The sequence below is a fragment of the Theropithecus gelada genome, chromosome 2 (assembly GCF_003255815.1).
Source record: "Theropithecus gelada isolate Dixy chromosome 2, Tgel_1.0, whole genome shotgun sequence".
In the NCBI taxonomy this organism is placed as follows: Eukaryota; Metazoa; Chordata; class Mammalia; order Primates; family Cercopithecidae; genus Theropithecus; species Theropithecus gelada.
Genome location: NC_037669.1, coordinates 93392170 through 93461212, shown reverse-complemented (window position 1 = coordinate 93461212; position 69043 = coordinate 93392170). Strand labels below are relative to the sequence as shown.

The 69043-nt window shown below is 55.9% G+C and overlaps 3 protein-coding genes across 4 annotated transcripts in view; 1 reads left to right on the top strand and 2 right to left on the bottom strand.

Annotated features, from left to right (window-relative positions):
* Positions 1-262, bottom strand: part of PRSS42 (serine protease 42) — a 5155-nt gene extending 4893 nt beyond the window's left edge. The window contains exon 1 of the mRNA XM_025377759.1: positions 49-262. Within this exon, the coding sequence (XP_025233544.1) occupies positions 49-262 (214 nt within the window). The remainder of the gene's footprint in view (positions 1-48) is intronic.
* A 20906-nt stretch (positions 263-21168) lies between these two features.
* MYL3 (myosin light chain 3) lies at positions 21169-45731 on the bottom strand. The gene is made up of 9 exons (XM_025376180.1): positions 45636-45731; positions 29752-29968; positions 26577-26722; positions 24279-24306; positions 23995-24144; positions 22780-22953; positions 21683-21760; positions 21530-21571; positions 21169-21400 (listed from the first exon to the last, which is right to left on the bottom strand). Exons 2-8 carry the CDS (start codon positions 29891-29893, stop codon positions 21543-21545), a joined length of 747 nt encoding a protein of 248 aa, XP_025231965.1. The 5' UTR covers positions 29894-29968; positions 45636-45731; the 3' UTR covers positions 21169-21400; positions 21530-21542.
* PTH1R (parathyroid hormone 1 receptor) lies at positions 41124-67282 on the top strand. Of its 2 annotated transcripts, XM_025376177.1 has the most exons (16): positions 41124-41221; positions 44635-44689; positions 47057-47179; positions 57494-57596; positions 59302-59436; positions 61389-61499; positions 61608-61726; positions 61907-62001; positions 62193-62388; positions 62836-62989; positions 64450-64510; positions 64837-64903; positions 65189-65283; positions 65950-66091; positions 66174-66215; positions 66757-67282. In XM_025376177.1, exons 3-16 carry the CDS (start codon positions 47105-47107, stop codon positions 67141-67143), a joined length of 1782 nt encoding a protein of 593 aa, XP_025231962.1. In that variant the 5' UTR covers positions 41124-41221; positions 44635-44689; positions 47057-47104; the 3' UTR covers positions 67144-67282. The 2 variants fall into 2 exon arrangements, with proteins under 2 accessions (XP_025231962.1, XP_025231964.1); XM_025376179.1 differs by lacking the exons at positions 41124-41221; positions 44635-44689 and adding an exon at positions 45810-45827.
* Positions 67283-69043: the final 1761 nt, after the last annotated feature.

Genomic DNA, 69043 nt, shown 5'->3' with positions numbered 1-69043 from the left:
AGCACCTGCCCCAGCCTGGCGCCCAACCTCCGCCTGCGGGCCCCCCACGCAGTGAGTCACCTGGGAAGGACGTAAACAGATTGGGTGGGGGGCCCGCCGCAGGTCCTGAGGCCGGGCTCGCTTTGGGGTTCTCGCGGCCCTCCTCTGAGAGGAGAGCGGAGGGAAGGAGTGGCGCCGCCCTGCCCGCCCAGTTCTGCCAGGGCCAGGGCTGAAGGAGCAGGAGCCAGGCCAGGAGGCCCAGGGAGCCGCCGCCAGAGGACATGTCATGGATACCGGCTGCCCCTCTCCCCACAGCTCGCGCCCCTGCCGGGGGTTGGCTGGAACCAGGGCGCCTGCGAGGCACGAGGGGGCGAGGCCGGGGCCTCCAGGGGTGGAAATGGCGGAGCCGACTTGCCAGACCCTGGTCTTGCCAGATTCCTTGTCTGAGTGGGAAATGTCGCCCTCGCGGTGCGGTTTCACTCAGATCCTCACTCCAGACTATGTCCAGCCAGACCCCTGCCCAGGACCAAGGGGTTAGGGTAATTCTGAGAAAACTGCCCTTGATGGAGACCTCCTGCTTTAGGGTCTGCACTTAGGAGGCAGGTGCGATGCTGCTCCTGCCCTTGCAGGCGTGGTACCTGGCCTGGAGCTGGTCGGGATAGGTCTTCTGGGAATTCATCGAGGAGCTCTCATTCTCCATAGCGTCCTCAAATCAGGGCTTCATTCACCAGACCTAGATATTAGGGTAGGAGGACTTTACAGATGAAGCAGGCTAGACAGAGGAGTGGGCTGCTCTTCTGTTTCAGTCGCAGGGACATCTTTTAAACAGCCCGCAGGTCAATCCACTCTTATTAGCTCTGTGTCCCTAATGTCTATTCTGTCTGTTCTGGTAGCTCATCCTTTTGTCTGCTGCCCAAGACCTACTACCAAGCCTCTGCCTCTCCTGGCTTCATCTTTGTTGAAGTTGGAGGAAAAACAACAACAATAACAGCTTTTGAATTGCTGTATGTTCCACTTTTTCCTGTCCAAAAGTGGACAACCATGACAGTGTTTTCCAAGGATGCCAGTGCTCTCCTCACCAATTTATTGTTCTAAGTCTTGGTGAAGGGGGTATTCTCTAAGGCCCTCTTGGAGCTCAGGGGAGTGGGCAAGCAGGTCATACATCATGAATCCATCCCAATATTCCCCTCTCTCTAACTCTCTCTCTACATTGAACAAGTGTAGGGACCAGCCCTACAGGGCCTGTGGGTTTTTCTCCTCATGTGTGGAGACGAGAGATCGTAGATATAACGACATAAGACAGAGACAGAAAGAAAAACAGCTAGGCCCCAGGGGACCACTACCACCAAGACCTGTAGTGGCCTGGACTCGCTGCTATTTATTGTATTCTAGGCAAGGGGGCAGGGTAAGGAGTATGAGTTGTCTCAAAAGATTGATAAGGTCACGCAAGTCACGTGTCCACCGGACAGGGGGCCTTTCCCTTTGTGGTAGCCAAGGCAGAGAGGAAAGGCAGCATACATCAGCATTTCTTCTATGCACTTATCAGAAAGATCAAAGACTTTAATACTTTCACTAATTTTGCTACTGCTATCTTCTAAGAACTTAAAAGGAGGAGCCAGGTGTACAGGTGGAACATGAAAGTGGACACGGAGCATGACCATAGAGGCACAGCACCACAGGGAGATGTTTACGCCTCCAGATGACTGTGGGCAGGCCTGGCCAATGCCAGGCCTCCCACAAGAGCTGGTAGAGCAGAGTGTTCTCTAACTCCTCCAGAAAAAGGGAGACTCCCTTTCCTGGTCTGCTAAGTAACGGGTGCCTTCCCAGGCACTGGCGCTACCGCTAGACCAAGGAGCTCTCAAGCGGCCCTTATCCGGGCATGACAGAGAGCTCACACTCTTGTCTTCTAGTCATCTCTCACAGTGTCCCTTCAGCTCCTAATTCTGTATGGCCTGGTTTTTTCTAGGTTATAATTATAAAACAGAGATTATTATAATAATAGAACAAAAAGTAATACTACAAACTAATGATTAATAATAATTATATCTATATCCTATTTCCAGTATAACTTTTCTTAATTTAATTATTTTCTTTATTATACTGGAATAGCTTGTGCCTTCAGTCTCTTGCCTCGGCACCTGGGTGGCTTGCCGCCCACAAACAAGGAATTTCTGACATATCACACTTGGTAGCCAAGTGTGGGCCACCACTGAGTTCAGGTTTAAAACAACCAAGTAGCAGCCAGGCGCGGTGGCTCACACCTGTAATCCCAGCACTTTGAGAGGCCAACACAGGAGGACTGCCTGAGCCCATGAGTCACGAACCCATATCCAGCCTGGGCAACATGGAGAAACCCTGTCCCTACAAAATATAAAAAGATTAGTTGGACATGGTAGCCTGTGCCTGTTGTCCTAGCTACTCAGGAGGCTAAGGTGGGAGGATCCCTTCAGTCCAGGGGTTCCAGGCTGCAGTGAGCCATGATCGCACCACTACACTGCAGCCTGGATGACAGAGCAGGACTCTGTCTCAAAAATAAAAATAAACAAGTAAACATGTAAAGCAAGGGTGTCCAATCTTCTGACTTTCCTGGGCCACACTGGAAGAAGAATTGTCTTGGACCACACACAAAATATGTTAACACTTATGATAGCTGATGAGCTTTAAAAAAATCACAAAAAAAATAATGTTTTAAGAAAGTTTATAAGTTTTTCTTGGGCCACATTTAAAGCTGTCCTGGGCTGTATGTGGCCCATGGGCTGCAGGTTGGACTAGCTTGATGTAGAGTCACTTTCACCTGCCTGTTTGGTATCTACAAACAGACACCAGCAAACTGAATTCAGAATTTCTGGTAAATGTACTCCTGGTAAATTTGGGCCCAAGCCTCTCTAATCAAGAGTCTGCAGAAACCAATCCTATACATATCTCCCAAGTTCTTTCCCATGAAAGTTAGCAAACTCTTGCAGTTCTTTTTGTAAGGAAGACTTCTCCCCCTGGGTTATACTTTGTATCTGTCCTTCCAGAGCATGCTGGGATCTGACTGTACTTATTAGGTCTAGAGGCAGTAAAGATTTGCTGAAGTGGTATGGGTCTAGAGGCAGTAGATCTTTAGACCTACTAGAGGTAGCTATGGAACTGGCATGCCCTTATCCTATAACTTCCTCAGTTGAAGTCAATACAGTAGCTCTAGGGTAGAGAGGATCACCCTTGTCAAAACAGAGGATGCACTGCTTCTGTTAGCAAGGGAGGTTCAATGTGGCTGGGAGTCAGATGTCCTAAATCTATCCAAATGTGCCTCATTTAAATTTTCATGGTCTCACTCTCCCAATCAATGCCCTGACTTTTATGTAAGAATTATAATGAAGCTGTTGATTCCATTTATGTTGAAATTCAGCAACCCAAAAGATGAGATATTACATTTTATTTTCAACTACATCAATCCTGTAGTGACAAGGAATATGAAGTTATTTCAGGAAATCATAGAAGCTTTTAATCCAAGAAACTAAAATTCAAGATTGCCATTTGCCTTCTTTAAAATTTTCGTGTAGTAATAAGTAACCAGTCTTCCCCACAATCCTTATATCTTTCATTTCCACAGTAACATCTATTGTGGCAGCCTGTTATCTTTTAATGAACTATGAAAAGCAGAGTGTGGCCTAGAGTGAGACTTTAGAACCTGTGAGAGCTGCAAACACAAAGCAAATTTGCATCTACTTATAGGCACTTCTCCACAAACTTCCACCAGGCCTTCAAGAGAAAGATTAGAGGCAGGGCAAGAGACCAAAGAAAGCCTTGCCCACAGTGCAGTCTTTGGGGAGGTGAGCAGAAGCCACTGTGGGAAAGGCATGACATCTGGCCTGGATCCTCTACTCTGTTTCCCAGCAACTCTACCACTACCACTAACACTACCACTACCACAAACACACACACACGCACACACAAATACACCAACCCTTTGCCACCAGGGGTTCAGAGGGGACATAAAAATGTCACTTCCAGGGCACAGATAAAAGCCTATTATAGCTGCGTGAACATAACATTAAATATCCTCTATTTCTCCGGGAGAAGTAGGAAACTGTGCTGCTCCAAACCTTTAAAGATTATCTATTCTGGGAGAGGGGCAAGGTCACTTAGAAGGCCCCATGACTAAGAGCCAAGAACATAGCACTTGCCTAAGAGTGAGGCTGAGCCAGAACAATAAAGAAAGCCCCCATTACCAGGATAGCAAGTGTCCAGGAACAAGTAATAGCTGTCTGCTGCTGGAAGAGTGAGGATAAAAGCACAGAAAGATATCCTCTCTTAGACATAGGCACAAAGAGAAGACCAATGACTGTGATTTGAACAGACACTGAGAAAAACTCTCCAACAAACCAGCCACCACTCTAAGCAAAAAAATAATACTGGAAGAATTTGAATTATGTACTTTTTGAGAGTAACCATACTAACAACAAAACCTGACACATTGTCTCAATGCCTCCTCCTTAAAGAAAAGGCATGTCCATTTCTGGACATAAATAGTGTTTACCCAAGTTTCCACTAGCCTTCACAGGAAGGCTTTAGCTTTCAACCAAAAGTTACAAGACACATAATGAAACAAAAAATAACACATTATCAAGAGACAAACCAATCAACAAAACCAGACTCAGCTGTGACATAGATTTTGGAACTATTACACCAGGGGTTAAAAACACTATGATGGATGTATCTGTAGACTCTAGTGCACAGGTCAACAAAAGTTTTCTGCAAAGGACCAGATAGCAAACATTTTAGGATTTGCAGACCATAAGGCAAAACTGAGGATATTATGTAGGTTTTTATATAGCAACAAGATAATTTTCCCACAAAATTATAGTCATAATACTAATTGCATATAATATTTGCTAATTCAGATCTACTAATGAGAGGTATAACATTGTTTTAAGGGGAGTATAACATTTTACTTATTGGGGTTCAAGTTAATGTTCTCTATTGTCAAAATCAATTGCACATTTTCTGTTAATGGTGAGCCATAAGGATATTTTACACACTTCATCTTTTCTTTTTTTTATTTTTTATTTTTATTGTTTTGAGACAGGGTCTCTGTCTCTTGCCCAGGCTGGAGTGCAGTGGTGCAATCTTAGCTCACTGCAACCTCTGCCTCTCTGGCTGAACATGTGGAGAAATAGTAAATTCTCTAAACTGTGAAGCAGTCTCCCAGTCACACACACACATCCAGTGGTAAATACTGGAAGTAAAACTGACTAAAGGAGCTTACCTACAACCACCAACAAATGAGTGATGCATGAAAATTGGAATGCAAGACTTAATATTATTACGGTGACAATATTATCCAAAGTAGCTCAATGCAATCCCTATCAAAACCCCAGTGATTTTTTTTGGCAGATATAGAAAAACCATTCTAAAATTCATCCGGCATCCCAAGCACCCCGAATAGCTAAAACAATCTTGAAAAAGAGAACAAAATTGGAAGACTCACACTTTCTGATTTGAAAATTTACTACAAAGCTATACTAATTAAAACAGCATAGTATTGGCATAATGACAGACATACAGACCAATGGAATAGAGAACCCAGAAATAAACCCTCTCATATATGGTCAAGTGATTTTCAACAAGGATGCCAAGAGCATTCAATGGAGAGAGGACAGTCTTTCCAAAAAATAGTGCTGGGAAAAATGGATATCCATAAGCAAAAGAATAAAGGTAGACCTTTACCTTACATCATATATAAAAATTAACCCAAAATGTATCAAAAACCCCATGTATGAGTTAAACTATAAAACTCTTAGAAGAAAACATAGGAGAATGTCTTCATGATGTTGGATTTGGCAATGATTTCTTGGATATGACACCAAAAGCACCGGCACGAAAGAAAAAAATAGACAAACTTTTTAAATAAAAATTGGTAGCCTTGTGCTATGAAGGACACTATCAAGAGAGTAAAAAGATACCCCACAGAATGGGAGAAATATTTTCAAATCATATACCTGATAAGGGATTAATATCCAGAATATATAAAGAACTCCTTTTACTCGAAAACAAAACGACAATTCTATTTTAAATGGGCAAATAAATTTGTAAATAAACTTCTTCTCCAAAGAATATAAATAATGGCCAGTGAGCACATGAAAAGATGCTCAACACTGAGATACTCAATCATTAGGGTAATGCAAATCAAAACCAAAGTGAGCTAACACTTCATACCCACCAAGATGGTTAATTAAAAAGAAATGAACAGAACAGAAAATAACATGTATTGGAGAGGACATGAAGAAATTGGAATGCCATGCCTTGCTGGTAGGAATGTCAAATGGTGCAGTGACTGTGGAAAACAGTATGACAATTCCTCAAAAAGTTAAACATAAAATTACCATATCACCCAGTAATTTTCAATTCTAGGTGTATACCCAAAAGAAGTAAAAGTAGGGATTTTGAATCTGTTTGACAGATACATGTTCGTGTACCCAAAATCTGTGAATATGTTACTTTACATTGTAAAAGGAAATTTATAGATGTGATTCAGGTTCAGGACCTTGAAATGGGGATATTATCCTGGATTATCTGGAAGAGCCCAGTCTAATCACATGAGTCCCCAAAAGTGGAGAATTTTCACAGGGAGATAGGACACCAAACGGTTAGAGAGATGTAACACTGCTGGCTTTGAAGATGGAAGAAGGGGACCAGAAGCTAAGGAATGCTGGTGACCTCTAAAATCTACAAAAATCAAGGAAACAAATCCTCCTCTTGGCATCCAGGAGGAACTGGCCCTACCTGGCTAATTTTACTTATTGATTTATTTATTTTTGTAGAGGTGGGGTTTTGCTATGTTGCCCAGGCTGATCTCAAACTCCTAGGCTCAAGCAATCTTCCTGCCTCAGCCTCCCAAAGTGTTGAGATTACAGGCATAAGCCACCAGACCCAGCCACAAATGTTCTGTAACAACCATTGTCAGCTCATAGGCTAAGAAGAGGGGACCAGATGTGGTCTATACTCAAATGTTACCTCCTCAATGAGGCCTTCCTAGGACACCCTCAAAAACTGTGTCCCCATCCTCCCAAATCCTCCTTATCCTCCTTTAATTTTTCCCGTAGTACTTCCCACAATCTAACATACTATGTATTTTGCTCACATATATTAGGTTTTCCGGGGCAAAGATTTTTACCACTACTTTCAATGGTGAAACCACAATTACTTTTGCACCAACCTAATACATTGGGTATCTTCCTCTTTCATAAATTCTTCCTCTTGTAAACTTTATGTGGGCAGATTTTTTTGTCTGTCTTGCTTATTGCTGTATTCCCAGCACCTGAAACATGTCTGGCATTCAATAAATATCTGTTAAATGAATGAACGAATCAGTGAGTGAATTAATAAATAGATCCCATATAGCCTAGCAGTTAGGAAAAATATAGAAATAAATAAATAGAAATGAAATGGAGATAGAACACATTGATACCTGTAAGTGCTTAGAGCACTGCCTAGCACACACTAAGTGCTCAATAAGTATTAGTCACCCTTATTCCTTATTGTAGTTATAGTTGCTACCTTCACGAGGAGCCTCAAGCATCTGAAAGGTGCAGGCACCACAGCAAGCAAAATCTCCCAGTCACTATCTGTGTCCAGCCGCCTGCCTCCCTGTCTACTGCATCTCCTCTCCTGGTTTCCCTGCTCCTTCTGGGGCTCCTGGTCTCCATCTCTGCCACTGGAGCCTGTGTCCCCCTCTGGTTCCCTCAATCTTGGTCCCTCAATTACAGATGGACTCTCCACAGTGCCTCAGGCAGAGCCCCCCTAAGATATCTTGAACGCGACTGCCTGCTTCCACTCTCCTCCATTCTGTTCCCCCATTCCACCCCTTCACTTGTTCCAGCGTTCAGGCTGTTGCCTTAGGATTCTGTTCCCATCCTGAGCCCCGGCTCCCAACACTGCCACATTCCACCTAAGTGCTCATCCTCTAGAAAGCCTTTGCTGATGCCCTCCCCAACCTCTTGGTGCCCACAGCACCCCCTCTCCTCGCGCCACCCCTGCTGATCCCTTACGAAGCACTCTCATTCTGCTGGAACCTCTGTGCTGTCCCTATCTCCCCCAAGGCTGACAATTTCCCAAGCCCCCCCCTCCTCCCACAATGCCCCACCCAGGAAGCCCAGGGCCTGATCTCTGGTGCCTCAGCTCCTGAGACCCCCCTCCTCCTGCCGTCTAGAAATGTTCCTGGAACCCATCGACCCTCCCCACAGTGTTCCCTCTCTAATCCCCACAACAGTCTCAACCCTACAGTGGAGGAAATGAGTGGTGAGAGGTTAAGCAATTTGCCAAGATCACACGAGGCAGGAGTAAAGCCGGGCTTGAACCCAGGGCCCTGGGCAGGGCTGGGGTGCACGGGCTGGCAGGGTATCGACCCAGGGTACACAACACAACAGTCAAATAGATGGACAGAGTTTTGGATGAGCCAACGGCTGAGCTGGGATGAGAAACCAGCGCCTCCTCCCTGCGCGTCTGTGTGCAGGCCAGGGGCTCACACGGGAGCCGGCTCCTGCCCCCTGGCCCAGGGCCAGCCGTCATCCCCATGAGGTCAGCCACGGCCGGCGATTTCGGGGAAATACCAGCTCCTTATTAAAAACAGGCGGTGGTCAGGCCCCCGCTGCTTTCCCAGTAGAAACTGGAGTGTTTGTTCCAAAAGGAACAAGAGTGGGCAGGGCCTGGCCAGGGCCCTGAGGCGGGAGGCTTGAGCTGCAGTACCTGGTCAGGGTGTCCCGGGAGCTGCAGGGAGGGGAAGTGGGGGGACAGCCCCACTCCGGCAGTCGCGGGTGGGGGCTAGCAAAGGCTGCCTGTGTGAGGGGCGGGCACCGGCCCGGGAGGGGAGGGTCCCACAGCACCTCGAGGCTGCGCCTACCAGGGAAGGGTCGTGGACTGTGACCTCCACAGTCCCCTCGCCCACATCCCCCCGCCCGGGGACAGATCTCAGGCAGTGGGTAAGGCCTGAGAAAAGGCGGGCGGATGGCAATAAGGCCCTCCTCTTCCGGGGTGGGCAGCCCCCACCCGCGCCCCTGAGCCCAGAGCCTGCAGCCCCCGCCTCCAGGGGACCTGCGGAGGCCGCCCCTGCAGGGGGCGCGAGCGGGCCGTGCCTCCCCCGGCCCGGGCCCCGGCCCACCCCGCCACTCTCCGCGCCAGCACAGGCCGCCCTGCATCTGGAGCGAGTTAGGGTTGGCGGCCTGGCGGGCGGCGGCGTGAGCTCATCCCGGCCCGCCCCGCTGCGGTTTCCACGCGGCTGTGAAGGGAACAGAACACAGAAACGCCGCGCTGAGAGCCGGGCCGGAGGAGTGCAGTGGAGCGGCCGCTCCTCCCGGGATGTGGGTGGGAGTGGGAGAGGCTGGAGAGTGTCTATCACTGGCGTGTCGCCGAAGGAGGCTGAGCCCGGGGAGCCGGCCGCCAGCATGCGTCGCTGGTGTCACCGTGTGTGGTGGCTTGCGAGGGTGTGTGTGTCCCGAAGGGAAAACACTGTACGTGTAATAAGTCGCACACCTCCAACACACACTCCTCGTTTTACAAAAATCAGCAGCCGAGGGCAGAAGACAAGGAGGGCTGGCCAGTGCACAAGCTGGGGCTTGGCTCCCGCCCGGGACCTGTGTCCCTGAGTGGATGCAGCAGCTCTGGACAAACCACCCCAGGTGTCTGGTAGGGCCCAGGGCCCACCTCCCCAGACACACATACTCTTCCTGGTCACTCTCCTCCCAGGCATCTCCGCCCAGGCATCTTCTCCTTCAGGAGGGAGGAAGGAACGAACTCCTCACACCAGGGTATTGGCTACCAGACACACAGCCCACATGGAAACAGGAACACACACCTGGACACAGGCTCACACCTGGAGGCACACCCAAAGGAAGCACTCCTGCTCAGAATCCTAGTTGGGAGAGCCCACCAGCAGGCTGTGAGGCAGTGGCAAGACTTGGAAAGGCTTCTCGGTGAGATGCCCCTTCCTTCTGCCAGGGGCTGGGAACAGGAAGGCTGGAAGTCACTGAACCTTGCACCTTAGGGGCCCCAGCGCCTTGTGATGGGCCCTGAGGGTACCGCCGGGTGTAAAGGGCCTCAGAGCCCCAGCGCTCCCAAGGCCCGGAGCCAAGGTGGGGATATGGGCACTGTAGTGATATTGGTCACCAGACACTGGGTGGGGAGCTGGGCTGGAGTGGGTGCCTCTGAGCATCCAAGGTTCCCTCCACCCATCAGGCCAGTCCTCACCTTGGGCACTCGCCTCAGGGACCTACTATCCCAGCTTCGGGTAGATGTCACCCAGCTGCACTGGAGACTATGGGAGGCAGCCCAGGCCATGCAGCACCTGCCAGCCTTCCCGCCTGGACTCACAAGGGTGTCATGCTCATCCTCCTCCCTTCACCCTACAGCTGGGCCATGGCTCTGAGACAATGACCTTGCCTGCAGTATGGGGCACATGAGTCTTTCCCCCCTCCTTACCAGCTATTTCCCCTGGACCCAAAGCAGAGGATTGCAGAGAGCTGGTGGGACTGAACTTGCTAAGAGCTCGGGTCCTCCATGTCCCAACCTGTGAGATAGAGAGGACACCCAATCCTGACCAGTCCACCACAGGGTGCCTAAGCTGTAAAGGGAAGTGCATCTGCAGTAGCCACGGGGGTCTTCAGCTCCCAAAACACTGGGGTAAGCTGAGTGAGGGATGTTATTTAACTGGAATGGCTATGGTTTGCAGAACCAGAGCTTCCAAATTACTTAACAAAACATGTTTGCTTTTTAATTAACATGTGCTTGAAAAACAATGGTTTTCATTAAAGTGGGTGGGGGAGAGAAGGGACTGTAGGGGAGAATATTTCAAGGAGCTCCAAGTTCCAGGCCAGACTTCTTAAAAATAAAGTGGGAGTCTTGCCCCAAGCTGGCAGAGGCCAGGAGGCAAGAATCCCTGCTGGAGAGCCCAAGGAACAGCCCTACTACCTGCCTCCACCACTCTCTGGCTTCCTGGCTGAGAATATGCCCTTTTGCTGATGGCTCAATTACTTACCTATTCCCTGGGCCACTCTGGGAAGGGGAGGTTTTTTTGTTTTGGTTTTTTGGGTTTTTTTTTTTTTTTTTTTTTTGAGACAGAGTCTCACTCACCCTGTCACCCAGGCTGGAGTGCAGTGTCTCGATCTCAGCTCACTGCAACATCTGCCTCTGGGGTTCAAGCAATTCTCCCACCTCAGCCTCCCAAGTAGTTGGGATTACAGACACGCACGACCACGCCCAACTAATTTTTGTATTTTTAGCAGAGAGAGCATTTCGCATTGTTGGCGAGGTTGGTCTTGAACTCCTGACCTTAAGTGATCTCCCTGCCTCGGCCTCCCAAAGTGCTGAGATTACAGGCATAAGCCACTGCGCCTGGCCAGTGTAGTCTTTTATAAAGCAGTCTTGGCGGTCAATGAATGAGGTCCACCAGGCAGATAAGCAGAAGGAAACAGCATGAGTAACAACCTGAAAGCGTGGGCCTGGAAGCCACTGATGTCCAAGCCCCAGGGAGATTGGGGCAGGGAGGCTGAGTGGGTGCCAAGGACATAAGGGTGGAAGGGAGGATGACCTCACATGGAGCAGAGGGGATATGTGAAGAACTGGCCAGAGGAAGCAGAGGGCTGGGAGACTGGGAGCAGGATGCATTCCAAAGCCTCAGGGCTTGCTCCCCAGAGGATGATGGGCAGGACTGCAGGTTCAGTCAGTTCAACAGCGGGCAGCGTTGACTCCGTCATCCAGCATAGAGAAGGCACCCCATCGGTGTTTAATAAATGCATGTAGAAGGGCGAGAATGAAGAGATGATCCCTCCGAGTCAACCACACCTTCTCCAATTTCTGGCCTTTTGGGGTCAGGGTTAGGGCCAGCGTGCAGCCTAGGGTCAGATGTCAACATAGGGTTGGGACGCATTTCACCCATTCACCCATGCAGACCAAGGGAAGATGGAGGGGAAGCTTCTGGGGAGTGAGGGCATCCCCAGGGTTCAGGTCAGATGATCCAGAACCCCCAGCTCCCGGCAGCCCGCCCAGGACCCTGTTTCTCATTTGGGGCCTTCTTGCTTCCCCCAGCCCACACCCCCACATGAAACGTGCCTGCCTATACTTAATTCATTATGCTCAGCTGGGTGGGAGGCCTGGCGAGCCGGGTTTTTTTTCCCCTGAGCTCAGACATTCCTTGCTTTATTATTCTCCACATTTCAAAGCAGCTGTCACCTCCCCCAACCGCCCCCAGCCCGAAGCTCAGAGTCCAGAAGGGGCCTCTCCAGGGCTCAGAACGCCAGAGTCTCCAACACCTCCAGCCCGGCACAGAAGGGAAATTAAGGCCAGAGATGGATGGGGTAGCATCCCAGGGAGACCTGCAGGGCTCTCCCCCAACAGTCTGCACCTGAACTTGTCCTCCCCTAGGTGTCCCAGTCACCCTCCCATAACACTCTCTTTTTGCCTCCCTGCACCCACTCTGTTCCACCCTCCACACAGGTGGCCACAGTGGTCCCTTCATAACACAAAGAGAACCCCTGTCTCCCCCGCTGGAGCAGGTGCTAGAATTATTATCAAAGTCCCTGCCCTGCTCAGGTCCTGGCAAACTGAGCCCTCACTGAGTCAGTGGCCTTACAGAGGGCAAGCTCCATCCCTAGAAAATAGCAGGGCCACGGCCAGCCTAGTGAACCACCAAGGGGCCAGCCAGGGGTGAAACAGTTCTGGAGACTCAATTTCAGAGAAACGGGGAGGCCCTAGACAGATTTCTCCTCTACATCTGAGAGCTGCCCATGCAGAGCTTCCTCGGCAGGGTCTAAGATCCTGTTGCATTTAAGCAGGCAGCAGCTTGGTCAGACTTGCCCTGGAAAAGAGGTTGGAGGAGGGACTTTGGCCCCAGGAGAAAATGGGGCAGGGGCCCAAGTGGGGCAGGCAACCCGGGGGCCTGGAAACTGAGTCCAGCTGTCCCTGTCAGCGCTCAGGCTGCCTTGCGCACACTCACCCCATCACTGGGCATGCCCACTCAGGCCTGGGGCTTGACGGCAGCATTCTCGAGTGCTCAGGAGGGTAGAGGTGACTCTGTAATGTGGTCCTGGAGGGTTCTTGGAGTCCACTGCAAGCCTGGGAGCCAAGAGCCCTCCCATTTGTCCAGTTCTACTCTGAAACACCCCAAGAACTCCATCACTATGAGAAAGGCCCCTTTTGGAGAGGGACTGCACAGAGCCTGAGTCAGCCCTCAGAGCAGGCCCCTTTCCAGGAATACAGCTGTCCCAGCCTAGAGCTTGGGGTCTGGCCATGTCACCCTCTTGAGGGTGCCCAACCCAGGACCCCTCACTGAGCCTGGGCCATACAGAGGGAAACCTCACTTCCCTCTCATCCCTCAGCCTCAAGATCCATCCACCTTTCCTGGGGCTAGAAGCCATTAAACATCTGCCTTCCTGCCACAGCAGCCACCATCCCACACCTTGTGCTGCAGCTAGGGATGTGAGGTCACTGCCATGAGCTTCCCCACCTCCAGTTGCGGGCCCCAGAGGTGGAAACAGGTATGGACATCCAGAGGTTTGGGGAAACTCAGAATCTCAGGATCCCAGATACTCCAACAAAGAGTTGATGTATCTTCTCCCTTGTGCCCCACCACCCCCAGCCCTGACCTCACAGCACCTGCCTGTTCCAGAGGCTCATTAGCACCTCCCTGCCAAGTTCCCATTCCCCACTCCATCCCAGTGGCAAGGCTGGGCCTCTGTTACTCATCACAGGTGCGGCACAGTTAACACCTGAAAATTACATGGTGGAGGGAGGGAGGGAGGGAGGGAGAATGGATGGATGAATGGATGAATAAGTTGATTCAAATGAACCTTGGACCTGGCAAAGATCTGCTCCATTCAAGGGTCTCTATCCAGGGGTTTGGGAAATGCTGACTGCAACAAACTGTGAAATTTCCTCAAAACTTAAAAACTGACTTGTAAGGTAAGGTCTTATTTGCCAAGTAGAGATATGGAAAACAACAGCTACCGTCATCATTGTTTTTGTAAACAAAAGGATATTCTCAAGGCAAAAGAAAGTAAGCAGGGTGCAATCTTGGAAGAAAGACAAGCATTGAAGATGCATAAATTGGGATTCTGGAAAATATACAATATATGACATTTTTTCAAAACTTTCTTGGGTATTGGGATAAGTTGGGCCTCAGGGCTTGGAAATGCCCAAGTGCTTCCAATCTCCACCAGGGTAAGAGCCCCTTCTGCAGCCTTTCTGGCTGGGATTGGTTCCCCTCTGCTTGCATATTCCTCAGGACAGAGGGCTCACCACCTCTCCCAGTTAGCTCAGGGGCTGACAATGACATTGTAGAACACCTTTAAATGGCTTCCAAGCCTACCACGGGAGAGAGGTAAGGAGACCAGGAGCAGGGTATGATGGCAGAGGGGTTGAGGGGAGGGAAGACCAAGGCTTCCAGCCCCAGGGCATAGCTGTGGTAAGGAAAAGGGCATACTCATGTCCAGCTGGACCAAAGTAGAAAAATCAGGAAGCTGCCAAGATCTGAACTTTCCCAAGGGGCACCTGGAAGTGCGGAGTCTGGAGTCTGAGTCTTCCAGCTGCCCCATTCCACCACAAACGGCCCTTCAGAAAGGTTCTGATGTGCACCACGGCCACGGCCTCGGTAGATATGTGAGGTACCCAAGCCCATAAACCAGAGGTGGGGGTGGAGAGTGAAAGAAAATGGTGGAAGCTCAGGAGTTCTCAGGTGGGCTGGAGACGAGGGTGCAGGCAGGAACCCTGCCCAGACCTGACCTTCAAGGGCCTTCTCTGTCCAAGAGGCCCTGGGCCCTGGCTGCTGAGACTGGAGGGGCCTGCTGGGTGATCAGGCCTGGGGGAGTGTCATGTGCACACACTCACACGCACACGCCACATTCCAGTTGTGCTCTGTCAGAGTTTGGGCAAACCAGGATTGTGTGGCTTTGGGAGGACAGGGAACAAATAACCCCCAAAAGTGGGCAAGGGAGGGACTGGGGCTGGTTGAAAGGAACTTGGGAGAACCCCAGGGAACCACTTTGGTGCTGGGTCACCAGGTTCAAGATCCGGGTTTTCCTGCTGTGCTCTGAGGTGACTGGATCAGCATTTCCCCTGTTCCCAGGCAGGCCCGCCCTCTCCCTGACCCCACAACTCTCACGACTACCCATGGCCTCGGGACCAACCACTGAGGACACCCCAAACCCCACCGTATGCAACACAAGGAGCTCCTGTCACACTGCTACCTGACTTTTTTTGGCCCCTCCTCCCCTGTTCCATACATTCCGTCACCCCCTGACCTCTCTTAAGGCCTCCATCAGCTTTCCATAAGACTGTCTGCCACTGAGTGCTGTGAGCCCTACAGTCCACTTTCTCACGGCTGCACTGATTTCCTTTCTTCTTGTGGCCTGGCAAAATTTTCATCCAATGCCTGACTTCTTCAAGATCCCACCTAGGCCGGGCGCGGTGGCTCAAGCCTGTAATCCCAGCACTCTGGGAGGCCGAGGCGGGCGGATCACAAGGTCAGGAGATCGAGACCACGGTGAAACCCCGTCTCTACTAAAAATACAAAAAACTAGCCGGGCGAGGTGGCGGGCGCCTGTAGTCCCAGCTACTCCGGAGGCTGAGGCAGGAGAATGGCGTAAACCCGGGAGGCGGAGCTTGCAGTGAGCTGAGACTGCGCCACTGCACTCCAGCCTGGGTGACAGAGCGAGACTCCGTCTCAAAAAAAAAAAAAAGATCCCACCTGACTTCTTTCTATCTCGGCCTGAATTTCTGGCCTTCCTGGCACTGCTACTCCATGCCATCTCATTCATGTCCCAGTGGTAACCCCAGGATCCCTGGGGATGATGTCTGGAAGAGAGGATGGAGGGTGCGGCAGGCTAACAAGAGCCACGGGCATCCACGCAGGAACATCTGAGCAGTGGAGGGATGGTTTGTTCTGGGCCCATCGCAGGCCCAGCTCTGATAATCCTCTGCCCTTGTGCTCAAGTTCCAGATCCCCAAACCCTGCCCTAAAGCAGTGAGTTCCAAGGGTCCATCAGAACCTTGCTCCTGCAGTGTCACTAGACCTTCTGAGTTAGGTTTTGCAGTTTCCGGGGGACTGCCTGGCCCTGCCTGGGGTGCTGAAGCTGAACTCTGCCCCTGGACTACCCCACCGACCCTCTGACTTAGCCTGGACTGAGAATGTAGAGGTGGCTCCTCCTGCCACCTTGAGGAGACCTCAGAGATCAGGCCCCAGGCCAGAGAAGGAAAGTGAGGCACAGAGACACCCCGGAACAGACCCCAGCCTTATGGGGCACATGACAGGGCACTTGAGGCATGGGGGTATCAAGGTGGCCCAAGGGCAAACCCGCTGCCCTCCCACCCCTCTCCACCGGCCATAGGCTGGACCACCCTGCTTGAGGGGGGAGCTGGGACCAGTGTTTATGCCACTGTGGGGAGGCCACAGCCTGCCTGGCAGTGCCGCCTGCCCAGCACCAGTGCTGATTCAGCAGAGTCCCCCCCAGCACATATGCACTCGGACACAGGCACACACACTCATGCACACACAGTGGCAAATACACATGTACATATGCACAGACAAATGGGCACCGACACACTCACAGACGTGGACACACATACACAACACACATGCAAACACAAGCCCACATTCACTCACAGACACAGATCCACAGGCATACACGGACAACTGTGGACCTAAGCACACATACACACGCACGCTTCACCCAGCCAGGACGACAGGATGCTGAGTAAGGAGAAGGCTCACCTCTGCAGCTGAGTCCCACCTTTAGGTGCCTCCACCCCATCCACTCTGATGCCTGCACCCACAGCCAGTGACCCAAACCCAGGAACACGTGGTCAGCAGAGCCACATACGAGAGGTAAATGGCCCCAGGGTAGCAACATGGCCATGGCTGGGCCAGAGGCACATTCTAAGTGGAGTTGAACTGCAACGAGTGGAACCAAACTGCCCCTGCCAGGGCTCATCAAAAAACAGCCCCAGCCCTGCCCTCACCAGCAGACCAAGGGGCCCCCAACCCATCCCCTCCCAGCCACGCAAGAAGACTGGGGGCTGGGGAATGTCACGAGGGAATTACAAGATGCTCCCTTCTACCACCAAACCAAACCGAGTGGGACAGTAGCCCCCAGGGACTAGGGAAGCCTGCAGGAAGGAGGGTATGTTTGGGAAAAGCCTGGGAGTACTGCGGGCCACCCTGGAAACCAGAAGGGCAGGCATTCTTGAAAGAGTGGGACATGTATGCCTGAGGCCTGAGACTCATGTGAACTTGGATGCAGGGCACTCCTTGCTGGAGATGACTGACAGTGGGTACAATCTCTGCTCAGGACTCCACCCAGGGCAGGCATACGCAGAAAGAAAATGCTGAGACCACTCAGTTCCATGCAGACTTCTGAAGGGGAGCTCAACACTTCTGGGCTTGGTTTTCAGGAACAAGGTGCGCCGGACAGGCGGGAGCTGGGGACTGCCCAGTAAAGTGTCAGCCACCTCAGGTGGTGACCTGCCCAGGAGGAAGCTAGAGGTAGAGCCTGATTGGGACCTGCTCCCCTCTACGTGGGTCTTCAGCCACTCATGGGCCAGGAAGGCTGGCCAGAGCCCGCCAAGATCACACACGCACAATAAGACGCCCTCATTGGCCGAGTGCACTGCAACGGGGCACAGAGCGCCTTCATCTGCCCCACCAGCCAACAGACTATGCACCTCTCAGTGCCGTGGCGGTAAACTGTGAAAGAGCAGATCACGACTCCTTCCCCTAAATCAGATCTGAGGCTGGAGTGGACTGAACCAGAAAGCCTTGAAATCTGTCCATGATGTTGCTGAGGATGTTTCCAAAACAGTCCTGGAATCCGACCACTTACGATCATCACCCCTGCCAGTACCCTGGGCCAAGTATGCATCTCCTCTCTCCTGGACCCTCCTCACTGGCCTCCCTGCTGCTCCTGTGGCCCCTACAGTCTCTTCTCCACACAGCGGCCAGGATGGCACTGAGAAAGCATCTCTCCAGGGCACATGCTGCAGCGACCTCTCTGACTCAGGACCTGCCCCTCTCCATGGCACTTTCTGCTCCCATCACCAGGCCTCTGTGCCCTCTGCCAGGACGTCTTCCCTCAGATGCCCACACAGCCTCCTGAAGCAGATGCTGAGTTGCCGCACAGGAATGTTCCAGCCCACCTAGGGGCCCTGCCCAGCCAGTGACAGATGGGAGTCTGTAGATAGTCTGCCTTCCTCATCCCTCAGTGAGACAATACCACCATCTCCTGGAGGTTCCCAGCAGGGCTGAGACCCCTTTGCCCATAGTGTCATCTGCTCTGCGTGCACCCCTTTGAGGGGATTTTCTTCCTTCCTAGGCCCCCCACCCCACCCTCTCCCACGCTCCCTGGAATCACCTTCCAGGCAGACTACTTGCAGGTAGTCCTTGATCTGGCCCTTGTCTCAGGGATCACTTGTAGGGGAGCCCAGCCTAAGACACTCCATCTCTCCCTTTTTTTCCCTTTAGCAATAACTCCCCATCTCCCCTCCCCCAGCTCCTACCATTTACTTTCTGTCTGTATGAATTTGACTACTCTAGGACCCTTAGATAAGTGGACTCGTACAGTATTTTGTGTGTATGTGACTGATTTATTTCACTTAGCGTAATGTCCTCAAGGTTCACCCACACTGTTGCATGTGTCCGCATGGCCTTGCTTTGTCAGGCTGAGTGACACTCCCTTGTGGATAGACCGCATTTGCTTACCCATTCGCCCTCCACGACACCTGGGTTGCTTCCACCTTTTAGCTACTGCAAATAGTGCTGCTGTGAACGTGGGTGTGCAAATATCTGTTCAAACCCTGCTTTCAAGTAGTTTAGGTACTTGCCCAGAAGTAGAATTGCTGGTCATCTGGTCATTCTATTTTGTGGGAAACTGCTATAGTGTTTTCCACAGTGGCTGCACCATTTTACTTTCAAATTTCAACAGTGCACAAGGGTTCTAATTTCTCCACATCTTCAACAACACTTGTTATTTTCTGTTGTTTTGTAACAGCCATCCTAATGGGTGTGAGGCAGTATCTCATTGCGGTTTTAATTTGCATTTATCTAATGATTAGTGATGTTCAGCATCTTTTCATGTGCTTATTGGCTATATCTGTATATCCTTTGGTTTTTTGTTCTGTTTTGTTTTGTTTTGTTGAGATGGAGTCTTGCTCTGTTGCCCAGGCTGGAGTGCAGTGGTGCAATCTCAGGTCACTGCAACTTCCGCCTCCCAGGCTCAAATGATTCTTTGGCCTCAGCCTCCCAAGTGGCTGGGATTACAGGCATCTGCCAGCATGCTGGGCTAATTTCTTGTATTTTTGTAGAGACAGGGTTTCACCATGTCGGTCAGGCTGGTCTTGAACTCCTGACCTCATGTGATTTCTCCCAGCCTCCCAAAGTGCTGGGATTACAGGCGTGAGCCACCACAGCAGGCCTGTATATCCTCTTTAGAGAAATGTATACATACAAGTAATTTGCCTATTTTTTAACTGGGTTGTTTGGGGGGTGATTGTTGAGTTATAGAAGTTCTTTATGTATTCTAAATATTATCTTCTCTCCATTAAATCTTTGCTCAACTATTTCCTGCTCAGATAATCCTTGACCTCATTATTTAACATGTCACCCACCTCCCGGCTTACACACACACACATGCATGCACACACCACAGCCCTCCCTGCTTTCAGTCCTTCTCTGCCTTTAGCACCATTCGACACTCCACTGTCAGAATTTGTCTGGTTTGTGTGAGTTCTACAAGGGCAGAGGTTTCCACTGCCTTCTCCACTGCAGTGTTCCCAGCACCTAGAACACAGCCTGGCACACAGTCGGTGCTCAGTAAATGCTGAGAGCATGAAAGGAGGACGCAACAGGCTCCTGCGACACACTCACCCCTCACATGCACTCTCTCCCACATTGCCGGCAACTCCCATCCACACACACTCTCACACACACTCAGGACTCCCCACACCACACAGCCCCTTGGGCAGTCAGATCCACACCGGCCCTCCAAGTCGCTCTCACCCCACCACATCCCCCCTGCCACGCAGACACGCGCATCCACATGAGGTCACGAAAAGGCTCCCTCTGGAGCTGCCCTGACTCCTGGGTCCTCCTGGCCTGCAAGATGTTTCCCATCCAGTGTGGCCCACTCCCCACTCAAAGCCTTTGATCTCCCCTACATTTCTATATCTGGGGCCCCCAGCCTCTCTGCAGGGCTTTGCTCTCCCTTCACATCAAGCCTGCACGAATCATCTCCTCCAGGAAGCCTCTGCTCTCTATCTCATCAGCATCCAGGACCCAGGGGAGGGACCCTGGCCCCAGAGCAGGGGGTGGAATGGGGCAGGGCTCTGCAGGTGTGTGCACCTCTCTCCACCACGCAGGGATTGCATGCTGTCTTCTGCTGAGGAGCCCGGGGCTATCCCCACAAAGCCTCCACCTCTGACCTAGAGCCACACTGCTGACAGAGTGGCTCAGTTTCCCCATTGGAGTCAGGGCAAGGGGTAAGGCCCCTTCAGTTCTGACAGCCTGGGGACAAAGTTAGCTCCTGCCCTGTCACCCATTCCCAATGTCACTCAGGCAAGGCCATTCCCTGTGCTGGACCTCAGCTTTCCCACCCATGACAGGGTGGCTCTGGGCCAATGCCCTATGGTCACCCAGTTGGTGGACATGCAGTGAGACGGCTCAGACAGTGCTCTCAGGCTCCCAGCAGCCCACATCCCTGTTAGTGGCCCCAGCATGGCTGCCTCCTACAGAAGGCTGGGTGGGGGGCAAGCACAACAGAGAAGCACTCGGCCTCCTCCAGCTCAGCGTCCATAGGCCACAGAATTCACAGAGGCAAGCCAAGGGCCACAGAGAGGAAAGAAGGAGAGAGGGAAAGAAGGAGGAAAGGGAAGAGGGGAAGGAGAAATATGGGACAAAGAGGGAAAGGAAAGAAGGAAGGAGGGGAGGGAGGGAGGAAAGAAGGGAGGAAGGAAAAAAGGGGGAAGGAAGAAGGAACAGAGGAAAGGGAGAAAGGAAGGAAGAAGGGGAGGAAGAGGAGGAAAATGGGAGGGAATGTAGGAAAGAAGGAAGGAAGAAAGGGAGGGAGGTGGGTAGGAAGGGAGGGAAGGAGAAAGACAGAAGAAAAAGGAGGAGAGGGAGGGAAGGAGAGAGGGGAAAAAAAAGAGGGAGGAAGGGAAGGAAGTCAGAAAGGAAGGCCGGCAAGAAGGCATTTATTCATGAGGCCCATGGGGTGGGGACGGAGCTGCCTGCCGTCACAGGTAAGCACAGCCTGAGAGGGGCCAGAGATGGCAGCCACGCAGAGAGGTCCGAGGGTTTGTGCAGGGTCTTGATACGCTCCCCTCCTTCCCCCGACTCCAGGCCGCTGGTGTCAGCATCACACATGGGAGATGAGACGTCCCTGCACAGCCTTCCCTGGGCTTCCTGAGAGCAAAGGCAGTGCAGATTACAGAGGAGGAGGGAGATGGAGGCAGCAGGATGTCAAGTGAGCACTGCAGCTGGTGGAGTGTGGGGAGGTGGCAGCAGCGGGTTCAGGAGGGAGTGGGTGCCTACCTGGGCAGGAAGTTTAGCTGGCCATGATGTGCTTCACGAATGCTGGAAAGAAGAGGAGAGTGAGTGGCAGGGATGCAACACGGGGCAGCCATGGCTGGAAGCCTGGGTCCCAGCACTCCCCTCCCGGAAGATCCCTGCCCCTGCTGAGCCCACCTTCGTAGTTGATGCAGCCGTTGGAGTCCTCTTGCCCAGCCATCAACTTCTCCACTTCGTCTTCTGTCAGCCTCTCACCTGCAGGAGCGGGAGGCTGAGTCAGCACTGTGCGTGCAGAGGCATGATGGGGTGGGGGCACCCACTGAATCCCTCTAGACAGTGGTTCAGCCTCTCCAGTATTCCCACAGCCAGCACCGTTCACAAGACCTTGGCCATCACCCCATTTCTGAGGCCAGGAGAATCAATGACAAGTTAAAAAGAGGCCTGGGGTGCAGCATGTGCTGTCCTCTGTCCCACTAGGCTGAGAGGGGGTCCCTCCACCAGGAGGAAGCCAGGCCTCCCTAGAAGCAGTCCCTTGGGGCAGCCCCTTGAAGCTAGAGGAACGGCCCATGCGGTGGAGTTGGGGACCTTGGGAGAGGGTGATGGAGGGGGCCAAGAGACCACCCGCTGCTCCCCAAGTCTGGCATTCTCCTGCCTCCGTACTTCTGTGTGCTGTGCTGGTCCCCCTTCAAAGTGCCAGCCGCAGCTCCCCCTAATTACCCCCACCTCTAGACACACACACACACACACACAGAGAGAGAGAGAGAGGAGAGAGAGAGACCAGCACAGAGCTGAAACAGTAGGCACTCAAATGTTTGCTGCAAGAAAAAATCACTTTGAAGAGGGACCCCCTACTGCAGGCAGCTGATGGTGGGGGCACAAGTGGGAGGTACACAAGTCTCCACAGAGGTCAGAATCCCCAGGGGGCAGGCACTCGACCTGCTTGACCACTTAGGGCTGTGGCCCTGGAATTTGACCTTGGAGTAATGACCACCCGGACAATGGCCTGGAGTCGTGGGAAGGAAGGGAGCATATCAAGACGGCTCCTTCCTGCCCTGCTCTGTCCCCAGAGCTGATGTCATCCCCCTTCTGTGAGCTGCACCAGCATGCTTGCTTTATTCCCCTCCCAAGTAACAGTTCTGTTGTCTGCTGTTGAGGCTCCCTAACTATGTAACTCTCTCCATTTCACCAGTGGGTCACAGGCCTGGGGGGCAACAGAGTGGTTTCTCCCAGGATGCCCCTGGAAGGAGGGGGGTAGGGGAGGAGGCTGCCCTCACCCAGCGTGGCCAACACGTGGCGAAGCTCAGCACCCATGACAGTGCCATTGCCCTCCTTGTCGAAGACCCGTAGCCCCTCCACGAAGTCCTCATAGGTGCCCGTGTCCTTGTTTTTGGAAATGTGCTGGAGCATGGGCAGGAAAGTTTCAAAGTCCATCATCTTGGTATTGAGTTCTGCAGAAAAATGGTCCCAGGTTCCAGGGTCTAAGGCTGGGGTGGGCACACCCCTCCCCCGTGCCTGGTAATGAGGAGCTATCCCCACCGCCCCCACAGTTCTACAACAGTCTACACCAGTTCTCACAGCAGTCTACTCCAGTGTGCCATTTAAAAGCAAGCTACCACAACAAGGCACTTTATAGTCTACTGAGCAATGCACTGTTTCCATAACCCTTTGCTATTCACAAAGGGAGTCTGCTGCCCTGAGCCACCACGGAGGGCTCTGTCCAGAACCCCTTGCCTACTTTTGGGAAACAGTCCTCCCTTCATGGCATTTTCTTATAGACCTCACCCTCCACCACCTGTGATTGGGTGAGGAGCAGCTAGGCCAATCAGAGACCTTCCCTGGGACTTTTAAACCCTTGGTGGGTGCTTGGGCCTCACTCCCTTTTTTTTTTTTAAAGCTTTAAACTTTTATTCATTTGTGTATTTATTCATTTATTTATTTATTTATTTTTAGACACAAGGTCTTCTTGTTCTGTCATCCAGACTGGAGTACAGTGGAGTGCAGTGAGTATAGTTCACTGCAACCTCAAATTCCTCAGCTCACGAGATCCTCCTGGCTCAGCTTCCTAAGTAGCTGGGACCACAGGTGCATGCCACCATGCCAAGCTAAATTTTTAATTTTTGTAGAGATGGAATTTCACTATGTTACCCAGGCTGGTCTCAAACTCCTGGCCTCAAGTGATCCTTCCAAAGCACTGGGATAACAGCATCCCACTGCCCACTGCTGTCACTGCCTGACCTTCTCACTCCTCCGTAGGTGTCAGCACCTACCACCAGGAGGCCTGGCAGATCAGCATGGAGCCAGATGCTCCAGCAAACCATTACCGCATGTCTCCTGGTCAGCATGGCCCTGTGACTGGCCTCGGTGTCCTCACTGGGACAACAGGAGGATGTCGGGAAAGATTCTCATGCTATCCCGCAGGATGGATGGCAGCCCACCCAGACAGTCTCCCTGGGACTGACACTATGGGGGCTCTTGGGCAGGTGCACTACCTTCCTGTTTTGGCTTCCCCAGGACACGGAGCACCTCCGCCTGTGTGGGGTTCTGGCCCAGCGCCCGCAGGACATCCCCACACTGCCCGTAGGTGATCTTCATCTCACACTTGGGTGTGCGGTCGAACAGCATGAAGGCTTCCTTGAACTCTGCCAGGAGAGGGCAGTGAGCCACAGACACTCCCAGGCTCAGCCTACCCCACTCCCCACACCCCTGGCAGGACCCTCAGACCAGGGAACCCCAGCCCAATCCTGCAACCCCTGGACTCAAGACCCCTGCTCACCTTCAATCTGCTCAGGTGTGAACTCGATCTGAAAAGAGACCCCAAAGACTCAGATGCCCGGCTTAAAAGGTGGGACCACACCTCCTCCTGGGCACTCCGTGGCCAGCCCAGAATGTCAACTGTCTCAGCCTGTCCCATTCCAGCATCCCAGCCTGCACCCCCAGGACCTCCTGCAGTCCACCTTGACGCTCTCCTGCCTCCTTGACCCCTCCACCTGTCCAGCCAGAAGGCCTTGAGTCTGTGTGCACCCAGCCCCTGATTCTCGGTGGAATCAGGGGTAGCAGTGAGGAGGGAGGCCGCATGCCCAAGGTCTCAGGCCAGTGGGGGCCTTACCTGATGCTCCTGGTTCTGGACAGATGTGCCTTAAGACGCAAGCCCCAGTCAGGCTGGCTTTGCTTGGGGCCTGGTGGGCAGGACTGTCAGCAAAAGTGATATGGGAAGGCCCAGGGTGGCAGGAGAAATAAGGGCAATGGTATAGGCTGAGGGCTCGTGGCAGCATCAGGGGTGAGCACAAGTGTGCATGTGTGTGTGTGAGCATGTGTCTATATACGTCTGCCTTCACAGAGACCCCTGAGCCCTCAAGACCGGGCAATCACTCACCAGCCCCACCTATACCTATTTCTCACACACCCTGTCTGTAGGCCCCTGGGAAGCTCCTGCACCCCAGGACAGCACAGGGCCGGGGCAGTGCTGCTGAGTGTTTGCTGAAGTCACATTGGGGCCACCTTGATTGACGTCAATCAAGAGGCCTCCAGGGATCCAGTGTCCCCCTCCTCACCGGATACCAGGTCTATTTTTATCACTGCAGTCACTTGCCCCAAGGTCAAGGTCACACGAGGGAAAGGAGCTTGGGGGAGGGGCATGACTGACGTCTCTCTCATGGCTGCTGCCTCGGGGACCCACCAACGTCCACAGTGCATGCCGGCACAGAGGGACACCCTGTTCAGGGCCACCCTACTATGTCTGTCCCTCCTGGCTTCCGGCTCGACCAGAAGAACAGGTTGGGAAGAAGAGGTTGTCATTCCTGGCTCCCTGAGCGCTCTCTCTACCAGGAAGCCTCCTGAGATTAGGATATCTGGGCTCCTGGGAAAGGTTCCCTGCCCTTTACTTGCCACCCGGGGAAGGGGGAAGAGGGCCCATGAGGGGTCTCATTGTCCCTACCTCTCAGAAGGGTGTCTGTGCCAACCTCAGACCTGGCGAGAAAGGACAATGCCACCACGGGCCATGGCTGTGGTCAGAGCCTCACCACGAGGCCTGCAGAATGCAAGCCTGAGACCTGGGGTGACCAACTCCAGGTGCATATACTCTGAATGGTTCCCAGCAGCCCTGCAAGAGGGGACTTGCTGTTCTGTTTCACAGCTGAGGAAACCACACCTCAGAGCACTGAAGAACTTGGCAACTAAAATGGAGCAGAGTTGGAATTTGAACCCTTGCCTCGAAGGACATGGTAGGTGTCTCTGGGAAGGGCTCATGAACAGGAGGCAAGACTTCACCGATGGAATATAGGTCTTGCTGGGCATGTGGGGATGGGGAGGGTTCCACAGGGCTCCTGAGGAGGCAGCCAGGGCAGCAGTGGTCCCAGCCAAGAACAGGGAGCAGGCAGGACACAGGGTACGTGCTGCTATGCAGATGCCACAGGTGGGAGTCATGGCTCCCTCCAAGTTTAGACTCTGAGAAAGACTTCCCAGCTGGGGAAGGGCTCCTGGGGCCACTGGTCATACCACCATGACCAGCTTCCTGCACAGCTTTCAGAATGTCCCCAGTCAGCTGATGCTTCAAGTTCCCTACCTAAAAGCTGAGGCCCGGAAGTGCTGTACCAGCTTTGGGCTCGGTGACTTGAGCGAGACCCAGCCTGGACAGGGGCCCTGCTTCTTACTCCCCATCTCATCCACCCTGGGAGCGTGTATGGACTTGGGACCCTCAGCTGAAGAAGGAAAATCCCTGCCTGGCTCCCACTGGCTCCGGGATTCCCCAAGGATGAGAAGTCCAGGGAGAAGGGCAAGGGAGAACCCATTTCCAAAACCACTGAAAAGACAGTCCAGACTCAAACCCCAGTCAAGACCCCACCCTTAGTTCTCAGCAGCACCAGGGGAGTCCTGCAGAACGTCTGACCACCATCCCTCCTGCTGCAGCCTTTCTGATGCCTGAAGCAGGCAGGGCTTGTCTGACCTCTGCACAGAAGCTTCCAGCGTCAGCTCAGTGCTCACTTCCAGAGCCTGACCTGCCTCTTGCTAGGTCCACTCTGGGATCCACTCACTTGCCTTGCTCCTACTGCCACCAACCAGCTCCCATACCCACCTTGATCTTGGAAGCATCAAACTCGACCTCCTTAGGGCGCTCAGGTTCAGGGGGAGGTGCGGGAGCGGGAGCTGGAGCTGGAGCTGCCTTGGCGGCCGCCTTGGCATCATCCTTCTTGGGCTCTGGCTTTTTGGGGGCCATTGGGGCTGTAAGTATAGAGAGGGATGTGGAAAGAAGAATGCAGAAAGCAGGGTAGGTGAGCCGCCTCGCTCAGGCCTTTATCCTGCCCAGATACTTCATGACCCCAGCCCCACCCCTGCAGTGCACAATAGGGACAGGGCCATAAAAGGATATGGCTAGGCTCAGGGGCTATTTTGGGGCCTGGGGAGGGCATTGTTCGGGCTCAGGAATGGGTAGGGGAGGAGGGATCTCCATTCCTCCCAATCACCTGTTGGGAAGGGGGAGGGAGAAAGGGGGACAAAGGCCACTGCTTAACACACACATACACACATACACACACACTCTTCTGCAAACCCGCACATACCTACACAGGGCCCTGCTGCCCCTCCGCAGGTCCGTAAGATGAAGAGGTGAAGAAGGGTGGACCAAGTACACACTATGTGTTGTTTTGGGACCAGAAGGACTGGGATGACCTAAGGGCACCTCTGAACTTTAGCTCTCATCTGTGCATCAAAGTCCCCTGTACCTGTGTCTGTGTCTATGACCATGTCCGCGTGGGGGAAGGCGGAGGTCAGCATGTGTCTGTGTGTGTTGTCTCTGTGTCTGTGTCTGGTGTCTGTGTGTCTGTGGGTCTCTGTGTGTCTATGTTTGTTGGTGAGGGGTCTGTGTACACCTGTGTGTGCTGTCTGGGTGCCTCCATGGTGGGGGACTCTGTGTGTGCCTATGTGTGCTCCATATCTGTGTCTATGTAAGAGATGGCCCAGGTGTCTGCATTTGTCTCTGTGGGTCTGGGTCTTTATGTGTGTGTGTGTCTGTATATCTATGTGAGTGTGTCTGCGGGTGTTGCTTCTGTGTGTTTATGTCTGGGTGTTTACATGTGTCTGTATGTGAGTATCTGGTCATGGCAGGCAGCTGCAGCCCTGGCTATGGGTCCAAGGGTCTCCAGGAACGCCCCACAAAGGGCAAGAGAAAGGATGCTGCTCCTTGTAGGGCAGTCGCCCCAGGCCAGTTCAGCAGCCTCCCTCTTCAGCCCCTGCTGGCCCAGAGACCAGTGTCTCAGCTTTCACCCCTGGATTCCTCCTTTCCCTCTCTACAGCCCCCAGGGACGCACATTTCCCTACACACCCCAGGCCTGGCTCCCCACTGCACCCTCTGCCCAGAGTGCCCTCGCCCCGTCTGCCTGACACATTCAAGGCTCGGCTCTACTGGCCCTCTTCCAGAAAGCTCTCTCCAGTGCTGTTCCACTGCCCCATGTTGCCCTCTGCCGACCCTTTTGGCAAGGGCTCTGAGAGGGTCTGCCTCTCTGAGGAACCGCAAGCTGCCGAGCAGGGTCTGCCCCGGTGCAAGGACGCTCACCCCCATTCCTACCACTCGGTGCCCACCTCCAGTGCCCATCCTGCAGTGCCAGGCCCTCAGGGTCCATCCCAAGGCCCAGCCTTCAGCAGATGACAGTGACAGAGTGCAGCCTGACGGGACTGCCACTTGGGGAGGTGGGAAGGCTGAAGTGGCACAAGGCTTTTCCCGCACGGGGACGCCAACAGTGGGGACATCTTGCAAACACATTGGGCTCTGTTCCTTGCCCAGCATCTGCGCCTGGGGGATGGGAAGGAGGCGCTCCTGGTTATTTTTAAGTGCCTGGAGCCTTTGATAGAAACTTCAGAGGCAGTGCCCCCACCCCCAGGGATTTCCCTGGTGTGGCGAGGGGCTAAGCCTGAGGCTGAGAGGGTGCCGTGGGGCCCAGGGCCTCTACCTGGTGCGCCCTGCTGTCTTCCTACTGGGCCCAGTCCCTCTCATCCTGTCACTCCGCCTCACAGGGAGGGACAGCAGTCCAGGACTGGGGCTGGTCCGCTCCTGACTGGAACACATTCTGCCTCTCATCTGGAGGGCAGAACACCCACATCTGGAAATCTGACAACATCCGGGGCTGGCGGGGGGAGTGCGGGGGGGCAAGTTTTTCACTTTTCTTCCAGATGTTTGGCAACAGTATTGAGAAAGAAACGGGTGGGGGGAGGGTCAGTAGAGACGAGCCAGAAATACCACAAGGGGAGAAGACAGCCAGAGGGACATGCAGAGGGGCCCCGGGGAGGTCCCACCACCCAGGCCTGCCGACCCTCAGGACAACGGGCTCTGGAAGTCACACAGGAACCCCAGCCACCCACAGACACCACCACCAAGACCCATTTTCTTGCGTTCATCATGAGGGAAGCAGAGGGTCAGAGCAGAGGACATACACAGGGCCCCCTCTCCCATCTCATTTCTTTCATCCTCACACAATTGCCATCCCTTGGAAACCACCCAGCATCGGCCCAAAAGGGGGTAAGCCAGTGACAAGAGCGTCCTGAGCCTCAGCGTCCAGTTCTGTGATCCAGGATGGGCAGGCTCATGCAGCCAGCCAGAGCCACATAGTGCCACCTTTCTCCACCTGTGCATGGCAGGGTCAAGGCAGTGGCTTGGGCCCCTTCTGTCACACACAGTGCAAACGTGGTCCTGCAGCAGGGACAGGGTGCACAGAGCCATCCTCACTCCCTCATCGGGACCCAGATGAAAGCTAGGGCCAGGATGGTGACCACCTGAGCTCTGATTCTGGGCATGCCCCTGCTGGCTTGGGAGCAACAGTGCCCCAGGGCTCACCCACAGGCCCACCCTCAGACCTATAACAACTGCCCAGTCCCCAGTAGGGACTCTTCAGGACCAGCCAGAGCCCTCCCAGGCACACCGAGGCCAGGAGCAAGGCAGGGGGTGAACAGGAGGCAGGAAGGTGGGCAGAGAGTTGAGGGTGGAGGGAGGAAGGGTGGGCAGCAGTGGGCAGCAAGAACAGGCCACACCATGCCTGGCACTCCCCTCTCTCTCCCACATCCCAACCTGAGCTTTGTGCCCTTCAGGAGTCAGCCTAGCAGGCAGGATCTGGGCAGGGCCTCGGGGGCCTGGAGAGCCGGGGCCGGGGGTCTGGGTCCTACCGCTTCAGCTCCCAAAACTCTGATGTCTAAGCTGCAGCCCAGTGTGCTGCAGGCTGGCACACACCATGTCCCAGAGCCCTCTCAGGCAGCCACCTTACCTCTCCCTCCCCCTAGCCAAGAGGAATGTGGGAAAGATGTGGGCCCTGACTTCTGAGGAGTCTGTGGACTAAGACACAAAAGCCCGACCACGCCAGCCAACCGACCATGCCAAGCTCTTGTTACCTGGCGTCTTCCGTGCATCTGCCTTCCTATGAATGTTAGCCATCACAGGAGGGAGGAATGTTCTGTTCTTCCACAGCTACATTTTCGCAGGATCTGGTACACCATAGGCATTCAATAAATGCTGGATGAACAAATGTTCCAAATATCTCAGTTTACCCACCTCTCCCAGAGGTACTGGAACCCCTTGCTAAACCCTGTCCTGGAGTGGGCCCGGAGAGATGGGGAGATTTGCCAACTGACTGACAGGAGCTCTGGCGGTGCAGAGGGCACTCTGGGACACTAGTGCGGCCAGTAGCTGCCTCCAAGCCCACCCACCACTTTCCCATGCCCACCGCAATTCAGGCGGGCTCTTCACAGCCTAAAGAGGTGAGGTGGACCCCTGTGGTACAGGCAATGACTGGACCACGACCAGCCAGCAGGGGGCGCAGAAGGGATGGGAACCGACCTTTGGTTCCTGAACTCAAACCCCAGAACCCAGGATCTCAACCCAGACCCCAGATCAGGAACCCAGAACCCCAAGCTCAGACCCCAGACTCAGGTCTCACAATTTGAGTGCCAAACTTAGAACCCAGAATCCAGATTCCAGGACCAGACCCGACTGTGGAGACCTAGACCAAGATCCTGGCACCCAAACCCTGATTGAAGACTCCAAGACCCAGGATGGCAAACCCAGACCTTCAACCCAGACTCCAGACCCCGGACCCCAGACACAGGACCCATGATTCTAAACCCAGACCCCAGATCCGGGACTCAAGCCCCAGGACTCTAAACCCAGACTTCCAGGACTGCAAACCCAAACCCCAGACCCAGGACCCAGGACAGGGGCTGACGGGTTTCCAGATCCGCGTGGCCCTGTGTGGACAAGGCCAGTGGGAAGGGGCACAAGGGGGTCACACTCTTGGCAACAGCAGGGGTAACTGCTTGGCAGATCTCCCTGGTAGCGTTCAGAAGGGCATGAAGAATGTCCATCATCCTGTCAGAGCCAATTTGGGGAGCTCAGACTATGGTTGCCACGTGGAGGGTGGGCAGAAGGAGGTAAGGGCCAGCTGTCCCCTGGGCCCAAGAGCCAGAGGCAGGGAAACAGGGTCGGGCTCCCCACGTGCCCTTGTCCCCTGGGCCGCAGGCTCCGCAGGCAGCCCTGGCCCGCCCTGGCCTGCCGGTCCCGCCCCTCCTGGCCCACAGCCTCTGGGCTGGGACGCAGGCCCACACTTCCCGGAGGAGTCGAGAACACGGCCTGGGCCAGACCCAGAGCCTTAGAAGTAGGTCAAATGTTGCCGCGCAGCAGGTCCTGGGGACCCTGTCCTGGTGTGGGCAGGCCCGTGGGCTGTAGCTCACTTACCAGGGCCCACTTGTGTGTCCACAGAGATGTGAACCCACCGCTACACGCTGGACACCCACGAACACAGACCCCACGCGGGGCCCCTAGGTCCCTGTCCAGCTGCACAGATGGGGAGACCGTGGCCCCAAGGAGGCAAGGGCTACCCAGCAACTCTGACTAGAGGTGGCACGAGGCAGGCACAAGGACCAGGAGAAGGAGATAAATTTCTACGCCATCCCATGGCCCTGGAGCCTCAGATGAAAGTCCGACTCCTAGCAGGATTTCCCAGCAAGGCCGCTCTGCCACTAACAGGATGGAGCCCACCTCCCAGAGGCACAGCCCCCGGCCTTGAGAGATGGAAAAGAGTACCCAAGGGGGAGGCAGTAGACTCCCTATGCTCCTGTGACCCGGGCTGGTCCCTGCTCCTCTTGGCCTCAGTTTCCCCACCTGTACCATGGCCATGGGTGTGGCAATGTGATTCCAGGTTCAGAGGACAGTCTCTGCCCCTGAGTCCCAGCCCATCCTCACTACCCCCACACCACACACAGACAACTCTGTCCTCGAGCAGGCCAAACACAACCCTCAGGCCCCTCCCTCTGCCCACTGTGCTGACGGGGACCAGATGCTCCAACCTTGTGGTTCTAGGGGTGGGGGTGGCAGGGCTCAGCGGGCTGGCAGGCAAACCCTGGTTTTGGCCCAGGGACCTATAATCAGCTCCTGCCCCTCTGATCCCGGCCCAGGACTGACGCTTAGGGCTGTGGTGTCCTGGCCGGCTGTGGCCACGGCCGCTATATTTGGGAGCCCAATTCAGCATGAGGGAGGGGTGGGCAGGCAGAAGCCTCTAGGGACCCAAGCCTCATGAGGGACAGGATGGGGACAGCATTGGCCAGGCTTGGTCCATTCTGGAAGAAAGGCATGGCTCTGACTTTTCAGGGGCCTGGACTGGGGGACCTCAGCCCCACTCTCAGCAGCTAGTCTCAGGAGGCAGATTGAAAATGTGTCTGGAGATACTGCACCCCTGTTTAGTTCAAAGAGTGAGCATCAGTTGGGTCTGTGCATTCTGGATGCATGAGATGGAGTCTCGGGATGCCAAGGGGTCGTGGGAGCTCTGGAAGGGTGAGGTTTGGGGTCCCGGGGTCTGGGATAGGAGGAGGGGTTGCCAATGTGCTAATCAAAGGAGCTGAGAAAACAAAGGCTTGGGGCTTGGGTCGGGAGGAATGGAGCAAGGTGCAGCCCTGAGCCCCAGCTCCCCCGCTCTGCCTGCTGGTCCAGCTTCCGGACAGGGGCCTGGCCCCTCCCCACAGCATGGCCTGTGGCCTCCCTGAACTGCCTTGGACATTCCCTGCCACTGGGCCAAACCCTGTACTCTCCCACCAGCAGCTTCCCAAAGAGCAAATATTTATTGTCCTTGGAAGAAAAAAAAAGACTCCCCTTTTAGGATCGGGGTCTGGGAGCTGCTATTGAGGTTTGCAGGGGCTCAGCAGCGGCCTGAAATGACCAGAAACCCCACCTAGACGGACTGAGGAAGAAAGGAGGGTGCGCCATGAGCCGGCCTTGGAGGAGACCGCCAAGGCTGCCCTGGGTGCTGGGCTGGGGCTCTGCCCAGCGCTGCACCCTGGGCCACACTCCTCCCTCCCCTTGCCTCCATTTCCCCAAGGCTTCCCCAGAATAGGTCTGAGGACCTGCAGACACTGCCACATGAGGTGTGAACATGTGTGGCTGGACAGGTGTGGATAGTCTATGTGCGTGTAACCATGGACAAGAGGATGAGGCCACATGTGCGATTCTGTGGGAGTGTGTCATCTTGCGTGCTTCCATGTGTCACCATGGGCACGAGGCTGTGACTCTGCGTGGGCATGAGCGTGTCTGCGTGCTCCTGGCTCTGTGTGCGTGTCTGTCTGTGAGCCTGTTCATCTGTTGGCATGGGTGGGGAAGGGGCATGTGGACACAACCTCTGTTGAATGGCCAATTCAGTCAAAAATGCAAGTAAATTTAGCAGGGGAAAAAAAACCCGTCAGTCAGACGAGGAGTCTGAATTGAGTGGTTGTTTGAGTGGATGGACCGACTGTCTCAGGCAAACAGTTCATGCTGGCTGGGAGGAGGAAGCAGCTCCCCTGGGCCATCACAGAGAAACTGGAGACAGGGACCCTTGGCTATGGCAGAGGTGAGACACAGAGACTGAGACAGAGATGGGAGGATGGAGAGAGACAGAGAAAGAGAGAGATGAGGCAGTCAGAAACAGCGGGGAGAGAGGGTTGGTGGGAGGGTCAGGGACAAATGTTGCCCCAGGGAAGGGTGTAGCTTCCTGGAGCCTGCAGACACGCACGAATGCACACCATCCTGTCACCCCTCACCTCGGCTCCCAACCAGTGTAACCCAAATTCATTCCCACCTCTCACCCATCCTCAAGCAGCTCCAAGTGGACAAGGAGTGGGCACCAGACCAGGATGCAAGGACAGAGGGTGGGCATGGGCACCTGGACAGAGGGACAGGATGACAGATGAAGAAGGCAGTGCCTGGGACAGGGATGACAGTGATGGAGGTGAAGACAGGAGGGTGACAAGGAGGCCACAGTGGTGGTGACAGTGAAGAGGGAGTGCTGGCTGGGAGGGCCTCCCTGCTCCCTTGCAGACCCCACCTAGCCATGGTGGCCCCCTACACCCAGGGCTCTCCCCACTGTGGCCCCTCCCGGAACCAGCTGTGGCCTTGCCTCCAGTGGCCATACAGAAATTCTCTGTGGCCCGGGGTGTGGATGCTGCATTAAAAACGGCCCAAGCTCCCAGCCAGGAATAGTTAGGGTCAACTCTGGTACCTGCCTGTGTGAGTATTTATACATCCACCCTCCCAGTGTGGTTATGTCTGAAACACACACACTATCCCCAGGCAGGCTAACCCACCCCTGACGTGTGTCTGTCTGGAGATACCCACGGGACCCTAGACACTCCCTACTCTACCTACTCCACCTTTGCCTAGTCCCTTTCCACCAGTACTGGGACAGCAGGAATCACACTGAAATGTGTGTGTGCACACGTAGCTTCCTGGAGCCTGCAGATATGCACTCAGGAACCCTAGCCCAAGGGAGCTTGGGCCAAGAGCAGACACGCTGTACCACACACCTTTACCACATATCCTCATGCTTCATAGAAACCTTTGCATGCATGTTCACACGCCTGTGCACACATGTCCACACTTCTTTGTACACAGGCTTTCGCACACATGTATACACACATTCACATGCCTTTGCGTACACATCCATGCACTATCCCACATACACCTAATGCACCACATATTTTAGCTCACAGGTATAGAAAGAACATGCAAGTATAATTTCCAGGCAGAAATGAGCACTGGGAAGGAGGAGCAGGGCTGGAGGCAGCCAAAATCAGGGAATCCTACCAGGCCTGCCTGGCACGGTAGTGTCCACATCTGTTTGTGTGTGAATGTGTGCATCCGGACATTTGGGACCTTTCCACTGCCTCCTCCCACCCCATCCCACCCTGTTCACAGAAGGGGAAACAGAGGCCCAAGCAGAGTAGCTGAGCGGGGAGGTCAGCGTCCTGGTTTGGGGCTTTGGAGCTTCAGCATCTGTGTTGTTCTTGGCACATCCGGGCCAGATAAGGACGGGGTCAGAGCTTGGCTCTCGTGGGAAAGGACTCTCTGGAAGGCTCCCGACCCATTCCTTTCCCAGATCTTGGACCTCAGTGTAAGCAGAGGGAAGACAAAAGGGAAGGACAGATGGTTGGGAGACAGGCAAGCTCCCATCAGGTCAGCCTTGAGGGCTGTGGGGAGACCACAGCAGGTTCAGAGACTCACAGGTACCCAGGAATGTGTAGTAACCCCCTCAGACCAGCACAGGAACCCCCAAATGCAGAGCCTAGAGCAGACGGGTAAGGGTAAGGCCAGGAGCCCAGCTCTCTGCAGCATCTGGCCTTGGAGCCCTCTGCTCCAGGGAGCCTCATGCGGTTTTAGAGCCAGGGCTGAGGTAAATGCCTCTGTGCCCCAGAGGTCTGGAGCTGGGTTGGATGAGAAACTGTTCTGGGGAGATAGTGGAATGTTAGGAGACACTGGAGCATCATCTTCCCATCCAAAGCAGATGAGGGTACAGGTCCTGGGATTGGGTTTGTGTTGGCTGGGAACTCAGTTCTGGTGCTGGCCCCATCACTGACTCCTGTGGAACCTCTTTCCCTGTGGAGACCTCAGTGTTCACACCTGCACAGTGGGGCAGGAGTTTCCTAAAGGTGGGCTCAGCAGGTGCACGGTCCTCCCAAGGCAGTCAGGGTGCAGCATCCCTGGACCTGAGTCTCCTCCTTCCCCACTGCCTCAGCCTGTGCCCCTGGCCAGGTCTCAGTGAGGGGCAGAGGGCTGGAGCTTGAAGCCAAGACAACAGGGGAACAATTGGCTGGAATTCTGCATAAACACAGGGGCTCATCCAAGGCTGCAGATGAGCCGGGAGGGGCTGGGGAGTTCCTGTGCCCCCAGGGAGCCCTGCCTGACAGTGAGCCCATCCATCCAAAGAGGGGCCCTGCCTTCGGGAGTCCTGGTCTGAGAGCATAAGCAGCAGGACAGCCTCTGTGGGGGATTTAGCAGGGGATGCTATAGGGCCCCGAGACCCCTCCCTCAGCCCACCCCCAACCAGCATGCTCACGGCCCCGGCCCCACCTAGAATCATTGGAGATACAGCTCCCAGGGGCAGGAAAACAAGAAGAAACCATCATCGACTGCGGCTACCAGGAGCCGCCACCACCTCTCAGGCCCCTCCTCGCCTGACCTTGGGGTCCAGAGAGAGGACATGCCAGTCTCCCCACTCCCACGGTCTCACAGCAGCAGCTGCAGGGACAGCCAGGCTAGTCTGGGATGGGGGCCGAGGGTGGGTCCTCTCTGCCAATGCCAGGTTCAGCTGCTGTCTCAGGGTTAGGCTCCAGCTCAACCCCTGGGGCTGCTCCCTGGCTTTCTGAGAAGCTGCCGTCAGGCGGATTCCATCTCATAAGGTTCCTTGGAGGAAAATGTTCCAACAATGAAGGGATCTGTCTCTGATCCTGGGACCTGCTCATGAGGAAACTGAGCCACCCCATGGCAACTGAGAGACAAACAGGTAAGGGAGCAGGGTGTTTGGAGTCCACAGCTTTGGCCAATAGGTGTGCCCTCCCCGAGAGATGGAGGCTTCTCAGCAGAGCCACAGAGACAACCCAGCCCCGTCCTCAAGGGCTCACCATCTGTTGGGACAGAAGCAGCAGCCTATCATGCTGTGCTAAATTTTCTAGTCAAACCAGGAGATCTGAGGTCTCACTCTGCTGGGAGTTGAAGGGTGCAGATCCAGGAAGGGTTCAGAGAGGAGGGGGCCTTTGGAGGCCAAACAAGAGCCACCCAGGCAGAGAAGGGAAGGACAAGTCAGACAGCAAGAAGTGTAGGGGCAGAGGCCAAGAGCTCATGGAGGGTTCAGGGAATGGGAACACAGGGCAGTGGGGCTAGGCAGGGAGTTGGGTCCCCCAAACTCTCAAGTCTCTGCATCTCCCAGCTGAGCCCGACACACAGTAAGGTGCATGCAGGGGCCATGGAAGGCAGGGCTGAGCTTGCAGAACACGTCATTGTTCCTCCTCCTCCTCCTCCTCATCCTCCTCTGTTTGCAAGGTCATCACTTCCTTGCCCCACTCCACCTCCAAGGAGCCCTGTGTGGTTATGCTTGATTGGGAAAATGGATGTGGAGCCGCTGAGGTGGAGGGCGGAGCCGCTGAGGTGGAGGGCGGGGGTGGTCACTCTTCCATCTTGAACCCAACTCTGCTCATGGGGCCAGGAGTGGCTTCCGTAGCCAGCTGTGCTGAGACAGGGTGCTACTGTGAGGACAGGATGTACTGGATGGCCCTGAGTTCAGTGCTCCAGTCCCTTGCCTCCACAGCCCCTACACCAGCTCAGGGAAGGAATGCAGCAGGACTGCAGGAAGCCTAGACCACTGGCCTCCCCAAAAAGGTCATGACTAGTCTGGGAGGCAGAGAGGCCCCAGAGATAGAGCAGAGGTCAGGGCAGGCAGGAGCTGGCGTGTGACTTTGTGCAGAGGCCTGACCTCGCTGGGCCAGACTGGCTGCCAGTGTCCCCTCCAGCTTGAGGGAGGCATCTGAGTTACGCCTAGCCACCTCCCGTTACGCCCAGCACCTCCTCCACACTGATGACCCACCTGTGCCCAGTGAGAGCCCTTCTGCCTCTTCCAAAGAGGCTCACCTCAGAGGGCACGGGTGTGTGAAGGCCTGGAGACTTGCTCTGGATAAGGGGGGTGACCTTTGGCACGCCATTGCCCCTCTCTGGATGTCGCTTTCCCATACACGGTTTTATAAACTTCCCCAAGTGCTTCCCCTCTCCGGCCAGTTCAGCCAATGTCCACGGTGCCTCTGGGCCAGGCTCGGTGCAGCCTCCAGGATGGCCGGGGGGAGACACACCCCTGATTCCAGCCCTAGAGACGTTCCCAGTGTCCGCCAGCTCATTGCCTTGCCCCAGACAGTGTCCCCTGAGGCATTTAGAGTGAGAGGAAACTGAGGCCCAGAGATTTGGCCCCGCACGACCAAGGACCACCCACATAGAGGGTTCCTCCAGGCCTAACAGGGCAGGAGTGTCAGGACTAGGGGTTCTCCAACCGAAGTCTCCCGGCCACAGCCCCCGGCAAGGACCCAGTGTCTGAGCTAACCCCCTCCCCACCACCTCCTCCTTCCTGGCCCCCACCTCCCTTCAAACCGCAGGGCCCAGCCGGCCTCTGGAACGCGTGCCCAGGACCTCGGTGATATTTTGAGTTTAAGAAAACTTTGCAGTCGGCAGGAGCTCTTAAAGGTTATAAATAGCAGCAGCGGGAGCCCATGCCGGGAGAGGCGGAAACACGTGTCAAACACGCCTGGGAGGGGGTATTCCGAGGCACAGACACCCCCACACATACACACTAGGGACGCACTAGGCTTCTGGGGATTTTACAACCACTGGAGCGGGAAGTCACACTCCACCCAGAAGGCGTCTGGGGAACAGGACCCCCTTTGGCCCTCCAACCAGTGTCCCCAGTGGCTGGCCAGGTTGCCTGGGCATGTGGGAGCACTGTTGAAAGGGGATCTGGTGGGGAGGCCTTTCTCCTACCCCACTCCCTGCCACCATGCCATCAGGAATCTCCCTCAGAGCTGCCCTTGGGAACAGCAGGGCTAGGGGTGGATTTGGAGAGAGTCCACTGTAACCCCCGTCTGTGGCAGGGAGAACTGAAGACCTGGGTGGGGACAGAATGGTTTCCAGGTCATGGGAAAGCTAGAGAAGGTTTGGACCCCCAAGCCACAGTTCTTCCCATCGAACACTGCTGCTGCCTCTCTTCCATTTCCAGGGACCTCGGGACGATGCTCTAACTCCCCCAAAGAAAGCACAGAGATGGGCACAAAGATGACAACACACAACACTGAGGGACGCGGACCCGAGGCCTCATCCCCCAGCATCCAATCCCAGTGCTTCCCCTTCCAGTGAAGACCTCCTGCTGAACAGATGAGGAACAGACCAGAGACTTGCCCTACTCCAGGGAGATGCACGCCCACGCCCACGCCCGCCCTGCCAGGCAGTGGACTGTCAACAACCCAAGGCCAGGTATACGGTCTCAGCAGGGACATCAGCTCTGGTTTGGGCACAGCAGTCTCAGCCTTGCCTTGAGGGTCATGTGATTTGACGACATGCCCTCCGGAGCCTAGTCTGAGGAGACACCCTTCTGGGGCCTGATCTAAGAGAAATCAGTTTTGACGACCCCATGGCCATGGAAGGAACCCTTCAACCTCCACCGTCTCCCTGGATTTCCCAACTGCTCCACAATGTGCATGGAGCAAGAACTGTTACTCCACTGCAAATACCTGGAAACTCAGGCATGTCTCAGGCTCCCACCCACCACCCCACTCACGCCTCACTCATGCCCCACCTGCTGCCCATGGCCCCCAGCAGGTCTGGGGGGCGGCAGCCAGCCTTGGCATCCAGGCGTTCTGAACCTCAGGGAGCCCCAAAGGGTTTATGGGGCTCCCAATGAATGGGAGCCTGTTGAGCTCGGAGGGGGCCGGGCCCGAGTAAACATGGCTGGGTCTGAGCTGCCATTCTCCCCCTGCCTCTTCCCCAGGACCCAGGACCAAAATACAACTTCCTGTCCCCGGAGCTGAGGGCCAGACTTGCCCCCCAGAGCCCTGGGCTGGGGCCCACAGGAGGAACACAAACTGGCAGGCCCAAGGCTCGAGGGGAGAAAGGCCTTCAGGTTTTCAGATTCCCAGGTCTACTTGCATCCAAGACTCAAGTGCTTGGGCACTTTACAGATCCCCTTTGAGCCTGAAACTGCCCAACTGTTAACAACAGATCAGGAAACTGAGGCCATGAGGAGGAAGGGGTCTGGCTCAGGTCTCCACACATCAGAGCAGAACAGGCCTCAGCCTCCTGCTTCCCTGGCCAGGGAGGACGGGGCCTGTGGGCAGAGCAGGGCAGTGCATGTGGACTCAGGGGAAGGAGAGGCTCTGGCGGTCGAGAGCCAGGGCAACAGGGAGGCTTGACAGAGCACAGGGGAGCTCTCCCTCCTTTGGGCACAACTGCCCACTGACTTCCGCTGGTGTGGTCACAGAATGGCCTACGAGTCCCGCAATACCCCTTGGAGCAGTGCACTTCAGAGCAGCTGGGGCAGGAGCACCATAAGTGCTGTTTGTCATAGTTTCACTATGTCCTCTGGCCAGTCCATTCTGCTTTTTGGTCCCGTTTCCCCCACCTGGAGACCAGGTATCACCGAGCTCCCTGCCTCCCCGTCTAACTTGTGAAACAAAAAGTACTTTGGAAACTCTAATGAGTGGTACCCTCCCCAGGAGCCTGGAAGACCCAGGGAGGGGGGCCCTAGGAACATGCCCAATGGCTGAGGGTGGTTGGGGCCAGCTGCCTCACATGCAGGGCGCTGGGGGCTACAGCTGGAATGTGCTGAGTGGCAGCTGCCACGTGAATCATTATACCTCATCAGGCTGAGCCTAGGACTTCCAGACACAAACCAGCTCAGACTGGGCTCAGGCAGAAGGGCAGCCTCCAGCCGGGTCACAGGGCTGGGGATGACGCTTCTGGGATCTTGCAGGGTCTCTGCCTCCCTGTCTGCCCACATCTTCATCCTGAGCAACCAGCCCTGGTTCTGAACACAGCTCGTTCTACAGACCCACAGAGAGGTCATCCTGTCCACAGCCCCCTGCCTTTGGGACCTGTGACGGCTTAAGCAGACCCTGGGCCTGGAAGGGCCTGGGAGGCAGATAGAGAGGGCTTCCTGGCTGACTCCTCACCAGGAGCCCACATTCCAGTGGGCAAGGAGTCAGATATGGGGTGACTGTGGGGCTGTAGGGGTCAGGACACGGGCAGGAGTGGAATGACGCCCCCACCCCAATCTCTTCCGTCTAGGAGCCACTGGGTACCCAGTGCTGGCAGATCAGGCCTTCTTGGGCCTCAGTTGTCCTGCCCGTGACACAGGCAAGAACCACCTCCAGCTCCCCTCTGATTTCTCTGGGTGCCTTAAACTTGAGTGAAGTCACTAGTAGGGGCTGTGTTCATACCTCATGGCGGCCTGATATTCCTGAGATGTGGAAAGGACCAGAGGGTCAGACAGAGACACAGAGACTAAGAGAGAGGCGTGGCAGGGCAAGGGGAGGACTACTGAGGCACACACACATGTCTGGCAGCCTGAGTGGGCCCGGTTACCTGGCAGGCAGACCCATGGGTGCTGAGACGAGGGCCCAACCCAGGGCATCTGAACACTGGCATGCTTGGATCTGTCTCTGTTGCCTCCTACTCCTGACTAGGGGTCTGGGACAAAGTCCTGGGCCAGTGTAGGGCTTGGTAAAAAATAATTAATTTTTCTTTTCAAGTGGAAGCTCTGACTCAGGCCTTTTCCTGTCCTCAGCAGCGCTATCCTTGCTTAGGCCTGAGCCACAGAAGCTGCTCAGGGACTATCCATGGCCTCCCCGTGGCCAACTTGAGTCTGTTCTGCAGTTGTAGGCCCGACTTGGAAGGCCCGTGGGCTCCAGGTGAGTGGGGGCCAGGGGAGCCTGGGGGCCTGAGCACAGCTGGGAGGTCGAAGTCTGTGGTTTCCCCGGGGGTGAGGGTGTAAGTACCTGGGCCGGCCGTGCTGTGGGGTAGACAAGACATGCCTGCATGGAGACACATCTGTGGACCTGGTGTTATGACAGCAGAGGGCTTATAACCATCAGGCCAGCAGAGACAGAAAGCCCATACCTCTAGCTCTTTGGGAGTGCTCACTGGCTGGGACAGAGCCTGCTGGCCCCAGGTGCCCCCATCGTCCCTCCCTTCATCTTCCTGAGAAGCAAGAAAGCCGGGCAGCCGTGCTTCTGCTGCAAGGGGAGGGGGCTGCCCGGCCAGCTGCCATGGGAGCCTCCAGCGACTCCGCCGGGTGTCAGGGGGTGTTTATGAGCAGCCAAAATGGCTGTAAAAGTGGCACCTCGCTTCACTTATGGCCTGGTCATCCCCTCCCCTACTGGCCTCTTGCCTCAAAAAGCTTCCAGAGGGGCCTGGAAGCTGAGAGAGGTCTGGGTGGAGGCACAGCTTGGGGTCAGAGTTCAGCCAGGGGCTAGAAATCAGATTGGGATAAGAACTCAGCCTGAGGCTGGGGCTCATTATGGAGATAGAGCTTAGTCTGGGATCAGGGCTAAGCTTGGATGCAGGCTGACTTTGGGGCTAGTGTTGGGATGAAGCAGTGGGGGAATATAAGGACTCAGAAATAGATAGATGTGAGCCATTAGTCCCAGAGAATCCCTGGTCCGGGCAAGGGCAAGGGGTTTTCTGAGGGAGGGAACCAGGCTGCATTGCTCAGAGAGCTGAGCCTCTGCCTTGCTTGTTGGTGTCTGATGCCCACCCTGGCCCCAGGGTCTGTGTACCTTGGCCAGAGCCCTAGTCACAGTGGGATGGCTGCAGCAGAGGCCTGTCAGCCTGGGGCTGCCACACCAGCAGGGGTGGGGCCAGAGTCCGGCCCCTACTGCAGTTCTGAGATCCAGTGACCACCCTGGCTCCTCCTCCTAGGCCCCAGCCTGGGGATTAGAGACAGGGACTCACTCCTACTCCCCACCTCCAGCCAGGCCTTTTCAAACTCCAGTGAAACTAACACTGACCTGACACTAACCAGAAACTGACTAACCAGGCCCCTGGGGCCTGCTTGTCAAAAAGGGCAAGCTGACTCTGCCAGGTGCTTGGGTGCTACCAGTTAATGTGTGACACCCCCACCCTCATGGTGGCACTTTAACCAGAGGCCTGAGGGTGAGAGAGAGGATCTGTGGCCCCACCCACAGCTGTGGAATGTCCAGCAGGGGACTATGGGGTGAGGCACATGAGTTATGGCAAGGGGAATGCCCTTAAGGGGCCCAGCACCCATCAAAGATTCCTCTCTGCAGCCCTCTCCACAGCCCACTCTGGTCCTCCCAAGTACAAATAGTAAGTTTCCAAATCTCAAGTTTTCCCTGGTGTCAGATCTGAAAAGATCTCCTCCCTCAGCCTCTAGTTTTATCTCTCAGTCCTTCCGATCCCTCCATTAATGTTCTTTTCTCATCACCAAGGGGGAAAGCAGGGTGGGAGATCAGTGGTTACAGAACCATAAAACTTAGAGACACAGAAACAGGCATAGGCCAGGTGTGGTGGTTCATGCCTGTAATCCCAGCACTTTGGGAGGCCGAGGCAGGAGGATTGCTTGAGACCAAGAGTTGGAGACCAGCCTAGGCAACAAAGTGAGACCTCGTCTCTACAAAAAAAAAAAAAAAAAAATTTAATTACCCAGGTGTGGTGGCTCATGCCTGTGGTCCCAGCTACATGAGAGGCTGAGGTGGGAGGATTGCTTGAGCCCAGGAGGTCCAAGCTGCTGTGAGCCGTGACCGTGCCACTGTACTCCAGCCTGAGTGACAGAGCAAGATCCTGTCTGGGAAAAAAAAAAAAATGCTGGGTGTGGTGGCTCACGCCTGTAATCTCAACACTTTGGGAGGCCGAGGCAGGTAGATCACTTGAGGCCAGGAGTTTGAAACCAGCCTGGCCAACATGTAGAAACCCCATCTCCACTAAAAATGCAAAAATTAGCCAGGCGTGGTGGTGCACAACTGTAATGCTAGCTACTTGGGAGGCTGAGGCCAAAGAATTGCTTGAACCTGGGAGGTGGAGGTTGCAGTCAGCCAAGATCACACCACTGCACTCCAGCCTGGGCAACAGCTCTGTCTCAAAAAAGAAAAGAAACAGAGGCATAATAAAGCTGAGACCATTAAAATATAACACCGAAGAACCACAAGTGTTCTTTAGGTGCCCATTCTGGCACCTGGGCCTCTGTCCCAAGGAGCCTACATACCATAGGAGGCAGCCCTGAAATCACAACCTCCCTCCCCAGTAATGGAGGATGTGGGCACACAAGGAGGGAGGGAAGTGTCCTTTACACCAGGCAGAGGAGTATGATCCTGGCAGAGGAAGCAGCAAGGACAAAAGCAGGAGAGTGGATATGTGAAGAAGGCCAGGAGTCTAGCAGACAGTTCCTGTCAGGGAGAGTCATTTTTGGAAGAAACTGTCTCAAATAGCACTGCCCTTGAACACCAGAACAAGAAATGAGGGCAGTGGGCACAGAGAAGGGAGGCAGCCATAGAAATGCATGGGGAGGGCCAGGGCTGGTGGCTCACACCTGTAATCCCAGCACTTTGGGAGGCTGAGGCAGGTGGATCACTTGAGGTCAGGGGTTCGTGACCAGCCTGGCCAACATGGTGAAATCCCGTCTCTACCAAGAAATGCAAAAATTAGCCAGGCTGGTGGTGCACACCTGTAGTCCCAGCTACTTGGGAGAATCACTTGAACCTGGGAAGCGGAGGTTGCAGTGAGCAGAGATCATGCCACTGGACTCTAGTCTGGATGACAAAGTGAGACTTTGTTGAAGAAAGAAAGAAGAAAGAAGGAAGAAGGAAGAAGAAGGAGGAGGAGGAGGAGGAAAGAAAAAAAAGAAAGAAAGAAAGAAAGAAAGAAAGAAAGAAAGAAAGAAAGAAAGAAAGAAAGAAGAGGAAGAAAGAGGAAGAAAGAAGAGGAAGAGAGGAAGAAGAAGAGGGAGGAGGAGGAGAAGGAAGAAGAAGAAAGAAGAGGAAGAGGAAGAAGAAGGAGGAGGAGGAAGAAGAAAGAAGAAGAAAGAAGAATACATGGGGAATGCACCTGGGAGTGCAGTCTGGAAGCTGGATGGGCTTGAGTCAGCAGAAGGGTGGCTGCAGCTGGATCCTAGGCCTTAGGGCTTGGGCTTGGCAGATTCGCACTGAGGGTTAGAGGACAGGTTTGCCGGCTCTGAAGAGCTCAATATCCACAGACTGAGTCTGGAGAGCCCCTGGAGCCCATGGGCCAGGACGCTCACCCTCGTGGAAACTAAACAGTAAAGTTAACATTGCACTTGAATCAGCTGGCCAACCTCTCCATTTTGCAGATGAGGAAACAGGTCCAGACAGCCGAAGAGTGGTAGTGTCCAGGACACACAACTGGTAAGCGGGCAAGCACAGGCTGCTGCTTAGCCCAGACTCATTTCCTAGGGCCTCATACATTCGCTTCCTCCGCCATCCTTAAAGCCCTCCGCTCCAGGCATCCCCAGCCCCTCCCTCCGCCTCAGTTTCCCCACCTGGTACCGGGAGGTGGTAGGTTTGGGGTCGAAGGTCCCCTACTCTTAGAGCTCCAGCGTGCCCTCCCCAGCCAAGCACAGAAATCCCTCCCCGTTCAGCCCCAACCCCCGCGGACTCCTCCTTGCCTTCCCCTAGGTCGAGGGTCCCAGGCGGATATGAGCCGGCTGTTAGCTTTCGGGAGTGGGGGTGGAGACGGGGGAGGGAGGTGAAGCCTGAGAGTGGATGTCTGGATTGAGCCCCAGGTCTGGCAGCCTCAAGTCGCCGGGGTTGGGGCCGGGCGAGCTGGAGAGGCCCGGCCAGCAGCTGAATGGGTCGAGACTCGGAGAGCCGGACCCGAAGAGACGCTGGGCAGGGAGGGAGCGGGATGTGTGGCTGCAGACCTGGGCAGGGGTCGGGGCTGGCCTAGGGCCGAGCGGAACGACAGGACTGGGTTGGGACTGAGGGTAGGGGACGAGGCGAGGGTGGGGCTGGAAGTGGGGGAGGGCGGCAGCAGCCAAGCCGGGCTCGGGGCTGGCAGCCGAGCGGCCTCCCCAGGGACCCCGACCCAGCCCGAACTGGAGCCCAGTGGACTGACAGCGTCGCGGCCGGGGGCGCGCGGGGGTACCGGGCAGCCTCCCAGGGGATTCGCCCATGAAGAAAGAGGGCTTGCTTCTCCGCTGAGGGTCTCTATTCGCCAGCGGGGACCTGATGATCGCGGGGCGGGGGGAAAGCCCGTGCTTTCCAAAAGAGAATGAAGCGGCGGCGGCGTCCCAGGTTCCCTGCTCGGGTCTCGATGTCACAGCTGCCCCCGCCCCGTCTCCCCGGCACTCACATCCCGCCGCTGTAAGACCCCGGGCCTCGGCCTCTAGCGCAATGTCCCGGGGCGGGGGGCAGCGGGCTCCTCTCGGCCTCTCCACACTCCCGCGTCGGCGGCGGCGGAGGGGGTGGGGGCGGAGAGGCCCGGGAGGGCGCGGGGGAGGGAAGAGGCGCCCGACTTGGGGGGAGGGGAGCGGCAGACGCCGAGGCGAGGGACGCGCGCGGCGGGCGGTGGCTCCGAGCGGCGGCCGGGCGGGGGGCGCTGGAGGCTAGGCCGGCCAGTGGGGGGGTATCCCGAGAGCTCCATGAAGTCCCCCGGGGGCCGCGGACGGGGCGCTGGCTTGGGGAGGCTGTCGGGGGGGCCCCGACATCCATGGCAAGGCGGGGGCCGCGGCGGCGCGCTCGGAGTAAGTCGGGGCTGGGGACCTGCGCCGAGGGGAAGTGGCCGGAGTCGGGGAGGAGCGACTCCGGGCCTGGCCGGAGCAGCCAGGCTGCTCTGTCTCGGTGTCAGTCGGCGGCGCCTCCTCGGAACCCGGGGGAGTCGCCAGCCCCGCGCCGCTCGGCTCGGTGGCTTTTTTGGAAACTTGCAAATGTTTTCGTGGAGAGAAAAAGGGGAGGGAGGGAGCGAGGGAGTGACCGAAACGGAGCTTGGGGCCGCTGGAAGAACTGAGGCCAAGGCCGGGGGAGCTAGAGACGGACTGACAGACAGGCAGACCGACAGAGCGTCGGGGCCGCTGGCGCGCCCGAGCCGCACAGGCGCAAGCGGGACTCGGGCCGAGGATGGGGAAGCGGTGCGGGAGGCGGCTGCCACTGCTGAGGGGCTGGGGTCTCAGGAGGCCGAGCGGCCGGGGGCTGGCGGCCGGAACACCGAAGGGCTCAGTGTGACTGCAAAGTTGGGATCGCGTCCCCTAGCTGCACGCCCCGCGCGACTCAGAACGCGCCCCCTGCTCGGCCCTGACTCCCTACGGGCGAAAGCCGCGGAGCTAAAAATAACAGTCCTGCGCGCCCCCCGCAGACCGCGACCCCGACCCCTCCCCCGCCCCCTCCCCCCACTGGGCGTGGGGCGAAGCCACAGCTCCCATTTCCCCAAAAGAAAAAAAAAAAAGAAAGAAAAGGCGGCGCGGGAGGGGGGCGGGGGGCGGGCCGGGGGCGGGGGGCCCGGCCATATGGATGTGATTTCTCCGCTCCGAGGCAGACGGGCCGCTCCGCAGCGCTCGGCGCCCGCCCGCCGCCCGCCCGGCCTCCGGCTCTCCCTCCCTCCCTCCTGTCCCTCCCTCCCTCCCTCCTTTGCGCTGCTCGCTCGCTCGCTCGCCCTCAGCGCATGGGCCCCGCGCCGGGCCCCGGGGCCTCGGGCCGCCGGGACGCCGGGGTCCCCTAGGCCGGGGCGTGGGCGGGGCGGCCGGCCTGACGCAGCTCTGCACCCCCTACCACCACCAGGGCCGGCGGCGGCGGCTGCCCCGAGGGACGCGGCCCTAGGCGGTGGCGATGGGGACCGCCCGGATCGCACCCGGCCTGGCGCTCCTGCTCTGCTGCCCCGTGCTCAGCTCCGCGTACGCGCTGGTGAGTCCCCCGCCGCCAACACTCCGGGACAGGCTGCGGGCTTACCCTGGGGTCCGCGGGATAGGTCTAAGGCACGCAGTCTTGAGTTCCCCCAGTAGTTCGAACTTTAAGTGAGAGTCCCCTCTGATCCAGGATCCTAGGTGCCTGCTGTCTCTGGGATGTCTGGACTGTGGGTTCCAGCTGCCTGAAGCCTCCCTATTTCTGAAGCCTCGTTTGGGGTCCCAAATCTGGAAATTTGTGGTTGAGGTTTCCCCATCCTCTGCTTCTGTGAGCACCATGGCTGTTTCTCCCTGGAAGATGACAGTGTGACCCAGCAGAAGGCTGGGCTTTGGCCCTGCTACATACTCCCACAGACTTTGCTTTGGGGACCTCTGTTTTCTGCAAGTTTTGTTGCGGTCCCGGACACGGGGAATGTAGGTCTGAGGTCAGAATCATCCAGGCAGGGGGTAGGATTTAGGGGTCCCCTCCAGCCCTCACACACACACATGCACACATGTCTGGCTTCACCCAGGGTAGAAGCTGTTTCTCCAAGGAGGTGGGTGTGGTGTGGTGTGGCATGGAGCAGCGATGGAGGTCCCTAAAGGAGAGACTGACCTCACAGTGCACCCCTGTAGTAGAAGCACAGCATACCCTGTGGGGAAGTGAGGAGACCCCTGGGAAGACTGTCACTCCCTGAGAGTGGAGACCTAAAAGCAGAATGGTTGGGAAGGCTAGAGGGAGAGGAGAGACAGAGACAAAGCCGGGTGGGGAGGAGAGATTCCCCCCAGCTAGAGGGGTGGACAGACCAAGAACAGCAAAGAAAAATAGGGAGAGACAGGCAAAGGCAGAGAGCTGGAGACGCAGAGTGGGCAGCACCTCCTCCTTCCGGGTCAGGGTCTGGGGGCCACTTTCTCGGAAGGGGGCTGTCCCAGCCCCTCAATCCTATTCCACAGCAACCCCATCCCCTGGGACCAGCCAGTTCCTGAGGAAGCTGTCTGCCTGTGCGCCTAACTTCGAAGCCCCTTCTCCCTGCTCCCCAGTGGGGGCATCTGCCTGCTATAGAGTGCGGCAGTCAGGTAGCCTCCTCCTCCTAACCAGCAGCAGCTCCCTACACAGGGCAGAGTTCCAGGCGGTTCCCAGGAGCCTGGAATTCCTCCACCTTTGCATGATGCCTGTGTAAGCCTGGACTGTCCTTCTCCATGCCTCAGTTGCCCCATCTCTAAAAAGAGGGCCTGGAAGAAACATCTGCCTGCGAATCCCATCATCAGAGGCTCTCCCTTTCTCTGTGGTCCTCAGCACTTCCCACTTACCTGTGCCTACGCCCTCACAATTCTGGCCCCAGCAAAGGCTCCCCACCAAAGACAGTCCCATACAAGGTCTTGTGGATGGGGAAACTGAGGTTCAGAAAAGCTCAACACCCTCTGCAGAGACACTCCAAGTACTGACGAATGCCAGGGGATAGAGCCACCACCACCCCCGCCAGAGTTTGGTGTGACGGTCTGAGGGGTAGACAGGGTGATGGGTGTGGGTGTCCTGAGAGTAAGTCTATGTGTCAGAGCAGGGCTCTGTGGGACTCTGGGCATAGTGTTCATCTGGGTCTGTGTGATTGTGAGTATCTGAGTCCCCGTGTGAGTTCACGGTGAGCTTCAGTGTCTGAAGCTGTGGGTGCATGACTTGGAGGCGCAGTTGTGTGTGTTTGTGTGTGCCTTTGTGAGCGCCTGTGCACCCGGGCCTATTGTTTTCATATGTGTATTTCATAAATGCTTCTGTAGGGCTTTCTACTTGCCATTGTTCTAAGCAATTCACATACATTAGCTAGTCTAATCCTTCCAGTCACTCTTGGAGGAAGGTTATTGTCCCCATTTTTAACTGGTCCGAATCACACAACCACAATGACCGTTATTTATCTCATGCCAACCCAGTGCCAAGCCCTGTACCTCTATGTGTGTATGGAGTATGGGTACCCAGAGCCCCACTGCTCTCCAGGGAAGCTGGGATATACACGGAGAATCTTCCAGGCGTCACCCTGGCCAATGTCTGAGGGTAGAAGGAGAGATGCCGGTGCTCAGTCTGCCTAGGACCTTGTTGGGGCATGTGAGTTCACTGGACACTCCCTGGCTTCGGGGCCAGAAGATTGGGACTGAAGGGCGGGGGCAGCCTACTCACCCATCCAATATGCTATGGGCCTCCTGGACTCATCTGGGGCCAGCAAGAAGCTGGCAGCCTCCCAGCTCCCTCTCCTGAGCCCAAAGGGCTACTGCACCCCTTTAGATCTGCACCTGTGCCCCTCAAGCCCACCAGCCTTACCTCATGGCCAGTCACCAAACCTGTATGCTACCTGCGCAGCTGGTCCCAAGACCAGGCTCGCATCTCCAGTGACCTCACATTTGGGGGCCAAAGAGCATTCCATCGGGAGGACACTGGTTGTGGCCAGACTCAGCTGGTCCATCTTCTGCTGTACAGGAAATAGTTACCTGGGAGCCTGAGGGTCTGGGAGGGTGGAGTTTGGAGGAAGGGATGGACCCACAGATTGTGAGTAGGAGGCAAAGTGTCACTCTTGTCCTTGAGGATGCGTCCTCCTAAGGACGCATGTACACAGGTGGAGGAGAAACTGCAACAAGAGAAGCTGGAGCTCAGCATGGGGCAGGCCTTGAATGTGAAGATGTGACCACCGGGTAGGACTCACAAGAGACTGTGGTGTGGACTGACAGGCTGGGAGTGTGTGGGACCTTTTCCAGCCTGCTCCAGGGGCAGCTTGGCCATGTTGCTTGCTTTTTTGGTTGTTGTTGAGACAGCGTCTCGCTCTGTGGCCCAGGCTGGAGTGCAGTGGTGCAATCTCGGCTCACTGCAAGCTCCGCCTCCCGGGTTCATGCCATTCTCCTGCCTCAGTCTTCTAAGTAGCTGGGATTACAGGCACCTACCACCACGCCCAGCTGGTTTTGTATTTTTAGTAGAGACGGGGTTTCACCGTGTTAGCCAGGATAGTCTTGATCTCCTGACCTCACGATCCGCCCGCCTCAGCCTCCCAAAGTGCTGGGATTACAGGCGTGAGCCACCACGCCCTGCTGGTTGCTTGCTTTTAAAGACAGGAAGAAACCAACATGTACAGAACAGTGGCTGTCCCCAGATTCTAAGCTAGAAACTGTCACAGATTGTTTTCTCATTTCATCCATTCACCCAGTGAGTTCTACGGGAAAGGGCCCTGAGAGTCACACAGTGAGTATGTGGCACAGCAGAATTTGAATCCGGATCTTTAGACCTTTGCACTGAATTCCTTCCTCCAAAGCAGCAGCAGATTTGCTGCTGGCAGGAGATCCTCATGTCTCACTCTGGGTTTTCTCTTTTTCTTTCTTTTTTAAAAATTAAATAATGACCAGGTGCAGTGGCTCACGTGTGTAATCCTAACACTTTGGGAGGCCGAGGCAGGTGGATCACCTGAGGTCAGGAGTTCCAGACCAGCCTGGCCAACATGGTGAAACCCCGTCTCTACTAAGAATACAAAAATCAGCCAGGCGTGGTGGTACATGCCTGTAATCCCAGCTTCTTGGGAGGCTGAGGCAGGAGAATCACTTGAACTCAGGAGGCAGAGATTGTAATGAGCTGAGATCACACTGCTGCACTCCAGCCTGGGCAACAGAGTGAGACTCTGTTAAAAAAAAAAAAAAAAAAAATCCTTTTGTTATTTTGTTATTTTTAGCTTCACAACTGATATATGAATATGTTCTTATAAAAGAGTCAAACAAGTCTGTAATCCCAGCTGCTTGAGAAGCTGAGGAGGGAGAATTGCTTGAGCCCAGAAGTTCAAGGCTGTAATGAGCTGTGATCACGCCACTTCACTCCAGCCTGGGTGACAGAGTGAGCCCCTGTCTCTGAAAAGAAAAAAAGAGAGTCAATCAATAAAAATTAAACAGAAGCCCTCCTTGATCACTCCCAAGCCCCAGTTCCCTTCTAGGGAAAACCATTTTTAGCGGTTTGGGTAGAGGGGCGTTCTCCTTCCTCTTTCGGTGTGTTTCCAAATGGTACCTCTTTGTGTACATATCAAGTAGATAGTTTCGTCATTGTCTATTTGTCTGGTTGGTTGTTTTTAAATAAATGGTATCGGTTTCTAGATAGGGCTCTGCCACATACATATTTTGACGTAAAGGTGTGTCTTAGAGATCTTCATTTCAGTAAACATGAATTTTTTTTAATGCTACATAGTACTCCAAAACCTGGGACTCATTAAGTAGTCCATAGGAATGTACATTTAGATTATTTCTGCATAATTTGTGTGTATGTCTATGTATGCGTGATTCCAGATGGTGGCAGGGAAGCTCCTTGAAATGCCCTCTGGTGTCCCCATGTGACTATTTCCTAATAGGATATTTCTAGATTTTGTCATTGCTGGGTCTGAGAATACACACATTTTTTATTTTAATAGCATGGCCAAATTGCCCTCTGAAAGGCTTGTGCTGCTTTATACTTATACAACACCAAGACCAACCAGGAGGGCCTCTCTCCCCATGCCCACTGTCTCATAGGATGTTAGGAGGATTCTTTGTGTTTCACCTTTGCTTTGATAGGTGAAAAATGGTGTCTCTTGTCATTTTAATTTGTTGATTACCAGTGACTTCTGGGCTTTACAGTGAGAGCTTGCTTGGGGCCATTAACCGTCGTGCTATGGGTTATTTGTCTTTTTCGTATTGATTTGTTGAAGCTTTTTATATCACCTGCCCTTAAACACATTCACCTCAGCTCTTGAAACAGCTTATGGACAGAGCAGTAGGAGGGGGGCCAAGCCCTCCCAGGAACTTGGGTTTTCTTCGGAATGTTTTAATGAGGCGTCAAGTAGCCTCCCCCAGATTCCTGTTGTGGGCCTTCTGGGGACACTCCCTGGTCCAGCCACCACATCAGGAAGGCAGCTATTTCAGAAGGAGAGTCCTCAGGAAAAAGAAAAGGTGGGGCGGGGGTTTTGCAGACCTCTGAAATTGTCTGCAAAATACAGTGTGACTGGGAGAAGGGCGCAAAGTTTTGCTCAGGTTTGCAGAAACATCAGAGACCTTCAAACCCTTAAAAGCCCCAACTCTGGGGCCAGTCTTATGCCCGAGGTGAGACCTAGTGGGATCCCATTCTGCTGAGCAGCCGATGGCTTAGATTAGGCCATACTGTTCTTTTGGGCCTTGATTCCTCAGCCCAGGTAGGGGCTGTTTGTGAAGATCCACCAGGTCCTAGCAGCCAACTCTGCTATCCCAGGCTCCATCCCACTGCCTGCCCCGAAGGCGGCCACGCTGGCTGGCTGGGATGAGAGGCGTCATAGTGCCTCTTCCCCCCCAGCCCCTCCCAGCCCCAAACACAGGCAGCCTGTTCAGGAAGGCCTGGCGAAGGGGAGGAAAAGTCAGCACTTGTCAGCGGTGGTGGGGCAGGACGAGGAGCCTGCTCAGGCCAGCCGGACAGAGAGAGGGCAGCAGGGGTGGGGGAGCAGTCCCAGCCAGCTGGCACAGGAGACATCCAGGGGTGCCAGCATGGGTCCCAGTAGTAGAACCTGGAGGAGGGCTGTAGGAAGGCCAGGAGGTCACGAAGGGGTCTCCTGTTAGCCAGGGTTTTCTCCTTCTGGCTCTGCTGGAGGCATCAACGGCCTCATTCCCAACATCAGAGCCCAATTGTCCTCTACCCAGTTACAGCTGGGGACAAGCTGCCATCACCGGCATCACCGTCACCTTTATGTCTACCCACCTCCGCTCCTGAATCGGCTTTGGGGAAGCTGCCCTAGGAGGTCTGCAAAGGGAGACTTGCTTAATGCAGCAGCTAAAATCCAGGATTGTGGAAAGATGATACCGTGGCTGGTGCCAGGGTACCCGTGTGGCTGGGCATTTCCTCCTCTCTTTCCCTTCTTCCAGGGCTGCTGCTTCAGTGTCAAGCAGATCTTAGCTCCATCCCTGGCCCTCCTCTTTCCGTGACTCTTGGCCTGTGTCCCTGTCTGTAAGATGGGGATGTGGTAGAAGGTGCAGGAGGCATGTGTTTTAAAGCTCCTTGCTGACCATGGGGAGGATGTGCTGTAGTGGTGGGTATTGGAGCCAAGCACCGTGATGGCTGGGTTGGGGGAGTCAAGTCAGCCTTCATCAGGACCATAGGAAGAGTGTTGGGGGGATATGGGACACCTGGTGCAGGGCTGAGTGGCCCATAAGTGGTGGTATGAACTAAGTAACCCCTGGCCACAGCCCAGCCCCAGACCCCCAGTCCTTACCCCTGAGACCCAAGATGTGCAGATCCGCTGGATCTAAGGGGATGCAAGCCTAAGTCGTCTGCACCCTGGCGCTGGGCCAAGAAGACAGGAACTCTTCAAGGGGGAGAGGGGGGGAGGGGCGGGGAGAAGGGAGTAGCAGACAAGGGGGCATGCCAGGCTGAGACGAGTTACAGCTGTCAGCATTTCCCCTTCATCCCCAGGAGATAAGGCCTCCTCAGCCAGGGCAGAGGCAGAAGAGGGGGTCCTTTTTCCTCCTAAGCTCAAGCGTGGGGGCTCTGGCAGTAACCTGGAATCCTAATGTAAGTCCAGAGTGGTTTCAGAAATGCAAGGAGCCATTGGGATATGCGTCCATCCCAAAAGCTTGCCAGGAACACCTTATCTGGCAGGTCCTCCTGTGGTCCCTGCCTCTAGTCCTCCCTGGGGCTCCATCTCCCATCTGCCCCTCACCATGGGGATGAGATAATCTCCCCCAGTCCCTGGCCTGGCTGGGAGCACCCATGTCACCAGGCAGCAGGGGTGCACATGGCGGGGGTGTGACTTGCTGCTGCTGCTGCTCACAGTATCAACAATAGCAACCCGCTTTTCCTGAGCTTCACCCCTGCACAGGCTTGTTGTGAAGTGCTTCATTTAATCTTCACAACAGCCTTTTTTTTTTTTTTTTTTTTTTGAAACGGAATTTCACTCTTGCTGCCCAGGCTGGAGTGCAATGGCACAATCTCGGCTCACCAGAACCTCCACCTCCCGGGTTTGAGCAATTCTGCTGCCTCAACCTCCCGAGAAGGTGGGATTACAGGCATGCACCACCACGCCCGGCTAATTTTGTATTTTTCAGTAGAGACGAGGTTTCTCCATGTTGGTCAGGCTCGTCTCAAACTCCCGACCTCAGGTGATCCGCCTGGTTTGGCCTCCCAAAGTGCTGGGATTACAGGTGTGAGCCATCACACTCGGCCAACAACAGCCCTATTATTACCCTGATTTTACAGGAAAACTGAGGCACACCGGTTAAGCAACTTTCTCAGACACGAAGCCAGTCAAGGGTGGAGGTGGGATTCACACTCTGGGGCTGGTGGCAGAATCTCCTTGAAGAGGAGGGCACAGCTGGAGAGAGGAGTGAACAGGAGTGGGGGCATTCCAGGCATGGAGCTGTGAGCTAAGGTTTGGAGGGGTAATGCACTTGGTGTGGGGTTGTCCTCCTCTTCTTGGGAAAGTGCTTCCTTAACTTTAACATGAGTTATTCTTGTTGCAATGGCTGTGCTAACAGAGAAATAGGTCCTAAAGTTCAGGGAGGCCAGAGGTGGGGCCACCACTCCTATGGATGAATGAAGGAGTGTGGGAGCCATGCGTGCTGGAAGCACATATCTTTCCCTCTCCTGAACATCCCAACTCCAGACAAAGGGGTGTGCCTCCTCCTGGCCATGGAGAAGGTAAAGCCAACAGCAGGAGGTAGAGGCTAAGCCAATTCATTGAGCCAGTGAGGGGTGTGTTGGTCAGGTTTCAGCAGTCAGTCTGCCAAATGGCCACGCAGTTTTCAAGCCATGACTACCTGCCTGTAGTCTAGGCCATCAGGGGTGACCCCCAGTCATATCAGTAGGCTGCTTTGTCTGTTGGGAGGCCCGGTGAGTCAGCGAGCGTCTAGGGATGGGTGGGAGCCTCCATCAGTCACTCCAGAGCTCTCCATCAGCTAGAGAAAATACAGCATAATGGGTTTGTCTTGAGAGGGGTGGAGGTGTCAGAAGGAGGAGGATAGTGGGGAGGGGGTAAGACAACAAGATGGCAGAGGCAGTGTAGATGGTAGTTATTGGGCAGGTGGTAGTATTGGTGATGGTGCTAATGTTGCCTTGGTGATGCTGGAGGTGGTGGCAGTGGTGCTGGTGATGTACCAGTGGTGATGGTGCGGATAGTGGTGATGGTGGTTATATTGATGGTTACAGTAGTGCTCATGGTGGTAACGGTGATGCCAGTGGTGGTGGTAGTAGTATACTGGGAGGGACTGGTGATGCTGGTGTTGGTGTTATTGACAGTAATGATGGTTATTGATGGAGGTACCAGTAGCAACGATGGAAATGGTAGTGAATGGGTGCTGTAAATGGAGTGGGGTGGGCAGGGATCAGCCCCCTCAGCAGCATGGATCCCCCATGTAAGAGGCACAGGGAGAGCTTCAGGTTAGTCTTGGAGGCCCCTGGATCCTGGCAAGTCCAAGTTGTTCTCCCTTAAGCCATCCAGTCATTCTGTGTCTACCTCTACCCCAGCCGGCTCAGCCATAGCTGTGGAAGCAAAGGGACTAGGAAAGAGGAGCTTAGGCCAGCCAGCCGACACGTGGGGATCTGCTCCAGCCTTTCCTGGGGTCCACAGCAGTGGTCCAGCCGAGATCTCAGGGTCCACCTCAGCCCCCCAGAGACACCAGAAGCACGGGCCACCCACAGACTCAAAGGCTAAGGAGCTGCCGCCTCACTCACAGACACGCACACGCCGCCCTATGCCCAGAAATACATGTGCACGTGCAAGCTCACAAACACGTCCGGCTTGCGCCCCACACTGAAGTGCTGGACAGTCTCCACGTGAGAACGCACACGGACGGGAACACACAAATGCACGCGCCGGCCACTCGGGGATGCGCCGCCACTTGCGCGCGCACGCAGAGGGACGCGCACGCGGCTCCGCTAAGTGGAACCAGCAGAACCCGAGGCCGGCCGAGCCAATTGGAGACTCCTTGGCCCTGGAAGCCATCGCTGCTGCCGCCAAGAGACGCGGTCAATTAACTTCTCCCTGCAGCCAGGCTCCCTGACCTGGCCCGCCCCATCCCCGACCCGCCTCCTTCCTCCCCTGCCTCCTCTGGGTCCTCCCGCCCTGCACAGCTACGCTTGAACTGCAGGGCCCCGGCCCCGCCACGGCGCATCTGAAGAATGAGGCTCTGCCCCGGAGCTGAGGAGACGTAGCCTTTTGGGAGAGGGGTGGAGGGGGTCATCTCAGGGGACATACCCCTGCCCAGGGGTCGGAGGAAACACGGCCCTGAATTAAGAGGGATGGGGCTGAGGGCTTGACAGCTCCGCCCTGGGGAGGTATCAGAGACCGCCTTAACCTCTGCGGGTCACACTCACGGGATGGCTGGGCTGGGCACACGAAGCTGTTCCCGGGGCGGGATGCTGCCTTTACCCCGACTCCTTTTCTCCTAAGTCAGAGGATAGAGGCTCAGACCCCTCAGCAGCCACCTGCTCAGGGGTGAGCCTCCTCCCGCATATTTCATTTCCTTTCTTATAATGAGGCCAGTGAGTCCCTGTGGGTGACAGCCAGGGCCCAGGGTGTGCAGGCTGGAGGGAAGGGAAAGGACATTCCAGGCAGAGAATAGCAGGAGTGAGGGCCTGAGTGGCATCAGAACTCCGGAGTCGGCTTGGATGGAGGGAGCTCCCAGATAAGCAGTGGAATGAGAGGGACTCCCACCCACAGCCAGCACCAGAGTGCCCAGCCGAACCCAGGCCGCGTGCCAGCAGTTCCTCTATCCTTTCTCTCTTTCTCTCTCTCTCTCTCTCTCTCTCTCTTTCTCTGTCTCTGGATTGTAAGGAGGGGAGGCTTTGAGGCACTCACCATTCACTGGGGACAGCATTGACTGGGGATCTGGGCCAAGATGGAAACTGGTGACTCCCAAGGCCCCCCAGGGTGCCAGTACTTGAAGGACTCCAGGCTGGGTTTGTCTGCCCAGAGTTCACCACTCCTTATCCACCCCTCGCCCCCGACTCACGTCCCCAGCAGGCAGCCGGGATCCTATGTGGATCCATCCTGGGACATTCCATTCCAGTCCCACGTACCCCTGGGGAAAGGACTGGACAGAGAGTATCAGTGACTGCAGCCTACAGAGTTACTGGTGGGCAGGCAGGAAACAGCCCTCCCCCCTTTTTCCGTTCAATCAGGCAGGCCCTACCGGTCAGAGCCACAGCTTCCCATCTGTAAGGTGCAAGCTCCATAGAGCAGATTCTCCACACTCAGGGGAAATCCCACCTTCCCTCTAGAGTCAGGGCCTTTTGAAAGGGGGTAATCCCTCTGGGAAATTGGGATGTCTCTGGGACCTGCTGCTGTGCCAGAAAGTCCTGCCTGTGGTCTGACCTTCGGCTTGGCAGGTGGATGCAGATGACGTCATGACTAAAGAAGAACAGATCTTCCTGCTGCACCGTGCTCAGGCCCAGTGTGAAAAACGGCTCAAGGAGGTCCTGCAGAGGCCAGGTGGGGGTCAAAGGAAGAGGGTCTGGGGATGAGGCCAGGTGAGGGAGGGGCCAGTCGAGGGGGGGACCCAGGATACAGAGCCAGGTGAAGGCTCTCTGTGGGGGTGGACTCAGGTAAAGGGCGCCAGGCCGAAGTGAGGACTGAAGTGGGGTGTGTGGTGCAAGAGTGGAGTCAGCAGGCTCGGGCATCCTTGGCTTGTCCTAAGTCTTGAGCTCAGGTCCCTGTGTTGCCCACCACCAGCGCTCAAACTGATGACTGTCGGGTTAATCTCATCAACTGAAGAGGCCCAGACCCCAACTGACTGAAGGAGAGGAGCAGCTTCCTCGCCTGACAAGTTCTTAGGGTTCTGCAGGGGTTGAGGCTGGTGCACACCCAGAACACAAGCACACAATGACACACACACTCTGTGGCACACAGATTTTGCTCACATTCACAGAGACTCACATGGTCTCTGCAGTCACAGCCCCACCGATGCCAGCCCCAACAGTGGCTCCCAGTCACATCGAGATCTGGGGGGTCAGGTGGGCCTCCTCACTCTGGGTCCTGAACCCAGCCCCTCTTCTTAGTTGTGAAAGCCTGGAGGGAGCCTCTCTTTGCCCCTCACCATCCACCATGGAGCCTCTCTCTTCCTGCTCTACCAGATCCTGCTACCCACATCCCCACACTGAGGCCTGAGGGTGGAGGCAGGAAAATGAACACAGTCATTCTCATCCCAGTCCAGGCTGCCTGGACTCAGCTTCCCATCATTGCCACAGACCCGACATGTGAGGGCCAGTGGGGCCTAGCTTGGGCGGTGGCTGAAGGAATACAAGTCAGAAAATGAGGAAGACTTTGTGGCTAGGAAGAAAGACCTCTCCAGCCTGGGCAACATAGTGAGATCCCATCTCTACAAAAAAAATTAAAAATTAGCCAGGTGTGGTGGTGCACACCTGTAGTCCCAGCTATAGGGGAGGCTGAGATGGGAGGATCACTTGAGCACAGGAGTTTGAGGCTGCAGTAATTCGTGATCATGTCACTGTACTCCAGGCTGGGTGACAGAGGGAGACCTTGTCAAAAAAAAAAAAAAAAAAAATGACCTCCAGCATCTCTCCAATGAGAAGAGAGGCCAGGCTCCATCTCAGATGAGGCATCTCCAGGGCCACTGTGGAAGCTGTGAACCACATACTTGAGGGTCCAGGGCAGGGGATAGGGTGGCCTTCTCTGTTCACTCTTGACTGTACCACCTTGCTCTTGTCTTCTCACCACCAGCTTCTTTACCTGCACAGCACTCAGGCCAGACTTCATTTTCGCCATGTAACCTGTCCATTGACATCTCCACCCACTCTGTCTGCTTTCAGCGTGCGCCCCCTGGTGGGGCCTTCACTGCTGCGTGGCCTTGGCCCCCACTCCTGACTCCTGGGTGGGAGGATACTGCCTCTGTTCTGTCTTGCCCATGTTTAGTGCTCACCCCACTAGCTGATCCTGCACTCCCATTCCAACCCTGGGGGACAATCTCCACCTCCTCTTATTACTTCACCTGGCAAGCACTTTACACTTTGTTAAACACCTCCTCACCCATCGTCTCAGATCTCCCAACAGCCTGGGTGTCAGCAGGGCAGGAGACAACCCCCCCATTGTACAAAGGGGGAGTCTAAGGCTGAAGAGTACCCCGGGTCTCCTGTTGTAGCACAGCTGACAGCCACCATTACCACCCTGGTTTCTCCAGCCAACATAATGGAATCAGACAAGGGATGGACATCTACATCTACATCAGGGAAGCCCAGGAAAGATAAGCCATCTGGGAAGCTCTACCCTGAGTCTGAGGAGGACAAGGAGGCACCCACTGGCAGCAGGTACCGAGGTATGTCTCTGCTTCCATGCATCCAGCTGGCATGGGCTTGGATCTGCCCACCCCCACTGCACTGTCCCTGTCATGTGAGCACATGCTTCTTGGCTCTTATAGAAAGCAAAAGGCAAGGGGCTGGGAGAAGACAGAGTCTAGTGGGAAGGAAGGGGAGCTGAATGGCTCAGGCCTCAGAGAGAGATGAACAGAGAACTTGCCAGCACCACGCCAAGAGTGGACCCAGGGTTATGGCCCCACCCATGGAGAGAGAGATGACAGAGAACCCTGGGGGACAGAGGGGCAGGGAGAGATACACAAAGACAGAGAGAATGGCACATAGAGAAAGACAGGGAGAGGCATGGAGACAGAGATCAACGGAAAGGCAGGGAGAGACAGTCATAGAGACAGAGGGGACCACGAGGCACACACTGAAGTCTAGGGCTCAGTGTGTCAGAGGAGGTACACGGGGACACATAGTGGGGAAGGCCACAGAAATAGAACAGGAGAGGAGGGCAGTGGCAGAGGGTGGGGCCAGAGGCAGTGGGACAAGTCGGGGAGAAGAGAAGGGAGGGAAGCAGATGAGGAGAGGCAGACACAGAGCCCAGGCTTTGGCCACAGGGCCAGTTTGAACCGGCCGGGTGGGCAGTGGATTCCAGATGGGCCACATCTGGGAGGCTGTGGTCACCCTGTGGCTCCCTGGGGACCAGAGGGAATTGTGGGCCTGGCTGGGTGGGGCTGGGAATATGGCGCCCAGGACAGAGAGCCTTTCACCAAGCCAGGGCGGGTCCAGCCATTGAGGCAGCCTTCCAGGGTGGCTGGAGAGTCCTGTGGTTGGAGCCCTACAGAGAGAGAGAAGGGGGCTGTAAGCTGGGAGTGGAATGTGGAAGATCCAGAGGCTGGGGAACCTCCAAGATCACTTAGCCTCCCCGCAGTGAGGCTGGGTCTCCAAAGTGGGATGCCACCCTACTTTGAATCCCACCATTAGCACTGAGATTTGGGGAATCGTATCTCCCCCAGCGGTGGCCGTGGGAGTCTCACAGCAGGTACTCAGGGCAGGCATTGGGTGGTGGTAGAAGCGTGGACCGATGTGGTTAATCCCAACTTCCCAATGAGGAAATGGAAATAGAAAGACCGGGGACACCTGAGTGAGGTCAGCAGCAACTTGGAGTCCAGCTGGCACTAAAAACCAGACCTCCTGCCTCCTGTCCATGGTCCCAGGGGAAGGGGCACACAGGGAGCCTCCCAGCTGAGGGAGAGTTAATCTGGGTACTTGCTCTTCTTCAAGGACACCTGGAAGGTGGTTCCAAGAGCAGAGAGAAAGGCGAGAGGCCTGGCCTGGGGTTGAGTACTTGAAGAGGACAGGGCCCTGTGTTGTATGAGCTTGGCAACTTGCCTACCTCTCTTGGCCTCTGTCAGCCCATCTGGAAAATGGGGCCAGTGCCAGTACCTGTATCTCAGAGGCCATAGTAAATTCTATGAGGCCAGTTGGGTGCAGGGCACAGAAATATATTTTCTCCAGAATGCTCCAAAGCCTGAATTTTTCTGCCTGGGGCACACCTGTCCCTGCAGGAACCAACAACCACTCATGGGCCAGGCATGGTGGCTCACATCTGTAATCCCAGCACTTTGGGAGGCCTAGGTGGGTGGATCACCTGAGGTCAGGAGTTTGAGACTAGCCTGACCAAGATGGAGAAACCCCATTTCTACTAAAAATACAAAATTAGCCAGGTGGCGCACGCCTGTAATCCCAGCCACTCGGGAGGCTGAGGCAGGAGAATTGCTTGAATCCAGGAGGCGGAGGTTGCGATGAGCCGAGATCATGCCATTGCTCTCCAGCCTGAGCAACAAGAGCGAAACTCTGTCTAAAAAAAAAAAAATACACACACACAGACGTATTCATCCTTCTGGGTCACTAACCATGGCTTTGACTCTCCCTTGGTATCCCCTACCCTGTCTGTCTCTGGGCACAGGGCGCCCCTGCCTGCCTGAATGGGACCACATTCTGTGCTGGCCGCTGGGGGCACCAGGTGAGGTGGTGGCTGTGCCCTGTCCGGACTACATTTATGACTTCAATCACAAAGGTGAGGCCTGCTGGAAGGGGTGGGGATCAGAGGGAGGCTGAGACTTGGAGCTAGGGGTTCAGTGCCTCCAGACCTCCCTGCCTGCCCTGACCTCCCATGAACCTGCAGGCCATGCCTACCGACGCTGTGACCGCAATGGCAGCTGGGAGCTGGTGCCTGGGCACAACAGGACGTGGGCCAACTACAGCGAGTGTGTCAAATTTCTCACCAATGAGACTCGTGAACGGGTGCGAGCCTTTCTCCTCCCCAACGTGACCGGGATAAATTCACTCCCACCCCACGGGTGACCCCTGACCCAGCCCTGACTCCTAACCCTGACTCCTCCAGCAACCTTACCCTGGCCTCTTGCTCTTACCCTGATGCTAACCCTGGGTCCCAGGGATCTGACTGTGTCTCCCCCCGCACAGGAGGTGTTTGACCGCCTGGGCATGATCTACACCGTGGGCTACTCCGTGTCCCTGGCGTCCCTCACAGTAGCTGTGCTCATCCTGGCCTACTTTAGGTGGGCGGGGCGAGAGGCCTTGGGACATCTTGGAGGAGGGGGTGGTGGCCGAGGTCTGATGCAACTCCTTCCCTGCACCCATCACCCCCGGCGGGTGTCCCTACCTACCGCACACAGCCCAGCTTCCTGCCCATGCCCACCTGCCGTGCGTCCCCGTGCCCCCACCCACGGTGATGTCGCGCGCCCCGCAGGCGGCTGCACTGCACGCGCAACTACATTCACATGCACCTGTTCCTGTCCTTCATGCTGCGCGCTGTGAGCATCTTCGTCAAGGACGCGGTGCTCTACTCTGGCGCCACGCTCGATGAGGCTGAGCGCCTCACCGAGGAGGAGCTGCGCACCATCGCCCAGGCGCCCCTGCCGCCTGCCACCGCCGCTGCCGGCTACGTGAGTGCCCCTCCGCCCGCCAGCTCCCAGTGCCGCCACTGGCCTCTGGCCTCTTGGGGTCCCGCCCCGCCCCCTCCTCCAGCCCAGCCCTCGCCCTGCCTGCCTCCTGCCAGCCCCACTAGCTTCAGCCACTGAAACCTGTCTCACAGGGTCCCTTGCAACCCTCAGCTCTGCCGCCAACCCTGCTGCCAAGGGCTCAGGGTCCCACATGCCCCGTGCTGCCATCAAGGCTCCTGCCTCAACCCAGTACCCCCCAGCCACTCTACCTCTTCACTTTGCCTCCTGCCCCTGACACCACACCCCACTGAGAGAGCCCCCAAGCGGAGCCTGCCCCTTCCTGGCCTGTTTGGCCTGCACCACTTGTCCCCTCCCGCCGCCCCAGCCCCCCAGCCCAGCCCTGACTTCTGGGAGGCAGGCCCTGCCCTCTAACACCAGCTGGTCTCTTAGGCGGGCTGCAGGGTGGCCGTGACCTTCTTCCTTTACTTCCTGGCCACCAACTACTACTGGATTCTGGTGGAGGGGCTGTACCTGCACAGCCTCATCTTCATGGCCTTCTTCTCAGAGAAGAAGTACCTGTGGGGCTTCACAGTCTTCGGCTGGGGTACGCGGGCACAGCGGGTAGTGAGGCGCCGGCAGGGGTGGGATCATGGGCGATGGAGAGGGCAGCCCCACACAGCACATCCCGCCCCAAGTGGAACAGCAGGAGAGAGGCCTGCCGCCCTGTGATCCTGACCCCATTCCAGGCTTGGAACAGTAGGGCTTGGCCTGGGATCAGGTTCACCTGGGGTTAGATTCACCTGAATTGAGGCTCAGCCTAAGGACAGGGGAAGGAGGGACCATCAGGCCAAGATTCAACTCAGGATCAGAGTAGGATACCGGGTCAGAGGTCAGCCTGGGGCTGGAACTGGGGTCTGCCCACACCATTGCCAGCCTCAGCAGGCCTGCGGGGTCCATGGCCCAGAGCCGTGGGCCCAGCACCTCAGCATCACCTGGGCTTCACAGCCTCTCTGCAGAATGGGTTGCTGGAGCCGTGCACTCCTCCCAACCCCCTACAGGCTCTGGGATCCAGTTACCGATAATTGTCCATTATTGTTGGCAGCTGCAGAGCTTGGCTGGGCTCCGGGACAACTGGCCAGACTGCAGAGGGGTGGGCCGGGTGGCTGGAGCCCTCTCCGCAGTCAACACCCAGAGGCCTGCAGGTCAACAGCCACCACCTCCCTGACCCTCGACTTACATCCTGACCCTGACCTCACCATGACAAGCCCCATAGTTGGGGAGACCTGAGCTGGTCCCAGGAACTGATGCAGGCTCTGGGGTTAGGAAGTGTCCTAGTGGGCTGGCAACATGCAGATTGGGAGTGCGTAGGATCCTGGGGCACAGGAATGTCACAGCTCTTTTCTTACCCTAAATCCAGGTCATACCCTATCCCTCCAAGGGTGGACCAGGCCTAGAGTCAACTTGGTGGTGTGCAGTTGGGGAGGACCTGGGGCTCCCTTCCCAGAGGCACAGCTCACCCAAAGATGCCATGTGCCCCTTGAGCTGGCACAGGCCAGGACATACCAACACACCGAGGCTTCCCTGTGGCCTCTGCTTGGGACAAAAACCTCTCACCCCATCCAGTCTCATCCATGAGGGCTGGAACCTTTCAAACCAGGTTGTGGGAGTGCTGTGCTGGGGCAAAAAAAAAAATGCGGAAAATAGGCTCCCGCCCCATGGGAGCTGCAAGTCCAAAGCAGTGCCCTCTGCAGAGGAAATGGACAGGACTTGGATCAGTTAGTGATACCTTATTATTATATTATACCTTGTACCCCATATATGTGCATGTGACATGGAGCCAAGATGGGGGCAGAGGCTGAGCTGGGTTTTGAGGGCTGGAGCCCTAAGGGGAGGCTGTTAGGGCACTACATGGCAGAGTGTGGCTCTGTCACCAAGTGGCCCAAGTGCCCAGGGTCAGGGGCTCAGGGCAATGGTGGGGTAAGCTGGGGGTCATCAAGGATGAGGGGGGATGACCTTGTGGACAGTAGCCACAGCCCCGCACACTGTCCCCCTCTGTGCCCGCAGGTCTGCCCGCTGTCTTCGTGGCTGTGTGGGTCAGTGTCAGAGCTACCCTGGCCAACACCGGGTAGGTCCAGGTGGAGAAGGGGCCCAGGCAAGAAGCACCCCTGGGTCCCTTTTCTTCCAGGCAGCATGTGAGAGGGCGTCCTGTACCCTGGCCTCCAATGGCCCAGCCTCAGGAGTTCTCAGTCTAGCCTCCAGCCAGGAGCACCCTCAGGGTCACAGGCGGCTAGTTACAAAGATGCCTGTGAGGGTGGCCTGAGGCCTGGCCACACCCAACCCCCCTGCCCTGTGTCCTCAACAGCTAATGTCACCAGACCAAATCTGGGCCTCTGTGGGCAGTCTTAGGATGGGAACAGGAGGGCTGGGAGCTAATGCCTCAACCTCCCCCAGGTGCTGGGACTTGAGCTCCGGGAACAAAAAGTGGATCATCCAGGTGCCCATCCTGGCCTCCATTGTGGTGAGCATGGGTGGGCTGCTGGCCACAGGGGAGGGTGGGATGTGTGCCTGGGCCCCCTGGAACCAGCCCCTGACAGGGACCTAGGAGGCTTCCCTAGACCCCAGTGTCAGAGCCACAGAGGCCGGAGGACCAGCTGATCCACACTCCAGCCCAGAAAGGAAAACCAAGGGCCCAAGGAGCCACCCAGAGACGCAGTGACAGAGCAGAACCTATGGCCGTGGCTGCCAGGCCTTGCCCCGCCCCGCTAGGGTGCAGCCTCCAGACGCAGCCCCCTCACTCCCACAGCTCAACTTCATCCTCTTCATCAATATCGTCCGAGTGCTCGCCACCAAGCTGCGGGAGACCAACGCTGGCCGGTGTGACACGCGGCAGCAGTACCGGTGAGCCCACCATGCCTGCCATGCGCTGGCTCCTCAGGGGTCCCTGAGTCCTGGCACCATGTACCCCAGGAAAGACAGTGGCCCCACGAACGAGCCTGGGGCAAGGGAAAGGACCCAGCGTCTGACTCCCTGGCTGTCCTCACCCACCTGGCCTGCCCAGCAGTGATGGGAGGCCCTAGGGGCACCCCAAAGCCAGCCTGCCCACTTGTATGAGGCCCTGCACTAGAGCTGGAGTCTGTGAGGGTGGGACAAACTTGAACCTCTCCTCAAAGAGTTGGTTGCAGGGAGTCTGAGGAACAGGTAGGCGGTAGGTGGCCCCAGGAAGGCTGCAGCTCAACTGAAACCTGAGGAGTGGACTGTGGGATAGTGAGGTTCGACCTTGGAGGGGAGTGCTTGCCAGCTGAGGGCTCCACAGGTGCGAAGGGCCCAGGGACAGGGGGACTGTCATTTGAAGTCCGCTCCGAGACACCGCTGAGAACCAAGGGGCCCTATTAGCACTTGGCCTGGACGGCAGCCATGCAGGTGAACTGGGTTGTCCTCCTGTGGTGACTTGAGCCCTGGGTCCCTTTGAGCTTCCGGAGCCTGGGGCTGGCAGGGTGGGGGGTGGCACGATGCTTGCTGAAGGGGAAGTAGCTTGGCCCTGACTTACCTGCCCCGCTGGCCCAGGAAGCTGCTCAAATCCACACTGGTGCTCATGCCCCTCTTTGGCGTCCACTACATCGTCTTCATGGCCACACCATACACCGAGGTCTCAGGGACGCTCTGGCAAGTCCAGATGCACTATGAGATGCTCTTCAACTCCTTCCAGGTGCGCAATGCTGGCCCTGGCCTGGCTGAGGGTGGGAAGGGTTCCGGGGACAGGCCCTGATTCCAGACACCCCTCTTCACAGGGATTTTTTGTCGCCATCATATACTGTTTCTGCAATGGCGAGGTAAGCAGGAGACAGTGTTGGCGCAGGGCACGGTGGGGCAGATACCCCAGAGGCTTCCTCAGGCTCATTTCTCCATTCTTCCACCGAGTTACTTCTTTGTTCCTCCAAGAACACCCCTGAGGACATGCTGAAAGCAGAGAAGTCTTTCCAGGTGATGCAGGCTCAGGATGTGCTAGGATCTGGGGACTCTTCGGTCACCAGATACTTGGCATAGCCAAGTGCCTTCCCAGCCCCATCGCTGAATTCTCTGACCCAGATTGGAGGACTCAGCCACCTTTGGGGCAATTTGAACCTTGTAGATTCTGGGTGTGTCAGTTGCCTGCAGCCAAACACCCTGTTCTGAGGATGCGATGTAGATTCTGGGTGTGTCAGTTGCCTGCAACCAAGCACCCCGTTGTGAGGATGGGATTTCACTTGGCCTTGGAGTTTCCCAGGAGCCCCCTATTCCTGTTTTCATTCTGTGCTGGGTGTCCAGGGGCAGGGATGGGGCATCGCTGGGGTTGGGAGATACACCTGACTGCCTCACCCCTACTGCCCCAAGGTACAAGCTGAGATCAAGAAATCTTGGAGCCGCTGGACACTGGCACTGGACTTCAAGCGCAAGGCACGCAGCGGGAGCAGCAGCTATAGCTATGGCCCCATGGTGTCCCACACAAGTGTGACCAACGTCGGCCCCCGTGTGGGACTCGGCCTGCCCCTCAGCCCCCGCCTACTGCCCACTGCCACCACCAATGGCCACCCTCAGCTGCCTGGCCATGCCAAGCCAGGGGCCCCAGCCCTGGAGACCCTCGAGACCACACCACCTGCCGTGGCTGCTCCCAAGGACGATGGGTTCCTCAACGGCTCCTGCTCGGGCCTGGACGAGGAGGCCTCTGGGCCTGAGCGGCCACCCGCCCTGCTACAGGAAGAGTGGGAGACAGTCATGTGACCAGGCGCTGGGGGCTGGACCTGCTGACATGGTAGATGGACAGATGGACCAAAGATGGGTGGTTGAATGGTTGCCCACTCAGAGCTGGGGCCAAGAGGAAAAACAGGGGAAAAAAAAAAAAAAAAAAAAGGAAAAGGAAGCGGTGTGTGGCTTCCTGTAGCCCAGACTGGGGACTCGCTCCAAGAGGGTGGGGCTGGGAGCCAGAGAAAGCTGTGGGGGGAGGGCCATGAGTCATGGAGGAATCCTCAGGTCTCACTTTAGAACCAGGAGGGATCAAGCTTATGGTATCATCCAGCAGAAGGGGCCCAGAGAGGCTCAAGTCTGCAGGGGTCACACAGCAGCCAAGTGGACCCACGTGGGAATCCAGCCTCAGCCTCCGTTGCCGCCAGCTGTGGAGCTGCTCTCCACACTTGTACCGAGGCCCCGTGGGGAACCAGGCTCCTCTAGACCAACTCTTCTGACTGCTGGCCCCCATCACTGCCACCCAGGGCTGCTGGCAGGTAACTCAGGTCCCTGGCCACACCCCCAAGCCTACGGCCCTGCCACAGAGTGGACCTTCCCTGGCTGTCCGGTGGCCACTCAGGGAGCCCTCCACGCAGGAGCCTTAGCATCCACCCGCAACCTGACATACCTCCGTGACTGAGGTTGCAGGAGGAGCACCAGGCCAGCAGGTGAAGGGTGGGCTGGGTCCCTGCTCTGGCTCAGGACTTGTGGGGAGCCAGGAATCTGAGCCCAGAGGGCTGGCTGGGCAGGGACCTGCAAGGTTGGACACATCCATCCACGACGCATCTGGGACAGTCACTAAGTGTCCCCACCTGATACCCACCTACCACCTTACCCTCTGGACCCTGCCCTCTCCCACCTTGGGCCATTCATGGGCTCCAGAGTGGCACAGAGCCCCTTGGCCCGACACCCTGAGGACTGACCCTACAGCGTGCCCAGCCTGGGCTCTGGCCTGAATGAGCTTCTTGCTCTTGCTCCAGCCTAAAGACGGCCCCGCACGAGCCCCGCCCTGCCTTCCCATCTCCTGCTCAGTCCGCCTCGTTCTTCTCCATGAACTCAGCATCCAGGAGTGCACCCCATCTCCAGCAGCCCACACACACCCCGTAGGGCATAGGGGAGGGGTCAGGAGGCCCAAGACAAAAAACTCAGGTGGGCATTAGGAGGTGTGGGTGCCTGCTGAGCAGCCTCAGGCCCAGCCCTGCCTGCCCTTCCAGATGACGGACAGGACCAAAGGCTGTCCAAGGGCCTGGTGCACCCGTAGAGCTCCATATAATGGTTGAGGGGGGCATAGGCCAGTCTTGAAGGGCCGCAGAGCCAGGCTGGGAGCCACTGGAAGTTCAAGAGAGAGAGCAACAAGGTCTGAATGTTTAAAAAGTCCCCATATCGGCCTGGCGTGGTGGCTCAAGCTGTAATCCCAGCACTTTGGGAGGCCGAGACGGGCGGATCATGAGGTCAGGAGATCGAGACCATCCTGGCTAACACAGTGAAACCCCGTCTCTACTAAAAAATACAAAAAACTAGCCAGGCGAGGTGGCAGCGCCTGTAGTCCCAGCTACTCGGGAGGCTGAAGCAGAAGAATGGTGTAAACCTGGGAGGCGGAGCTTGCAGTGAGCTGAGATCCGGCCACTGCACTCCAGCCTGGGCAACAGAGTGAGACTCTGTCTCAAAAAAACAAACAAACAAAAAAGTCCCCACATCAATGTGGAGATGAGAGGAGGCTGCACAGGGGTTGGAGAAGAGGTGGCCTGGCAGGAAGCAGGTGGCCAGGCAAGGAGATGGTGACAGGGAGGGCAACAAGAGTTGGCTGGGGGAAGGAGACCTCAGCAGGGCAGACCCTCATCCTCCTCCCCAGGGATGTCCAGTGCCGCTCTCCAGGGTCTGAACGGGAGGTTTCTGA

Excerpts from the sequence above, each read along its gene's own strand:
- PTH1R (XM_025376177.1), top strand. The coding sequence starts at position 47,105 with ATGGGGACCGCCCGGATCGCACCCGGCCTGGCGCTCCTGCTCTGCTGC. Across the intron at positions 61,500-61,607 it reads TTATGACTTCAATCACAAAG|GCCATGCCTACCGACGCTGT; the intron begins GTGAGGCCTGCT and ends ATGAACCTGCAG. Across the intron at positions 65,284-65,949 it reads GACACGCGGCAGCAGTACCG|GAAGCTGCTCAAATCCACAC; the intron begins GTGAGCCCACCA and ends CCGCTGGCCCAG.
- MYL3 (XM_025376180.1), bottom strand. The coding sequence starts at position 29,893 with ATGCACGGAAGACGCCAGGTAACAAGAGCTTGGCATGGTCGGTTGGCT. Across the intron at positions 26,723-29,751 it reads TTGGCTAGGGGGAGGGAGAG|CCCCAATGGCCCCCAAAAAG; the intron begins GTAAGGTGGCTG and ends CTATACTTACAG. Across the intron at positions 21,572-21,682 it reads CGGCTGCATCAACTACGAAG|CATTCGTGAAGCACATCATG; the intron begins GTGGGCTCAGCA and ends TCTTCTTTCCAG.